The 71,041-nt window shown below is 45.5% G+C and overlaps 4 protein-coding genes across 4 annotated transcripts in view; 3 read left to right on the top strand and 1 right to left on the bottom strand.

The window, feature by feature from the left end:
* The window catches only part of LOC311105588 (nucleoredoxin), a 79,305-nt gene extending 44,986 nt beyond the window's left edge, over positions 1–34,319 (top strand). The window contains exons 2-8 of the mRNA XM_084147779.1: positions 19,787–19,904; positions 21,445–21,578; positions 23,726–23,826; positions 26,022–26,128; positions 27,143–27,322; positions 28,168–28,292; positions 33,079–34,319. Of these exons, the coding sequence (XP_084003905.1) occupies positions 19,787–19,904; positions 21,445–21,578; positions 23,726–23,826; positions 26,022–26,128; positions 27,143–27,322; positions 28,168–28,292; positions 33,079–33,261 (948 nt within the window). The 3' untranslated portion in view covers positions 33,262–34,319. The remainder of the gene's footprint in view (positions 1–19,786; positions 19,905–21,444; positions 21,579–23,725; positions 23,827–26,021; positions 26,129–27,142; positions 27,323–28,167; positions 28,293–33,078) is intronic.
* Positions 34,320–34,396: 77 nt separating this feature from the next.
* LOC311105587 (rRNA methyltransferase 3A, mitochondrial-like) lies at positions 34,397–37,273 on the bottom strand. Its single transcript, XM_084147778.1, has 4 exons — positions 36,882–37,273; positions 36,424–36,668; positions 36,145–36,312; positions 34,397–35,759 (listed from the first exon to the last, which is right to left on the bottom strand). The coding sequence occupies exons 1-4, from the start codon at positions 37,259–37,261 to the stop codon at positions 35,194–35,196; spliced, it is 1,359 nt and encodes a 452-aa protein (XP_084003904.1). The 5' UTR covers positions 37,262–37,273; the 3' UTR covers positions 34,397–35,193.
* A 258-nt stretch (positions 37,274–37,531) lies between these two features.
* LOC311105806 (glyoxalase domain-containing protein 4-like) lies at positions 37,532–41,645 on the top strand. Its single transcript, XM_084148006.1, has 9 exons — positions 37,532–37,707; positions 37,901–37,950; positions 38,093–38,213; positions 38,304–38,448; positions 39,221–39,357; positions 39,646–39,732; positions 40,406–40,519; positions 40,606–40,692; positions 40,784–41,645. The coding sequence occupies exons 1-9, from the start codon at positions 37,618–37,620 to the stop codon at positions 40,847–40,849; spliced, it is 897 nt and encodes a 298-aa protein (XP_084004132.1). The 5' UTR covers positions 37,532–37,617; the 3' UTR covers positions 40,850–41,645.
* Positions 41,646–43,307: 1,662 nt separating this feature from the next.
* Positions 43,308–70,411, top strand: LOC311106124 (bridge-like lipid transfer protein family member 2). The gene is made up of 39 exons (XM_084148440.1): positions 43,308–44,097; positions 44,778–44,904; positions 48,309–48,358; positions 48,511–48,655; positions 48,759–48,877; positions 48,982–49,042; positions 49,155–49,338; positions 49,568–49,691; positions 49,804–49,928; positions 50,105–50,172; positions 50,328–50,464; positions 50,732–50,850; positions 51,343–51,557; positions 51,830–52,127; positions 52,336–52,541; positions 52,652–53,729; positions 53,865–54,056; positions 54,266–54,468; positions 54,584–54,702; positions 54,857–55,080; positions 55,260–55,450; positions 55,793–55,892; positions 56,037–56,236; positions 56,522–56,828; positions 58,344–58,501; positions 58,924–59,130; positions 59,844–59,943; positions 60,242–60,421; positions 60,661–60,782; positions 61,146–61,301; positions 61,546–61,667; positions 61,856–62,036; positions 62,540–62,626; positions 63,684–63,794; positions 63,983–64,118; positions 64,918–65,045; positions 65,322–65,423; positions 66,225–66,359; positions 68,678–70,411. The coding sequence occupies exons 1-39, from the start codon at positions 44,006–44,008 to the stop codon at positions 68,861–68,863; spliced, it is 6,795 nt and encodes a 2,264-aa protein (XP_084004566.1). The 5' UTR covers positions 43,308–44,005; the 3' UTR covers positions 68,864–70,411.
* Positions 70,412–71,041: the final 630 nt, after the last annotated feature.

Below are 71,041 nucleotides of genomic sequence, written 5' to 3'. Positions count from 1 at the left end.
TAGCAGGGCAGAAATGTAATGAACTGACTTGTTGGAAAGGTGGCATCCTATGACGGTGCCTCTTTGAAAGTCACTGAGCTCTTCAGTAAGGCCATTCTACTGTCAATGTTTGTCTATGGAGATTGCATGGCTGTGTGCTGGATTTTATACACCTGTAAGCAACGGCTGTGGTTGAATCCGCTAATTTGAAGGGGTGTCCACATACTTTTGTATATCTATTGTCTCTACTCTGCCTGAGAGAATGAGAAAAGAGAGGGGGAGAAAACCAGGGGGTCTCCTCTCTCCCCTCTACCATGACAACTCTGCATGGGCCTCTGAGGCAAATGAAGTGGAGGGGAAGAACAACATGAAGGAGGGAGGCACAAAGGAGGAGATGGGGAGGATGGGGGGAGGATGGGGGAGGAATGGGAGGAAGGCCCTCCTAGATCCCTATAGCACACAGAGAAGAGAGACAGGGGCCCGGCCCTTTCAAACCAGCAGTGTGTCAATCAGACCAGCCAATGTTAACAATGTTAAGACAGGGCAACTAGGGCTAACGTCCTCCCCATAGTGTCAACCCCCCCACGCCAGTACCTCCCAGTCTCCACACCTCCCTCAGCCCTCTTGTGACCACATGAATCTGCCTAGTGACAGCCCGCCATCCTGTAATTTGCCAATTTGCACGCATGTCAGAAAGCCAGACCATAGTGAATTAGAGAAACACAGGGGGGGGGGGGGGGCAGAGAGATCCACAACAGAAAAGGAGAATGGAAATGACTGGAGGAGAGATGGCGGGATTAAGTGCACTTTGAATGAAAGTTGTTTTCACTGTGTGTGTGTGTGTGTGTGTGTGTGTGTGTGTGTGTGGTGTGTGTGTGTGTGTGACTCGCTGTCCAGATGCCAACCTTGACTCCCATGATTCTAGTCTCTCCAAAGCCTAGTGGGCCCTCTGTCTGTCACACACACATTATAGTCATGATTGTGTGTGTGTGTATGAGTGTGTGTGTGTGTGTACATGTGCTTGCTCATGTGAGTGAACATTCATGCGTGTATGTGTGTGTGTGTGTGTGTGTATCCACTCTGACAGCAGCACCACGTGTGCCATCCATCTTGCTGTGGGCAGTAGTCAGGGAAGTTGAACAATTCTATCTGCTAAGGGGAGAACTGGGGATAAGGGCGATTATGCGTGGCTGAGGCATTAATCTTACAGCATTATCAACACCTTGCTGCTGCAATCTGTCTCCGTTTCAATCCAGCAGGCCACAAATACCTCCTCTCCCCCACATTTACCTCAAACTTCCACCCATCGTTGACGGTTAGTGGGGAGAATGAATCGTAATTAGCATTAGGCACTGAAACGATAACCCAACCTTATGGGGACATGGGGACAAAAAAAGGCCTGATTCCGTACTTTCCCCCCACTTTCTCTCAGTAGAATAGGAAATAAACCTGACACACTTGCACATATACACCCATGAAACCTGTATAAATCTCTATCAGGGACCCAGCCAAGCTTGTCTCCTCCCTCCTGGTGAGAACCGTAAAGGAGCAAAAGACCAGAAACACATTTTCTGGATAGTTGGCAGCAAATGTTCCATAATGGTCAGGCTGGGCAACTTTTTAAATTGTATTTATATTTTTAAATATAAAAACGAGAATTAAAGAGGGTGGCGAACACACGACACACACCCTAAGGAGGGCGATGATTGCAAATCCTGTCGCATAAGGCAAATGGGAAGCAACAGATGTGGTGCCTTACAGCCTCTACAGCCCCAGCCCATACAAACCATGTTAGTTACCAAAATAAACACGCCACATAATCGTTCTGCGCTTCTACACAAAAATAACAACAAGTCAGCCCTTGTAAAACTCTCCCCGAAAGCCACATTCACTACAGCCAACCTTATGAAGCTCAGAATATTATTATGATCATGGTGTCAGTTGGGAATAGTTCAGTGGTGGCTTTGTCTGCCCTTTACACTTGTCCTGCACAACGTTTTGTTCTTTAACAGTCCCCATCAATGATTAACACGTGAAAGAGCTCCTCTCGTCTGCCTGAGTGCCTTAAACCAGCCGTGAAAGTGAAAATGAGAGCCAATTCTGTTAAACACTTTACATTATGCCGGCTATTTACCACACCGTTATAACTTTTAGAGTGGCCTTTAATGTCACACAAAGTAATCTAGCCTGGGGTATAGTTCACCGGTTTCTTCTACAACCACAGGCCCTACAACCTGTCTTACGTAACAGAACCCACCAAGCATGAGATGTTAGTAGAGTGGGCTAGAAGAACAGTGGGTTTGCTTGTGGCTTTTTAAAAGTTGTGTTATTTACACCAGGGTCAAGAGGTCTTGTGGATACGGAGAATGTGATTGATTCAGATCAGGGTGTGATTGTTTGGTGCTTTGTGTTTGGGCTCGACCAGTGGTAGAACAGTTAGCCTCACACACAGACTTTCCACATCTTTTCCTCCACAGACAACCTTAATGTAAATATCAATAATAAACCAACCTATCAAATCAAATCAAATCAAATCAAATTTTATTGGTCACATGCGCCGAATACAACAGGTGCAGACATTACAGTGAAATGCTTACTTACAGCCCTTAACCAACAGTGCATTTATTTTAAACAAAAAAGTAAGAATAAAACAACAACAAAAAAGTGTTGAGAAAAAAAGAGCAGAAGTAAAATAAAGTGACAGTAGGGAGGCTATATATACAATAAAATAAAGTGACAGTAGGGAGGCTATATATACAGGGGGGTACCGTTGCATAGTCAATGGCGGGGGCACCGGCTAGTGAGGTAGTTGAGGTAATATGTACATGTGGGTAGAGTTAAAGTGACTATGCATAAATACTTAACAGAGTAGCAGCAGCGTAAAAAGGATGGGGTGGGGGGGCAGTGCAAATAGTCCGGGTAGCCATGATTAGCTGTTCAGGAGTCTTATGGCTTGGGGGTAGAAGCTGTTGAGAAGTCTTTTGGACCTAGACTTGGCACTCCGGTACCGCTTGCCGTGCGGTAGCAGAGAGAACAGTCTATGACTAGGGTGACTGGAGTCTTTGACAATTTTGAGGGCCTTCCTCTGACACCGCCTGGTATAGAGGTCCTGGATGGCAGGGAGCTTTGCCCCAGTGATGTACTGGGCCGTACGCACTACCCTCTGTAGTGCCTTGCGGTCAGAGGCCAAGCAGTTGCCATACCAGGCGGTGATGCAACCAGTCAGGATGCTCTCGATGGTGCAGCTGTAGAATTTTTTGAGGATCTGAGGACCCATGCCAAATCTTTTTAGTCTCCTGAGGGGGAATAGGCTTTGTCGTGCCCTCTTCACGACTGTCTTGGTGTGTTTGGACCATGATAGTTCGTTGGTGATGTGGACACCAAGAACTTGAAGCTCTCAACCTGTTCCACTACAGCCCGTCGATGAGAATGGGGGCGTGCTCAGTCCTCTTTTTTTTCCTGTAGTCCACAATCATCTCCTTTGTCTTGGTCACGTTGAGGGAGAGGTTGTTGTCCTGGCACCACGGCCAGATCTCTGACCTCCTTCCTATAGGCTGTCTCATCGTTGTCGGTGATCAGGCCTACCACGGTTGTGTCGTCGGCAAACTTAATGATGGTGTTGGAGTCGTGCCTGGCCATGCAGTCATGGGTGAACAGAGAGTACAGGAGGGGACTGAGCATGCACCCGAGGGCCCCCGTGTTGAGGATCAGTGTGGCAGATGTGTTGTTACCTACCCTTACCACCTGGGGGCGGCCCGTCAGGAAGTCCAGGATCCAGTTGCAGAGGGAGGTGTTTAGTCCAGGATCCTTAGCTTAGTGATGAGCTTAGAGGGGCACTATGGTGTTGAATGCTGAGCTGTAGTCAATGAATAGCATTCTCACGTAGGTGTTCCTCTTGTCCAGGTGGGAAAGGGCAGTGTGGAGTGCGATAGAGATTGCATCATCTGTGGATCTGTTGGGGCGGTATGCAAATTGGAGTGGGTCTAGGTTTCTGGGATTATGCTGTTGATGTGAGCCATGACCAGTCTTTCAAAGTAATTCATGGCTACAGACGTCAGTGCTACGGGTCGGTAGTCATTTAGGCAGGTTATCTTAGAGTTCTTGGGACGGGGACTATGGTGGTCTGCTTGAAACATGTTGGTATTACAGACTCAGTCAGGGACATGTTGAAAATGTCAGTGAAGACACTTGCCAGTTGGTCAGCACATGCTCGGAGTACACGTCCTGGTAATCCGTCTGGCCCTGCGGCCTTGTGAATGTTACGGAGAGCGTGATCACATAGTCGTCCGGAACAGCTGGTGCTCTCATGCATGCTTCAGTGTTGCTTGCCTCGAAGCGAGCATAGAAGTGGTTTAGCTCGTCTGGTAGGCTTGTGTCACTGGGCAGCTCGCGGCTGTGCTTCCCTTTGTAGTCTGTAATAGTTTTCAAGCCCTGCCACATATAGGTCTGTCCCCACCAACTATGTCATCAAGCTCCACCACTCGCTCTCGCTGCAGGCCACAGATCACATGAGATAATGGTTACTAAGGTACTACAGGATATTATGTGAAAATGACCTTGAGTGTGGATATAGGAGTTTGTTTGCTTGTGTTTCACTGTTCATACTTAATGGAAGGGAAACTGCTATGAAGCAAACAACTCTTGGCCACTTCTTAACGACTGCAAACGCACTGGAAAAGATAAGCTCCCTCCTCCCAACAGTCCTTGTTCCAACTCTCATATCACTCTTCCTCACTTCTTTTTGAGGGGAAAAAAGGACTGAGCAGTTCTTAGGAACATGGAGTCAGTGGGGGGTTTTCTCTCTACCTTCTCGATTATTGGCAGGCTTTGAAAGAGTTTTCCCTTTCCTGTAAATGCTAGGCCTGATTACAAATCACTGTGAAACTCCCCTAGCCTAGACCAACCTTACCCTTCCTTCTCTGTGCAGCTTGACATTTTTAAAAAGGCCAGAGATGGAGGAGACATACTGTCTCTCTGAACCCAGGGTAAAACAGGGGGAAAATCTGCCCGTCACAGCCAATTCAATCATGTGTTTTAGACTCTTTCTAACAGTAGTTATTACCTGACAGTCCTACAGTCTGGTGGTGTTTCAGTAGAGCAGCACAGTGTCTCTGTGGGTTAACTGTGTAATGATCTGCTGCTGTGTGTGGATTGAGACGAAAGTGTGATTTGTAGGAGAATGAGGCCAGTAAGTCAACTAAGTACTCATGAGGCAGCTTAGAACTTTACTCCACAGTTCACCACTCTACTCCACCAGTGTTAATATTGTACTGGGGGGATTTTACAAAAAAACTGGGTCAAAATTAAAGAATATCGTTCTGAGGTTTTATGTAAAATTTCACACCCCACCCTCCTATGCAGAGACGCAAAGTCTAGCCCAAAGCAGTCACAGTCAGTGGGTTACCAGAGGCGCTCCTTGGTTTCACTGCCTAGCCTCTCCCACAGGGATCATGCATACCTATTGATACAGATCAATGAGATTTGACTGCTATTGGCTCCAATAACAATGCAGTTACATGAGGTATTATAGACCGACTGGATGGTGGAAATATAATTTTAAACTGTGTGGATTACATCATCTTGTCTAGCAAACCCCTAAACTGCTGAAATAAGATCACAGAAACTATGGCTTACCAAGGGCTAGTGACCTCGCTCCCTGTCTGTGGGAGACCTCAGATCTGTGCTGTTGGGATGCTGTTGCTGAATTACAAACAGAGAGCAAAGCACCACTCACTGTGTGCCTTTCACTTGATGCATGGGAAGCTTGAAGAGGAGGCTAGGGCTGCTCACTTTACCTCTAGACATGGAACGCTCTGCTGAGGACTGCCGATTTAGCTGCTTCTACCAGCTGTGTTTTATCCTCTGACTCACTGTCTTTCTGTGTGTGTGTGCGCGTGTGTGTGTGCAAGTGTGTTCGGGATGAGGCCTGTACAGGATGGGAAGGCTTTGAAGAAGGACATTGCTCAGTGTCCTTCTAGTTTTCATGTGACATGGCTGGGCTGCCGGGTCAGAGGGGATGAGGCTTGTGGGGTTGGCTAGGGGAACATTAGGGGAGGCAAGTGGCAGGGATCTTCTTTAAGGCCATGTTCTTTCTGCTTAGGTATTAACAGCCTGACCTTTTATTCCCCCTAGCAGGACTGGGCCACGGCTGCCCTGTCAGTTAGTCAGCCCTCCAGTTGGGGGATGTGACCCTGAACCAGCTTCTCAGCTGTCTGTAGGGCAGGCTGCCCTCGGCCTGGCTCCCTCTCTCCATCTCTCCTAATCGGTCTCTCAGGCTTGTTCTCTCTTTGTCTCTCTCACTCACACACGCACGCACGCACGCACGCACGCGCGCGCACACACACACACACACACACACACACACGCGTACAGACATTTACACCCAGACGACATACTAACTCTTGTACTGTACACATACACCCTGGTCAGACCCATACTTCAGAGCTAACTCTCATAAATCTCCTGGGCTGCAGGGGGATCCATATTACATTTTAGTCATTTAGCAGACGCTCTTATCCAGAGCGACTTACAGTTAGTGAGTGCATACATTATTTTTTTATTTATTTTTCATACTGGCCCCCCATGGGAATCGAACCCACAACCCTGGTGTTGCAAACGCCATGCTCTACCAACTGAGCTACATCCCTGCCGGCCATTCCCTCCCCTACCCTGGACGACGCTGGGCCAATTGTGCGCCGCCCCATGGGTCTCCCGGTCGAGGCCGGCTACGACAGAGCCTGGATATCAGTATATGTTTTCATACATGCATTCATTCCATGCATTGCCATTTCAAATTACTTGGTAAAAATGAGGTCAAGGAGTTGGGGGATTTTTGGTCCATGTTGTGGTTTGTGGAGGTCTTAAGCCGGAGCACCAATGAAAGCTGCACCCATAAGTCTCTCTGACCAGCCGCCCAATCCATGCTCGTCTGATTTGAGAACATATTGTTGGAGCAAAGCAGATCAGGGAGAAGTGGGAGAGAGGGCAGATGAGGGGGGTGTTGAGGGGGGTGTTGAGGAGGGGGGTGGTGTTGGAGGGTAGAGGAGATTAGGGGGAGATTCTCTATACATGTTGGTGCTGCTGTGAGAATGGGGTTGTAAACTGTCAGGGGGCAGGAGGGGGGTTTATTGGTGCGGGTTGCGGGGAGGGGGTGTAGGCGGGTGTCCAGATGTACAGCTCAGCCTTAACCTCCAGAGCCCTGCCTGCAGCAACACAAAACAGATGTGCCTTTTAATGAGCGTAAGAGGAGAGGAGGAAATGGGTTAATGGATGGAGATCAAGTTTCACAATGTAACCCAATGTCACTGTAAGATTTAATCTGGTACCAGGTAATGGAGGAACGGGATGAGCTACAACTCCTCTCCCCAGAGGACAGCAGAATAGATGTATACTGTACATGTCATTCCATTTCTGTAGAAAATGAATGGCTGGGAGGCAGAAATGCTGGTGATACGTATCTTTTTACTCCATGTTCACAGGGGCACTTCGGTCGACCTTTCTGCCTAGTGGCCTTTCTCAAGACCGTCCTATCTCTTTATGACATGCATTCTGTACTGTGAATGTGATGTGGGTGTATTGAAGTAGAGGTGAGAAATCAGTCTCATATAAAGCCTTGGATCACAGGCAGGCATCTATCAGGCCCAGATAACAGTGGGGGGGAGGGTGTGAGAGAGTGTCTGTATTGACTCTGGTCTTGCGGAGTTGGAGCCAAGTATCTGGGTGCTAGCAGCCACTGGTCTATAGTTTATGATGCAGTACAGTCGCATGGTCAGTGTCACTGTGATTTACAACCCTACTCATTGGCCTTGGAGAGCATAATGAAACCTAACATACACCTTCACTAAAATGCACCATCTATCTCTCTGGGGGGTTACAGTGTGTATATCGCCTAATGTTTTATTGGATCATTTCATAACATTGCTCAGGCTCTTTGAGGAGCCTAATAATGTTTCAAGGACATCAGAAAATGCTTTAGTCTTTTGTAAGGAGTAGTTTGGGTTTATTGCAGTACTAGTGTTGCATTAGAAGTCACTAACAACTAACAACTAACAACTAAGCACTAACAACACATAGACCTATATAAGACATGCATACAATAACATTTATGTAACACCTAACATGATGTATGATGCCAATGGATCTAACAATCCTAGTGTTTCAGTAAACTCAAAGTATAGGAAGGCAGAAATCCTCAGAAGGAGATGGTGTGTTCTGAAAGATCTACTGTGATAATGTGTCTGTCCATGTAAAGCTGCTGTGCTGCTGCAGTGTTGATATCAATATTAATCACCTGTGTTGAGATGGGACCTGAAGCTGGAAGAGCACAACCACTCAGTCTCTCTGGTTACATCCCTAATGGCACCCTATTCCCTTTATAGTGCACTACTTTTGACCAGGGCCCTCATCAAAAGTAGTGTACTAAAAAGGGAATAGGGTGCCATTTGGGATGCAAGTTCAGTCTCTTCCAGGGAATAGAAGGAGGAGTGGGAGTTAAACGTGGGGTCAAGCATTGGTCAAAAGAGGGAGCTGTGTAAATGCACATCTCCCCCTCCCTGTGGTACTCTAAGAACCCAGTCGACCGAAGCCTCCAATCCAGCCTAAACAGAACCCTGTTTCACTTGATTTATGTACTATGAATCACAGCTAAATTTATCCCTCTTGTTTATTCACTAAAACCATATAAAAGCATAGGAGGATTTTCAGGTTATTCTTGTGGTTTCTCCATGTGTGTTATAGTAGGCTATGCTATTGTAATGCTCAGTAATGTTTTCTATTTGGATCATCATGGATGCTAAGCAGGTACCAGCAAAGGCTTAATGTGGTCTTAACAAGGTGTGTGTGGGCATGTGTTTTCAGGATGTGGTGTTTGTGTGTGTTTAGAGTTGAGGAGGATGCTGAGGCTGCACTGTCTAGCCGGCCCCATGCCAGGAACCACTCCATAATGTATTGGAGTGGGTCCTGGCCTCTGGCAGGCACCTGGGACAACCAGGAAAAATGTGCCCTGAGGGCAGTTCTCTCTCTCTCTCTCTCTCCCAGTGGGTGAGGCAGGCGGGCCATGGTGATGCCAATCTATAACGGACTGGCGGCCGTGCCCAGTGGCCAGACCAGAGCAGGGCCATTTGGTGCAGAGCCAGAACCTCTCTCGCTCTCTCTGCTATCTTTATCTCTATCTGAGAGACCCAGCAGGCCTTGACTTGATGAGAGGAAGGATGACAGGAGCTTACATTCACCACTGGAGCTTTTATACTGGTCCACACTAAAGTAGGGCTCTGATGATACCAGTATCTCAATATTTTTTTACATGGCAAAAATGAAAACACGAAGCAGACCAAATTCTTTGGTCCTTTAAGAACTGTTGTATGTAAAATATTGTGTGCTATAGTTTGTTTCCAGCATGAAGGCTGTTTTCCTAAAGAAGTTAAATCCGCTTCGTGCCACGATACTAACGAGTATCACAATACTGGTATCGTACCGGCCCTAGTTTACAGTGTATCTTGTGTATTATTATTATTATTCCAAAGCAATGCAAGCGGTGAACTTTCTACAGTTCTGGGCTACACTCGTTTAATAATTGACTCATGGGGTATGCAGGTCTAGGGTGAGAGATATTTTTGCTTTTACACAGACATTCTCCCTGTGTGTGTCTGGTCTGCCCATTCTGTAAACCAGTCAGCCCTGCACACACACTGTGAGAGAGAGAGACATGTAGGCAGGCAGGAGGATTGTTCTGAACACCAGCGGGAGTAAAGATTGTGCCCCCTGCCGTGGTGATCTTTGACCCTGCAGTATGTAGGCCTCAGGGGCGACCCACGCCTGTGGAAGATACGATGCTGTAGATGCCTATTGAGTACTGGCTTTTTACTCCTTTACAATCCCCCTGCTTTTACGCTGCATTCTTCCCTAAATAAAAACTTGCACAGTGGAGCCCAGCCATACAGAGTCCGAGTTTGGATTAAGAGCCTGCATTCAGAGAGCAGCTTTTGTGCCTCAAACACAAGAGGAGCGGAAGAAACACCCCTCTCTTACTGTCTCCCCCCCTCCCTTTCTCTCTCTCTTTTTCTCTCTCTTTTTCCACCCAGCTATTTCCCCTAAGCCCTCTGACATTCTGGCACCTGTTTTCCTCACAAAACCGTTAATTTATCACTGAATTATTAACTAAGAGCCCACAATGTGTCTGGCACTCCGTGACATGTCCTGACTGGGGGGGGGGGGGTTGCCATGGCAATGTGGGCCTCTATCGAAAAGCAGCTTTGTGTGTGTGTGTTTGTGTGCGCGAGCGCGTGTGCAGTGGGGTCCACAATGGCAAAACTGTTGGTCGGGTCAATTAATATTTTAAGAGCTAAATAAGATATAGCAATAACATGCTGCCTTGAAAAGGCAGGGGACTGATGTGTATTACTCTTATGCATTTCAAGAGTGTTTATCCATCATAACAGAGGTCATATTATACTGTACTGTGGTTCGTGGACAGCTTTTTGTAATGAGCTCAGTGGAGCAGAGAGAGAGAGCAGAGAGACCAGAGGCCTGTAATGTTAATCAGTGGTTCTGACTGGGAATGGCTGGGGAGGGTGTGAGGAGACAGGATTAATTTGTTCTGTTCCACGTTGTCTGCTCCCTCTTCCCTCCCTGCCTATCTAAGCACTGGAACACAGGGCTTCTATCCAATATGCGTCATATTTTACCCGGTTCTCCTCTATTCCCCGAGAGCCAAAGGCTGAAAGCTCCAAGCAGAATGAATAAGCTGCAGACGGTTGAACACTAGATCAATGTAAATGAGATCAAGTTGGGATCCAAATGTGGGATGGGATGAATTTCCCAGCGTCGAGGACCAAACTTTTTATGCAGTCGCTTTGTGAGAAACATGAAAAGCTGTAAGTTATAGTATTGTCCTTTACAAAACATCCCATGGCTGTGCCCCAAATGACACCCTATTCCCTATATAGTGCACTATATAGGGAATAGGGTGCCATTTGGGATGTAAATCAGCTCTCCTTTCTCCTCTCCTGGTCCTTCCCAGTAAACCTTCATGGCCAGGGCTCAGGCCGACGGCAGGCAGGCTCTATAGAAATACCCAATAAAAGATGGACGCTTTGGTCTGGAGTGGGCTGGACGGACAGACAGACATCCTCTATCAGCCTGTTGAAAGGCCACAGGAGAGACTACTATATCTCTCATGTCCCTGAGACATCCAACAGGCTAGCTTTACTTCAAATACCACCAACTAAGGTTTAATCGACTGAGTGAATGATCATATGACTACTGGTGTCTTTGCCATCATGGGTGTTAAACGGGTCATTGCGGATTCCTCAGCAGTGTTCGAACATAATCTTGTTCTTGCCCCCTGTGGAGACATGTCTCAATTTAAACTATAAAACCAAATCAAAATGAGAGACATTACTTTGGTCTCCTCTGCCTGCCAGGCCCGCCATGCTCTGATAAATGTGGAGCACGTTATTGGTTTTTATAGAACTCCCATAGCTACGTACCAATCTAACAGAATGCACATGCAAACAAATTCCTCTTGACAAGAATGGGAAGGTGAGTTAATTCAGGAACGCATTGCTCTAAAGTAAAAAGCATTGAGACATAGCTAATTTGATTAAGGGAATCCAGCCTAATTAGGATTCTGCTTATTCATTAGTTGAAGAGACATGAGGCTTGGCCCCATAAATGTCCGAATGCAAGATTAGATAAAGTACAGGAATGCCCTCTAGACCATGATAAATAAGTTAAAACGCAAACTAGCTAGCCACAATCAGATGGTGAATTGTTCTGTAGGTGTAGCCTACAGTACTCTGTGAAAGGCCAAAGCTTTGATTCTAGAAATAGCTACTCTGACTCCCTTCATCCTTTTGTAGTGTCTGTTTAAAATGCCCATTCGTGTTATTCTTAAGTATTCTATTGAGAGATAAAGAACTTTATCCCTGCCAGTACTCAGCAGGGTGGAGCACATGCACTCCTTTGTATGCTTTTTGAAATCCCTTTGTGACTGCTGTGTTTGCTAAAATATGGCAGCAATGTGAGCGTTTGGCCAGCGCCTCAGGTCTGGCCGCCTGGGCCCGTGAAAGCAGGTCTGTGAGGAGTCAGAGCAGGAACAATGAGAGGTGAATGGGGACGATGACTGGAGGAATTTCTTCCAGTCCAGCTCTCTCAGCAGGGGTTCTCCCTCTCCAGGGTCAGCCCAGGGGAAGAGGAGGTGGGGTCGGGGGAAGAAATGACGGTAGGGGTTCAGATGGGAGGGAGCGGGTCAAAAGTGAAGCAGATGTGTCTGTGTGAGCGCATTGGGAACACCAGTAGGAACTCTCGTAACTACCCCACCCCTTTAAACCCCCACAGTGTTGCTACTAAAGTGCAACAGTGCAAAGAAGCATGACAATGATTACCATCCATGACACCAAACATAGATACAGGACTACTGTATGTGGACAAGTTGGACAACTGTGAGAATTCCCTTCTTTCTCCTAATTCAAACCATAGAATGACTTGCAGACAGTGTGACATTACTTAGTGCAATCACAAGACTCATCAGTGGATTTAGCAAGATCAGTTTTTGACAGGCAGTTGGAGCTTGATCAGTATGCTATTTTTTCACCTCATGCTGAACATCTCCGATGTGCGCTGCATACAGAGCATTGCATTAATCTATAGGCCTGGTGGTCTGGCCCTGCTATGTACATCTACACGTCCACACAGGCAGATGTGCTGCTCCCTCAGTGGCCTCCTCCCCTCTCCCTCAGCCTCCATAAGTGGAACCGCAGCCATGCTTGATCCTATTAGCGCCTAGCGCTGGGCTTTGGGATGCATCCCAAATGGCACCCTATTCCCTTTACAGTGCACTGGTAAAAAATAGTGTACTATAAAGGGAATATGGTGCCATTTGGGATGCAGCCTAGCGCTGGGCTAATGCAGGCTGCGTGTGGGAGAGGAGAGAGAGACTAGATGTAAATTGATATTTAGTATGGATTTCCAGCTCTCCCGGGTCTCTAAGCAGTTGGCTGGGTCTCGCTGGGGGTTATTGGCACATTTGATCTAGTCTAGTGTGTTGGTCTAGGTAATGAAAAGGGTTGCCCCCTTAGAAACATGCAAGAGGAAAGGGAGATGTGTAGCAGACACTGATGCTAGGATCTCTAGACTGGCTATGATGATTTATGCTGATTATATGATTGTTTGTGATGAAGTTATGAATGCTTCCTCATCCTCTCATTCTCAGCTATAAATCTGTCCTCCATGTTCTTATATTTATTTGGGTCTTGCACAGACAGAGACTTTCCTACAGTAGATTATTAAAACAGCACAATGGATATTCAATACTTTGATTAAATCATTTCCTCGAGTCAAATGAAATCCAGACAAACCACAGAGATCTGGTTTGGAGACGACCGTGGGATGCATCCCAAATGGCACCCTATTCCCTATATAGTGCACTACTTTTGACCAGAGCCCTATGGGCAATGGTCAAAAGTAGTGCACTATAAAGGGAATAGGATGTCATTTGGGACATAACCCATGTGAAGTAGGTTAGAGATGAGCCCTGGCTGGGGGATAAGTTTAGTTTGGACACAGTGAGTGTTTGTGGCTCACCGTGTCACGAGTTCTGTTTATTGTCTCTGCAGCTTATAATACACCCCACTCTGAACAGTTGGCTTCAGACTTTGACTGTCTGACTGGAGTAAGGTACTAGAGGGAGTGGCAAAAATGTGGGAAGCTATTATTGGGACCACTATGGCATCACATTCCTCTGTTTTTAGTCTCTAAAAGCAAACAGAGGAGAAAAGGAGTAGAAAGAAGTATAGTCTGTCACTGTGTGCAAGGCAGAACCTCTAGAGATTCTGAACAAATGTTGCTCTTGTTTTCAACATTGTTTTCAACATTTTCTAGCATACCACTCCAAAACATGCATGCCCTTGGGAACATGCTGTTGTGTTCAAGACTGCAAAAACCTCCCACTGTGTAGAACTGAGGTTCTCCTTTTGGTGTTGAATTTAGCCAGCCTGGGGAAGAATCACCATGAGAACACCTTGTTTTGCCTCTAAACAGAGTGACATAAGTATAAATGAATGACTGTTCCATACCTCTTACAGTATGAATCATTGTGTCTCAAGGTGGTGAAACGTATGTAGCTGCCATTAATTAATGAATGTAGGTGATGTAACTGTCGTCATAACCAGGCCCATCATCTGCCCTGAAATCATGATAACAGTCCCGATGGCTGTCACACACAGCCTAGCCTCCAGGCGGATCTACAGATCTACAGCCGACGTGATTTAGTGTCCTGCGGTGCTCTGAACTGCAGCCAAACCGCCAGGCAGACATCATTCCGGATCACGCAGTAAATTAGCAGTAGTGAAAGGATCGAGGTTGAATCGGCTCCGAGGTCTCTCTGCCTCTCAGAACCAATCTTTCTTTCAGCAGAGCTCTCTATGCACCAGGCTCAGACTAGAGCAGGGTGGGGCTGAGAGAGGTTCAGCATTGGTACGCACACTAATAGATAGACATGTATGTATGTATGTATGTATGTATGTATGTATGTATGTATGTATGTATGCACACTGACATTGTACACTTACTGTACATATCATAGACGTATTATGTATATTTTAGACAAACGGTATATTAACACGTCAACTCACGCTGACCAAAGGGGACATACTATGATATATTGTGGCAAACATCTCCTAGTCTGTTTAGTTGATAACAGTACAGTATTTGTAACATGCAAATAGACCTAATGATTCCATTGGCCCTAGAGCATTTTTAGCTAAATAGGATTTTGCATATATTTTGTTGTGACTTCAAAGTTATGTCACTCAAAAAGACCAAATTAGCAGACTTGCCTGGACAGTAGAATTGCTGCAGCCAGCGCTTTTTGGTCAAGCTATGAAATGCTTTTAGCAATTCAAAGCATGTCCTTTTAATTTTTTTATTTTACACAATTGAAAGAACAGATGCTAGTTTTCAATTTCAGTTTTCCAATGTGCGTTACTGTAGTCTGGCCATACTTTAAACACCTGTTTGTTTTCACCATTATCATATTAGCTGTCCTATCTCAGCTCAGTGAGGACACTTCAGGGAGTTGACATAGGAGCTGTTCCCTGACGTTTCCCAGCTAGTGCAGATCCTATTATTCTCTACCTGTCATTGCCTTCTCAAGTCTCCTTATCTGTATCCCAAATGGCACCCTATTCCTTATATAGTGCACTACTTCTGGCCTCTGGTCAAAAGTAGCTCACTATATAGAGAATAGGTTGTAATTTGGGTCTATGGGCTCTGGTCAGTAGTAGTGCACGATGTAGGGAATAGGATGCCATTTGGGATGTAGATGCCTTCTCTCCCACACCAAAGCCAGCATGGTCCTAATCACCACGCTGTGTTAAATGACACCGTCCGGTCCAGGCAGCTTGTGTATACACCGTCCGCTGTGTGAGTTTCACAGATGTGGCGCAGGACACGTTGGTTACCCGAGACAGTCCCAGTTAATGCCTTGGCCCATAACCTCATCGATGTGGCAGATGGAGTTTCCAGAGGACCGGGAGAGAGAGTATGCAGCATGCAGCCTGTGGTGGAACTGTTGACTGTGGTGGGTCCTGATATGAGTGGTACTATGGAGGGACTTCCAGACAGACGGCCATACTCCACTCCAGAGGCCTTGGGTCTTCCACTCCCCAGGACAGGCAGGCAGGCTGACCAGAGAGATGCCTGCTCATAGAGGACCTGGTGGGGGTTGACCTCTCCTCTTCCAGTCCCACAGTAGAGTGGAGGTCCCCCCCCCCTGTACAGTCCCTGCAGAGGGAACCCATACCCTGTAAAACGGCAGTCTCTCTGAGCAGTCTGAGCCTCCCTTCCATCTGCACGTCAGAACGCTAACTTGGCTCCCTAAGTGAAGTCATTGTTTTCATTAGAAGAGAAACAAAAGGTTTTCATCAGCCAGGCCTGGACTGGAGCAGAACTGTAACTGAACCCAACTGGAGGCTTACCCCACTGAGCCTCATAGACAGACTGCAGACAGGCCTCACTCCTACATTTGGCTCTCACTTTCACTGAAATTACTAGAGACCACAGTGCTGAAATCATTATATTGTACTAAACTCAGCAAAAAAAGAAACGTCCCTTTTTCAGGACCCTGTCTTTCAAAGATAATTCGTAAAAATCCAAATAACTTCACAGATCTTCATTGTAAAGGGTTTAAACGCTGTTTCCCATGCTTGTTCAATGAACCAAAAACAATTAATGAACATGCACCTGTGGAACGGTCATTAAGACACTAACAGCTTACAGAGGGTAGGCAATTAAGGTCACAGTTATGAAAACTTAGGACACTAAAGAGGCCTTTCTACTGACATGAAAAACACCAAAAGAAAGATGCCCATCTGCGTGAACGTGCCTTAGGCATGCTGCAAGGAGGCATGAGGATTGCAGATGTGGCCACAGCAATAAATTGTAATGTCCGTACTGTGAGACGCCTAAGACAGCGTTACAGGGAGACAGGACGGGCAGCTGATCGTCCTCGCAGTGGCAGACCACGTGTAACAACACCTGCACAGGATCGGTACATCCGAACATCACACCTGCAGGACAGGTACAGGATGGCAACAACAACTGCCCAAGTTACACCAGGAACGCACAATCCCTCCATCAGTGTTCAGACTGTCCGCAATAGAGAGAGAGAGAGAGGCTGGACTGAGGGCTTGTAGGCCTGTTGTAAGGCAGGTCCTCACCAGACATCACCGACAACAACGTCGCCTATGGGCACAAACCCACCGTCGCTGGACCAGACAGGACTGGCAAAAAGTGCTCTTCACTGACGAGTCACGGTTTTGTCTCACCAGGGGTTATGGTCAGATTCGCGTTTATCGTCGAAGGAATGAGCGTTACATCGAGGCCTGTACTCTGGAGCAGGATCGATTTGGAGGTGGAGGGTCCGTCATGGTCTGGGGCGGTATGTCACAGCATCATCGGACCGAGCTTGTTGTCATTGCAGGCAATATCAACGCTGTGCGTTACAGGGAAGACATCCTCCTCCCTCATGTGGTACCCTTCATGCAGGCTCATCCTGACATGACCCTCCAGCATGACAATGCCACCAGCCATACTGCTCGTTCTGTGCGTGATTTCGTGCAAGACAGGAATGTCAGTGTTCTGCCATGGCCAGCGAAGAGCCCGGATCTCAATCCCATTGAGCATGTCTGGGACCTGTTGGATCGGAGGGTGAGGGCTTGGGCCATTCCCCCCCAGAAATGTCTGGGAACTTGCAGGTGCTTTGGTGGAAGAGTGGGGTAACATCTCACAGCAAGAACTGGCAAATCTGGTGAAGTCCATGAGGAGGAGATGCACTGCAGTACTTAATGCAGCTGGTGGCCACACCAGATACTGACTGTTACTTTTGATTTTGACCCCCCCTTTGTTCAGGGACACATTATTCAATTTCTGTTAGTCACATGTCTGTGGAACTTGTTCTGTTTATGTCTCAGTTGTTGAATCTTGTTATGTTCATATAAATATTTACACATGTTAAGTTTGCTGAAAATAAACACAGTTGACAGTGAGAGGACGTTTCTTTTTTTGCTGAATTTATGTGCCTACACAAAATTGTCTGGACTGGTGCGGTCCTTGGTGTATTGGCTTGGCAATCTCAAGGTCACTGGTATAATTCTGGCTCAGACTTGCTATCAGACTTTCAAACATCAATGTTCAATGGTTCTCAGACATCTCTCAGGAAAGTGACCTCTCTGACTCTGTGCTACTCTTCAGGAGCTAGTCATTTCAAGCGAAACCCATCTTCTTCCCTTTGATATGGAAAGTGAGTTTCCACTGTGTGAGATTATTGATGTGCTCTGTGGTGTCGAGGACTACACCAAGCATATACACTATAAATATTTGCGTTCGTAAAGAGTCTGTTTCCGATTTTATGCGTTATGTTTTATATTAATATCAAGTCACAATATACAGTTATTATACACTGAACAAAAATATAAACGCAACATGTAAAGTGTTGGTCCCATGTTTCATGAGCTGAAATAAAAGATCCCAGACATTTTCCATATGCACAAAAAGCTTATTTCTCTCAAATTCTGTGCACAAATTTGTTTACATCCCTGTTATTGAGCACTTCTCCTTTGCCAAGATAATCCATCCACCTGACAGGTGTGGCATATCAACAAGCTGATTAAACAGCATGATCATTACACAGGTGCACCTTGTGCTGGAGACAATAAAAGGCCACTCTAAAATGTGCAGTTTTGTCACACAACACAATGCCACAGATGTCTCAAGTTTTGAGGGAGCGTGCAATTGGCATGCTGACTGCAAGAATGTCCACCAGAGATGTTGCCAGATAATTTAATGTTAATTTCTCTACCATAAGCTGCTTCCAACGTCGTTTTAGAGAATTTGGCAGTACACCCAACCAGCCTTACAACCGCAGACCATGTGTATGGCGTCGTGTGGGCGACTGGTTTGCTGATGCTCCATGGTGGCGGTGGGGTTATGATATGGGCAGGCATAAACTATGGACAACGAACACAATTTGCATTTTATCGATAGCAATTTGAATGCACAGAGATGCCGGGATGAGATCCTGAGGCCCATTGTCGTGCCATTCATCTGCCGAGAATCACCTAATGTTTCAGCATGATAATGCACAGCTCCATGTCACAAGGATCTGTACACAATTCCTGGAAGCTGAAAATGTCCCAGTTCTTCCATGGCCTGCATACTCACCAGACACGTCACCCATTGAGCAGGTTTGGGATGCTCTGGATTGACGTGAAAGACATTGTGTTCCAGTTCCTGCCAATATCAAGTAACTTCGCACAGCCATTGAAGAGGAGTGGGTACAACATTCCACAGGCCACAATCAACAGTGAAGGAGATGTCACGCTGCATGAGGCAAATGGTGGTCACACCAGATACTGACTGGTTTTCTGATCCACGCCCCTACTTTTTTATAAGGTAGCTGTGACCAACAGATGCATATCTGTATTCCCAGTCGTGAAATTCATTGATTATGGCCTAATTTATTTATTTCAATTGACTGATTTCCTTATATGAACTGTATCTCAGTAAAATCTTAGAAATTGTTGCATGTTGCGTTTATATTTTTGTTCAGTATAATTAGATGTAGAGCGTGTTCTTCAGCCATTAATGCCTGTGGAGGTATGCTTGCTTCACATATTGAACAGACAGAATAATTTACAGTGTTGTCCTCACTCGAAGAAGGATAGGCTAAAACAAGTGCCACCCACAGTGTGAGGGTACAACATAGAATGGTACTATATGAGCATAAAATTACTACGATCTAGTAATTCTATTTGTATGGGGTACAGTGGCAGAGTCGGTGGCGAAAGGTTTTATTAAGTGTGGATGGTTCTGCTCCTCTTACCCCGTGTTGCTCTTATTCATGACACAGCAGGGCAAAACGCTCCTTGTGAATTTCCTCCTTTGCCAGTTCCTTTAATGTTCCTTTAATGTCCTTCAGCTAATTCACTGCAGGCTGACTCTCTGCTGCCGTTTTATTCAACCTGGCACATTTTCTAGTCCCTTCATACTTCATACTTCAGCTTGCCTTATAAATAGATACTGGTACTTCCGCACTTTTGGTGTAGTGATAGTGAAAATGGCTGTAGGCCTATCAACATTTGGAAATCAATGGATGTCTGACAAATAATTATTTATCAACAGATGTTATAAACTAGATGGAAAATAACTAAGATGTACAACGTTCAATTACTTTTCTCTTTCTTTGTTTGATTTTCTATTTTTGTTGCTAACGGTACATCCCATATCTCTCCTCTGTCCTCCGTCTGTCCAGATGAAGCTGTGGAACAAGTACAAGGTGACCAGTATTCCCTCGCTGGTGTTTGTGGATGCAGCCACAGGGAAGGTGGTGTGTCGGAACGGACTACTGGTGGTGAGAGATGACCCCAAAGGTAAGTCTCTTCAGTCAGCCTCAGTACTGAGAAACTGCTCGGGTACCGGTACACACAAGCATGCAGTATATTACATGCAAATTGCCTCGTCAGAATTTCATATTGCAAAGTTTCTGTGCTACATCCTTCACCAGTTGGAGAGCTGGCCTTATTTCTCAATTTGTGTCCTCTTCTGGTATTGCATGAATATTATAAAGTGCCCCCTCTAACTCCCACATCTGCAGACCTATAATTTCCCTACTTTTAAGTGGGAGATGGCCTGTTAGCGAGAGCAGACTTGCATTCCTTTCTGGTAGAGAGATGAGGATGTCATCTCATGGCCAATCCTGACATCCTGGTCTTCAGAGCCCTTATTGCACAACATGAGAAAGAGAGGGAGTAAGGGAGTGGAGAAAGGGAGTGGAGAGAGTATCGAGCATCGTGCCAGTAGAACCCGTGGTGCAGGGGAATGGACTTTCACATGAGCTGAGCAGACTTTCCCATGAGTCTGCTTAATGAATCCCAGTCTCCCTCCCAGGCCACAGTAGAGTACATACTGTATCATTTCCGTGATTCATTAACTACCAACTACAGTAGATGTGGGTAAAGAAGAGATTCATTAACTACCAACTACAGTAGATGTGGGTAAAGAAGAGATTCATCTTCTTGCTCCATCCCTCCTCTTTCAGAGTTGTTAGAGGGGGTGTGTAGTGTGGTAGCGGTAGCAGAAAAGGGGTGTGTGTTTGTGTTGTGGTGAGGAAGGGAAACAGGGTGGCTATAGGCGGGGTAGTAAGAGTTTGAGGTGGGCGGTGGGGGGGGTGGGTGAGGATTCAGGACTCTCTCTCTTTCAGTGTTATAAAAGGGCCTAGCTGTCTTTAGTGGTGGAGAGGAGGAGAAGTTGCGAGGAAGGAGTGCACTTTTACAGTGTGAATGGGGACAACAATAAAAGGCTGCAGCGGCGGAGGCAGTGGGGATGTGTCAGCCCTGCCTAATGAAGCCCTACAGAGGAAGGCCCACATAAAGGAACCTTTACAGCCCTGCATACAGAGCTTTATTTATGATTACACCTTTTTATTTGGTCATCCCAAACGCATCTCTAGTGCTTGACACTGACAATGAAGACACCTTGAAAAGGAAACAAGAGAGCGGGAAAGAGAGGGGGCAATGCTGGCAGCGCTCCCTGTCCCTGTATGGGAAATGGAAAAGTATGGCTTTCAATCATCATTAAAACAACATTTTGCATCTGTTGTGAGGTCCCATTTCCAAACGCAGATGACACAGAGTACAAAAGAGCTTGTGAGTAGGAGACACGCTGGGTTTAGATATATGTATGACAAATCTGGCCACGTGCATGTATTTAATATCTAATAGTTGTTCCAGGGGGGTGGAGAGTGCTCTGGTTTTGAATGGGGAGTTTGTCACACACACAGAAAGCTCTCTTCTCTGTTCACTAATCAGACCCTTGGCTCTGTATATCCTTTCTCCCTAACACCAAACCCTCCCCCCCCACCCTTACCCCCTCCCTTACCCCCTCTTCCCCTTCTGTCCTCCCCCCTCCTAGGCCTGGAGTTCCCCTGGGGGCCCAAGCCCTTTGCAGAGGTGGTGGCCGGCCCTCTGCTCAGGAATAACAGGCAGACGACGGACATCAGCTCCCTGGAGGGCCACTATGTGGGAGTGTACTTCTCAGCACACTGGGTGAGTGGTGGGGGGCCAGGAGGGGCACTATGTGGGAGTGTACTTCTCAGCACACTGGGTGAGTGGTGGGGGGCCAGGAGGGCCACTATGTGGGAGTGTACTTCTCAGCACACTGGGTGAGTGGTGGGGGGCCAGGAGGGCCACTATGTGGGAGTGTACTTCTCAGCACACTGGGTGAGTGGTGGGGGGCCAGGAGGGCCACTATGTGGGAGTGTACTTCTCAGCACATTGGGTGAGTGGTGGGGGGCCAGGAGGGCCACTATGTGGGAGTGTACTTCTCAGCACACTGGGTGAGTGGTGGGGGGCCAGGAGGGGCACTATGTGGGAGTGTACTTCTCAGCACACTGGGTGAGTGGTGGGGGGCCAGGAGGGGCACTATGTGGGAGTGTACTTCTCAGCACACTGGGTGAGTGGTGGGGGGCCAGGAGGGCCACTATGTGGGAGTGTACTTCTCAGCACACTGGGTGAGTGGTGGGGGGCCAGGAGGGCCACTATGTGGGAGTGTACTTCTCAGCACACTGGGTGAGTGGTGGGGGGCCAGGAGGGGCACACACACACAGGCAGCGGAGCAGGGAGGGGGAGCCTAATTTTCCTTTTCAGGCACCCAGCTGTCCTCTGATATGAGCTTTAGCCCTGTTAAAACAGAGAGGCATCGGTGAAAGCCAGGGCAGGGCGGCAGGGCACAGCGGGAGGAAACACAGCAGCCGGTAGCCAGGGGATGGACAGAGTAGTTAGGGGACTTCCATTGTCTGGGACTACAGTAGCTAGTTATTCCACTCCTTGCTGTCATCACCTACTAGTGCCCTTTAAAGTGGGCAGTGGGTGTCAGACCCATTGTCTCTATCAGTGCTGGGCTTGCCCATCCGTGTGATGGTCGTGAATTGGTGATGCATGAAAGGCTTGTGTCACTGATGAGCTCAGCTGATGACACAGACACACACACGCAGGCCGCAGACGCCCCTCCAGCTGCCAGTGCTGCCTTCAGCTCCAGAGACAAGCCAGCACCAAGCCATGACACACTCAGACTAGTCCACTTTCCAAACCAATACAAATTGGTACATTTTATTTGTCACCTCTTCATCAACAACAGGTGTAGACTAACCGTGAAATGCTTAGTTACTGGTCCTTTTCCAACGATGCAGAGTTAAATATAAAAAAATCAACAAAGAATAGAAATAGTGACACGAGGAACACAGTGAATAATAATAACATGACTATATACAGGGAGTACCAGTACTGAGTCCATGTGCAGGGGTACGAGGTCATTGAGGTACATGAAGAACTATCGTATAGGTTTGTGTATTATTTTAAGGCTACATTCCCCTGTCTTACCAGGTAAATCCACCCCACCATTAAGAGACAGTTACAAGCGTGAAATGGAGATTACTTTTTACGAACGACCTGAAATGACCCTCGGCAGGATAGAGTGACACATTTCCTCACTGACTTTACTCTCGTCACTAGCTGTGTGTGCGCCGTGTTTGTGTCACTGAGGCTGAGAAAGAAAAGGAGGAAATTGAGAATGGAAAGAGAGAATATAAGGGGGAGAGACTGATGAGGAGTGAGACTGGTCTGGTTTGTTTTCTTCAGCCACAGCTCTGCCGCCGCTGGCACTCTGATACCATCTTAATGCCAGCCGCTCTGCTCCTCCACACACACACACACAGCCAGCCTGGCGCTGCTGCTGGGCTACTCTACTGCCCCTAATCCTATAAGGGAGAGACAGGGAGGGTATGCAACACACACACACACACACACACACACACACACAACAACACACACACTAGACCAGAGACTATGAAGTCATTCTCCCTGCTTGACTTGAGAGGGCTCTCAAAACACACACTCACTCACAACAACAAATGCATCCAAGCCAAGACCATCCTGAGTTCCATCCTGAGTACCTAGATTTTTCTCACATTTGAATGGGCCAGGAAACAAAAGGAAATGTTAGTCCTGGTTTCTGGCGAAACATTAGGGTGATGTACTGCAGAGATGTAGGGAGAGAGAGTCAGAAAACACCATGTTGACCTCAACAACACATCAGTCATCATTATCTACTGTTCTATAGAGACTGATCAATTTAGGTGATTCTGGAAACTAATGCCATAACTTGTTGTGTGTGTCTGTGTGTGTTGTTCCTGTAGTGCCCTCCATGCCGCAGTCTGACCCGGGTGCTAGTGGAATCATATCGCACTGTGAAGGAATCGGGTCAAAAGTTTGAGATGGTGTTCGTCAGCGCTGACAGGTATTCCCTTCACACACACCTTCTCTCTCTCCCACACGATCTCTCTTTCTCCCACGCGATATAAAATCAATTTATAACATTTCTGACATGCGTTTTTCTGGATTTTTCTGTTGTTATTCTCTCTCACTGTTCAAATAAACCTACCATTAAAATTGGTACACACACATATACATACATATATATATATATATATATAGTGCCCTCCACAATTATTGGCACCCCTGTTTAAGATGTGGTCGAGGACTTCCAAAAATTCTCTCTTTTTTTTAAACAACATAGAACCCAAATGCAAAAAAATAGAAAAATCCAACCTTTTATTTAAGTATATTACTTTGGTGTAAAAAAAAAAAATCACACATTTAGAAGAAAAAAATACTTGAAATCATGTGTCCCACAATTATTGGCACCCCTGATGTTAATACTTTGTACAACCCCCTTTTGCCAACAAGACAGCACTTAATCTCCTCCTATAACATTTCACAAGATTGGAGAACACAGAGAGAGGGATCTTTGACCATTCTTCTTTGCACAATCTTTCTAGATCATCCAGTGTCCTGGGTCCTCTCTTATGCACTCTCCTCTTTAGCTCGCCCCACAGGTTTTCGATTGGGTTGAGGTCTGGGGACTGAGATGGCCATGGGAGGACCTTGAGTTTGTGACTGCTGAACCATTTTTGTGTAGATTTTGCCACGTTTTGGATCATTATCCTGCTGAAAGACCCAATGACGACCCATCTTCAGCTTTCTGGCAGAGGCCATCAGGTTTTTATTTAAAATGTCCTGGTAGTTCAAAGCGTTCATAATGCCATGCACCCTAACAAGGTTCCCAGGGCCTTTGGAAGAGAAACAGGCCCACAGCATCACAGATCCTCCACCATACTTCACGGTGGGCATGAGGTGCTTTTCGGCATACTCATCTTTTGTTTTACGCCAGACCCACTTAGTGTTTGTTGCCAAAAAGCTCAATCTTAGTCTCATCTGACCAAAGCACACGATCCCAGTTGAAGTCCCAGTGCCGCTTAGCAAACTCCAGACGTTTAACGTTTGTGAGTGTTAGTGAGAAAAGGCTTTTTCCTTGCATGCCTCCCAAACAGCTTGTTGGCATGTAGAGAGCGTCTGATGGTTGTTTTGGAGACTTTGTGACCCCAAGATGCCACTCTTTGATGCAATTCTGTGACAGTGAGCTTAGGACTTTTTTTTACTTCTCTTACCATCCTCCTCACTGTGCGTTGTGGCAAGATAAACTTGGGACCTCTTCCAGCCTTGTTTGTCACTGTTCCAGTTGTTTTAAACTTCTTAATGATTCCTCTGACTGTAGATACGGGCAAGTTAAGGCGATTGGCTATTTTCTTGTAGCCATTGCCTGACTTATGAAGGTCGACACAAATCTGCCTTACTTGAATGGTGTGTTCTCTTGTCTTTGCCATGTTGACAAATGGGTAAGAGAATTATGCCTCTGTGTCACGTCATATTTATACCCCAGTGAATCAGGAAGTCATGAATTACTAATTAAAAGTTCCTAGATACCCTGACCAACTTTAGCAACTACAGAAAAATATATTTAAAAAAAAATCAATTAAAATTTTCAGCGGAATTGTAAGGGGTGCCAATAATTGTAGGACACATGATTTCAAGTAATTTTTTTTCTAAATGTGTGATTTTTTTTTTTACCACCAAAGTAATGTACTTAAATAAAAGGTTGGATTTTTCTCTTTTTTTGCATTTGGGTTCTATGTTGTTTAAAAAAAAAGGAGAATTTTTGGAAGTCCTCGACCACATCTTAAACAGGGGTGCCAATAATAGTGGAGGGCACTGTATATATATATATATATATATATATATATATATATATATATATATATATATATATATATATACATACATACATACATACATACATACATACATACATACATACATACATACATACATACATACATACATACATACATACATATATGTGTATATATATGTATATATGTGTATGTATGTATATATACACATAAATATATGTATATATGTGTATGTATATATGTATATATATTTATGTGTATGTGTGTGTGTAATATATATATATATATATATATATACACATACACACAGTCTCATGTTCCTCTGAGCTGCTAATTGAATCGACTGAATAAACTGAGTTCACAGTGGCACTGAGGGTTGTTTTGTGTTTGCCAACCAACGCAGGTCGGAGGAGTCCTTTCAGCAGTACTTCAGTGAGATGCCTTGGTTGGCAGTTCCATACTCAGACGAGGCCCGACGATCACGACTCAACAGACTCTTTGGAATACAAGGTACAACACTGTCTCTGATGTCTCTTCCTGTACTCATATACTGTAGTCCTCCTGGACATGATGCTGAGTGAGTATCAAACATTAGCTGTCTGGCTTAATAATGTGTTGATGTGGAGAAGCGGCCTAATGGCAGCCAGCTCTACTCTGTGTGCTGGGTCTGGGTCTGGGTAGGGAACAGTGAACAGATAGCCCTGAAGCTGAAGCTGAAGGAATGTGGGCTGGTAATCAAGTTTACTGTTCTGCTCGCTGAGTAAGGGTCATTTCTCTCTCTCTGCCTTTATTTTCCCTCTTCCCAAGCCTCTTTCTATAACCCCCCCTCTTCTTCTCGCTAACACCCCACCATCTCTCTCTCTGTGTTTCTCTCTCTTTCTGTAGAGGGGAGTAGTGTAGTTGTAGTCAAAGTGCTTGCTCATTGCCTCTTCTGGCTGGAATGTTCAGAATGCTTGCAGGACTGGTCGATACTGCCCCGCTTCCCCATTCAAACCCCTGCTATTCACACTGGCCCACACCCCTCACCACACACACACCCTTCCTCCCAGCCAAACTCACACTGTGCCCTCTGTGTCTGTTTCTGATAAGGCTGTTAATAAGGCAGTGAGATTCTAATCTTAAAGACTGTGGGAGAGAAAAGGGTTGGGCGTTAAGAAAGATCTCCTGAACAGGGGACGCAGCGGGAGTCTGAGCAGAGAGATGGATGGAGAGAGGGAGGGAACTGGAGAGTTCAGAGAGACAGAGAGCAGAGGCCGGTCAGAGCCTCCGAGGGACTAAAAGCTCCTCCATACCATACAGATAAACAGTGGGAGAGATACAGCCATATGTGGTGAGAGCAACTGGCAAACATGGAAGGACAGGAGGGGAGGTGGCAGTGACAACATCTACAATTCATGATTGTTCTCTCTACCCGTTTCCATCTTTCTCGCTCTTTCTTTCTTCCTCTCCCACCCCGCCTCCCCCTCTCGCTCTCGCTCTCTCTCTCTCCTCTGTCTCCTTCCCCCCTCTTTTCCTCCCTCCCAGGTATTCCCACCCTTATTCTGCTGGACGCGGAAGGTCACATGATCACGCGACAGGGCCGTGTGGAGGTGCTGAATGACCCAGAGTGTCGGCTCTTCCCCTGGCACCCCCGACCCGTACTGGAGCTCAGCGAGTCCAACGCCGTGCAGCTCCACGAGGGGCCCTGCCTCGTGCTCTTTGTGGGTGAGTAGATAAGTGGATGAACATTTCAATGTCAGTCCCTACCATGCACCTCCACGAGAGGCCCTACCTCGTGCTCTTTGTGGGTGAATGGAGGAGCATTCAGTGCTGGTTTCTAAATAATAACAATCCTTCAGACTATGTATAGTAATACATTCTAAAGAGCATTGTGCAAGAAGTAAAAGTGAACAGATCAGTTGTAGGGCCACATGCTATTTTAAAGTTTGAGGACGTGCAAGAGTAGGGTAGAGTAAAGAAGCAGAAGAAAAGTGTTATTCTGTCTGTCTTTTAGGCTGTTAGCAGTGAGAGAGATGGCAGAGATTGATGCCATGCTCTGCTAAGTGGCTCAGGCCAAAGTGGACAGGGCAGCCATTAAGCCAGGCGAGACAATAAGACGGCAATGTGAGAATGGAGTGACCGGGTGCAAACTGATGACCTCATGATTTCAGGCCCTGAGATCAGATCCGAAGGGGTTAGCCACAGACCATCTGCTCTCCTCCTTTTGTCTCCTCACTCGTCTGCTTATCTATCCATTCACTCACCCACTCTCTCCTCTCCTCTCCTCTCCTCTCCTCTCCTCTCCTCTCCTCTCCTCCTCTCCTCTCCTCTCCTCCCGTCCTCACTTGTCTTTTCACTCATCTGCTGATTTATCTGCACATTCTTTCGCTCCTTTCTCTCGTGGCTGCTTTTCTTTGTCTTCATCTCTTCTTCCTGTCCTCTCTCTAGTCTTCATGCCTTCACGCCAAGTTTGCTCTCCTCTGTCTGTCTCACAAACACATTCTCTCTCTCAACCAATCCTCTTTCTACTCTTTTCATACTTTTTACACCTGTGTTTCTCTCTCGTTCAGATGCGGAGGAGGAGGGAGAGCTGGAGCCGGCGAAGGAGCTGATCCAACCAATCGCAGAGAAGATCATGGCTAAGTACAAAGCCAAGGAGGAGGAGACACCACTGCTCTTCTTCGTGGCTGGAGAGGTGAGATAGGGGACACACACACACACACACACACACACACACACCTCTAGCTGACCTAGATGAGAATATTCACACCTGATGAAATCTGTCTTAGCTTTTGGCGTTTTAGTTGTTTTGCATTCCTGTCTTGTGTACGTCTCCTCTACTGTGGGCATCTGTCTCTGTGTGTTTGGTTGCTGCTATGCTGGTGTATGATGTACCATCTGGTTTAGTTATCACATATCATAATCCTCTGGTAGAGAACATGCCTCTACTCACCAACCGACACAGAAATAAGCTACAGGATAATGTCAAAGGGTCGTTTCTGAGGGATGAAACCCCCTTTCACTTTCGTGTGAGGCACACCACACGGCCCATGGCCCAGAATTCAGCTGGCCGTCTGTCTGATGATAGCTGTTCTCCCTCTCCGCAGAACAGCTGTGCACCTCTCCCTCCGGAATCCCTCAATCTCCCCTCCATATACTCCTCGATCCTCTATCTCCCCTCAATCCGTCCGCCCGCTCAGTGCAGGAGGGAACATGGAGTTTTCTTAACTCTTGTTATTCCTTCTCATCCTTTCTAGAGCTTGTTGAGTTAGCAGCAGGGACAGCCGTAATTACCAGATGAGCTATCTCCCCCTCACTCCTCTCCCCTGCTCACAGGGCTCAGAGCTCGGGGAGGTCAGGACGGTGTCCCATGTCAAATGGATCAGGTTTAGGTTTCAGCCATGGGGAGCTGCACAGGTGCTCCCTCGCTGTCCTGTCTTACCCTCTGCCTGGCTGCCTGAAGCCACTCTGCTCTCATGTCGGCCTTTATATGCCACGGCCACAGACAGACCAAAGGACGCACACATTCACATGTCACAGACAGGCGCTGGGGCTAAGAAAACATACTAACACCCTCTCTCTTTACCGTTCACTTGTTTGGGGATTTGTTGCATATTGATTGGTATTTATGTTCATCTGGACAAGACCCATTCTAATGAATGTTACATCACTGAATGAAAGTGAACCTGTTTCTCAGCTGAAAGGTCTGTGTTGCTTTCTAGGTTCATTTTCAGTCCGTGTTCCCTCCCTCTGGCACCCCTGGTAGTCTATAGAAGGCAGGTACAGTTTTCTTCCCATCGTCTGGGTTACATGTAGCTGGATCTAAATTCACCAGCACTGGCATCCTATTCCCTATAAATGGCACCCTATTCCCTATATAGTGCACTACTTTTTACCAGAGCCCTATGGGGAATAGGGTACAATTTTGGACATAGCCTGTGTATACCCTGCCATGGACCCATTGGGCTCTCTGTTATGCCAGGCAGAGGCTGAGGTTACAGGATGGACCCCCATGCAGCCTGCGGGGCCCTGGCCTGGGTGAGGCCTGCCTGCATGTGGTCAGACCAGGCCCTGTCTGCCAGCTGCTGTGCTGGGGATGGTTACTGTATCAGTGAGACAGTACTATGCTGCCAGCCCCACATGGAGAGCCTGGCCTGCAGAAAATTAGAGGGGATCTCATTACCCCACCCTGTAAGTCACACAGAGGCTGAGAGAAACTGACTGGCAACCTATGGTAGGACCATTGGAAGATGCCCTATTCACACAGAAAATTCATGGGGATTGATATTTGTGATTGCAATAAAGATGTCTACTGTAATTTATGCTTTTTCTATCAAGTATATTATGTTTTTTTTCCATTGACAGTATTTTCTATATTATTGACTCTGAGATATTTGGGGTATAGTTGTCTTCTTTGCCTTGACCCTTCCCAGGTTTAGCCAGGAATAGGAGATCCTGTCAATAGTTTAGTCTTCCGCCCGTATCACCTGCTAACCTCCCTGACCCCAGGGTTCAAAGGTCGTGTAGACACCGAGGCCTGTGTCACACTGTGTGTGTTGTGAGCCAGACAGGTTGGCCTCTCCACTAGCTATTTACGTCCAAGCAGTGTGGTGTTTTTAGAAACACTCTTCTCCTGTGTCTCTTACTGTCAATACAGTTCAACAGTTAGAAGAAATGAAACAATCAATCATCAAGAAGCCAATACACTCACAGGCAAATCCCTGTCATTTAAAGCAACAATATACCTACTGATTGAAAAATATGTTACATATAACACTTTTCACTAGGTCTAACATGGCTTTAGAAGGGCGTTATCTTACAATGTACAGTATGTAAAGATACAAGGTCTAGCTGGCCTATATCCTATCCTTTGATACAGTGATTCTCAGTAACTATGTGTTCCAGCCTGAATCTACCAGTGATACAGACTGATAGGCCATTGTTCAGCCAATCATATCGCTGTGCCGATTGTATCCTGAATTTCACAACGCCTGGAGGCTCTCAAGCTGACCAATCAGTAGGCTGCTTCCCAGGCCGTCTGGCCAATGGGAGCTTCTTATCTTTGTAGGTCCTTATCTGATGGCTGTCGTCTACTCTGTGGAATGCCACAGTGCTACAATGGTCAGAATAAACCTGACATTGTGCAGAAGTAGGTTCCATACGGTAAACACACACAGGAGCCTTATCACAGCAGTCAGTCAGTGACTGCAGGCCATACGTAGCATAGCATAGAGACCCTTTGTCTTTGTGTTCAGAGCAGGGCTGGAGAGAGAGGGTAAGGGGCCGGTCTCTCTATCACTCTCACTCACGCAGCTGGACTGGTTGCTTCTCATGAAGAACAGTTTACACATGGTTAGCAGCCACACAAAGGAAGATGCAAGACTTCCCACAGAGAAGAAGACAGCCAGGGAGATTACATCTCTTCATATCTATGAGGCTGGGAGGCCATGCTGACAGCATGACTCCTCTGTGATTTCTCTTTCTGTGGTTCCTTTCTAAGGCAATGCCCGAGTATGTATTTTCAATCGGAGCTTGCATGAGAAGCCTTTAGGGAGGATTTGAGGAGACACAGATTTTCTAAAGCTTGGGAATAAAAATATATAAATATTTTACCTTTATTTAACTAGGCAAGTCAGTTAAGAACAATTTCTTATTTACAATGACAGCCTACACCGGCCAAACCCGGACGACGCTGGGCCAATTGTGCGCCGCCCTATGGGACTCCCAATCACAGCCGGTTGTGATACAGCCTGGAATCGAACCAGGGGGTCTGTAGTGACGCCTCAAGCACTGAGATGCAGTGCCTTAGACCACTGCGCCACTCGCTTGTGGCTACATGAATCATCCATTAAACATCCTCATAAGTGTAGCAATTACTTTCATTGTATATTTTTATGAAGTAGAGTAGGTTTCAGACTCAATGATCTGTTCTCAGATCAGATGGTAGAGATTCAGAGGAAGTGAGCTCTCCAGATATTACATGCCACAGGATAACTCAACTGTTCTGCTAGCAGTTTTGCAACAAGTCACAAACTTTGTTGGCATACATACTTGTCCTTTTTAGGTAGCAAAGTGGCCAAGCTGCTCTTTGAGAGGTCTGAGAGCTGATTGTGCAGCTTAATCCATTTAGGTTGAATCGTTTTACTGCCATTTTTCCAGATAACGGGAGCGTTAGTCCAAAAAAAAGGAAAACATTTGTGAAAAGCTGTGATTTAATGACAGTACCAAACCTTTGCGACAGCGCCTGCCTGTGGTCGTTTCCTGTAACTTCTGTATTTTTAAATAATATTTTCCATATGAAATCTTCAATCTCTTCCAAGTCTCTCTCACCCAGAGGGCTTAGTTGAGAGGAAGTCAGCTCATCCTGTCATGAGGAAGGGAGAGACCATCTCAGAAGATGTCAGATACTAGTCTGGCATGACAGAGCTGAAATGTCACTTCACATAAATCAACACTTGAAATCCTCTTTAACGTTTAGAAGAAAAGTATTGACTGACTGGAACTAATGCAGCTTTGGTGAAGTGGAGAAAAGCTTCCTCTAAGATCACTAACTGAAATGACATGCTATTGCAAGTATTGCCAAAAAGTGCCTGTTATTTTCTCTCTGATGAATTAATAGTGAGTGTACTGGGGTCTGCAGCCTGTCTGCTGAGGTGTTATAGTGAGTTATTCCTGCTGTCTTATGATTCTAGGACTTGAGGGGTGAGAGGTGAGATCAAGCCTGGGGCTGAACAAGGCTTGGATCTGTGTTTGAGGGCTTGTAAAAAGACATTTGGGAAGTGACATAAGTCTGTCCTCAAAGCTCCACCACACGCCCTTTTTCCTATTTCTCACCAGACATGAGGGAATACACCACTCTCTCGCTCTCCTTCTCACCCCCCCTCCCTCGCGTAAAATATCCAAACACGCTGTGATGCGTCTCTGAAGCTTCCCAGCCTTATAGTCCATGAGTGAGGCTTTGAAGGGAGGGATGTTGTTGGACCCCCTACAGCTCCCCCCACCCCCCCACAGTGCTCTCTCCCACAGTGGGGTGCATGACAGAGCCCTAGCTAGCTGGGCACACTGCCTGCAGGAGGAGAGGGAAGAAAGAGATCCCCAGTCTTCAAAACCAAGCAGACATTAATGAGACAATCACCTTCAGTTGTGAATCTATTGAGTAATATTAAATGCCATAGTTAATCTTGTGTGCTGTCCCAGTTTTATTACCAAAATCAAGTCATAACCGATTGAAAGCAATTACGTTTTTATATTCGGTCATAAGGATGTTAGCAGTTATCTAGCAATTCCTTTTGCATGACACACAGGATAAACTGTTGTTGATAATATGTAGGCTAGGCCACGCCACTTCACATGTAATCATGTCATCACTTCACTTTGTCATACAACTTCTTCCCCAGGCACAATTGCTACCGCATATAGACAGGTTGGTAGACAAGATTATGTCATATATGATCATGACTGACCTGTCTGTGTGTTCCCAGGATGACATGAGTGACTCCCTGCGTGACTACACCAACCTCCCAGAGGCAGCGCCCCTGCTCACCATCCTGGACATGTCTGCCCGGGCCAAGTACGTTAAGGACGTGGAGGAGATCACACCGGCCGTGGTGGAGACCTTTGTCCAAGACTTTCTGGCTGAAAAGCTCAAACCAGAGCCCATCTAGAGAGCACGCCTAGATTATGTCCGGAATGGCACCCTATTCCCTATATAGTGCACTACTTTTGACCAGGGCCCATATTCCTGGTCAAAAGCAGTGCACTATATAGGGAATAGGGTGCCATTTGGGACACACCCCTAGAAACCTATGGGACTGAAACCCACACCTCCATCAAACCCTGACCTCCCGGCTACCACCACCAGCCTCCTCTCCCGTCTCCCCCCTTTCTGTCAGACTGTCAGAGAAAGGTCTCACTTTTTACTGACAGTAACTTTTTTTTAGACATGTCTTTCTCTCATGGAGTCTTCTCCTTCTCCTGTGGTGCCTTGCATTGACTAAAGCCCCTACAGTAATATATGGAGATTCTGTTGCTTTTTGGCTTCCAATAGCTTCTTTTTTTATCAGTTTCATTATTAGCATTTCTTAATACTAGAAGAAACCACACAATGTTGACCCAATGGACTTGAATTTTCACAATGTCTCTTTATTACCTTTGCCGAACCCTCATTGTTTTTGTTTTCCAAAATGTGCTGAGAAAGAATAAAATGATTGCAACAAATTTAAGTTCTGTAGTTGTAATTTACAAGTATGCAGTGCATAAAATGTCCTGAACTTCAGTTTGCTGTAACTGTCTGGTGTTATTGTTCTTCTGTTTAAGGTGCTGCATAATAATATGACCGCTGTGCACACAGTATAGACCTAACAATGTTATGATTTCCCTGTTTTAAAGGTCATTTTGTCTGTATTTGCTTGTTTTGTATTGCATCTGGCTTTGATGTGTGTTAAGTGAATGGTATTTGAAATCCCATGTATTGTACTCTATCATGATACGAGCGATAGTAATCTTTTCCCAATTGTTATGTTTCCATCTCAACCACCATGACATTTAGAGGGGATGTTCTGTGAAGATCCCCTCTATTGAAAAGGCCAGATATTTTTGAAGGCACAAAAATGGCATTTAAAATCCACCTTAGTTGCTAAGTGTTGAAGTATTAATTCACATTTTCTGTTACTCCCTGGTTGTCTAGTTGTGACTTCACAGCCATTAAAATTCACTGTTAAGCACAACTGTCTATGTTGTCAACTTCCTCTATCCATGAGGCCAGTTCTCATTCATTTGGACAAACAGTTTTATTCCATTGAAAGCAAATTTATTTTACAGTATTAGCTTCATATCACCTACATTTATAATGCATCATGACTCCAGAAATAATGTAGTTTCCATTTATATATTTCTAATTTAAAAAACAAAACCAAGTGTACAATACGTTGGCTTTTTGATGTCATGCTTAGTACACAACCCATGTGTTTACAGTATAAGACAACCAAGTATTTCACACCTTTCACATGAAGTTGTGGTTTTTTACCCTACAACTTCATAACATGCAGTAAATTATGTTCTCAGCAAGGTCTCAAATTGCTTCAGGCGCCACCCTGTGGTTACTATGATAATTTATTTCATAGGCCAGTCAGTGAAAATGTTAGATGGACAGGTTATTTCCTTTGCTAAACAGACATACACTGAGCACATGTCCACTGATGTCCTGTATAGAGATTAAGCAGTCATCTTGCATGGCAGCGGTTTAGCCATAACTGGCAGGAAATATAGTAGCCAACTGCGTGTGGAGAGTAAGTGAAGCTTCCAAAGCCACACTGGCAGGAATTTTGGAAGATGATATAGAGTAAATATGCACACCGGAAAGAACATACATTTCACATCGTGGAAATTCTGTCAATCATTTTCAGCCAAACACTGATTTTATATCACTTCACTTTATTATGAGCTGAGTTGAATATGGAAATTAAATCCATCCATATGATTCAGTCTGACATGAGGTACAGTAAAGAGGTGTTGTGCAGTCTAGAATGTATGCATGGAAAAAGTGACAAACACCAGGAATAACATGTCCGTTACACTCAAAATGGCTTGCAGCAAAATCATGGAAATTGCACTTTAGATTTAGCTTTCCTCCCAGACGTCTCCATTAGGTTTAACAGTTGCCTTCTGCCTTCAAACAGGAGGATGCTGGCTGCCATGGCTGAGTTGAGACTGTCCACGCCAGGGACCACAGGGATAAACAGTCTTTGACCGGCAGTTCTCTCAGCCAATTGGACGGCTTCCAGACTCAGTCCATGAGTCTCTCCACCAATCACAAGGCCTGTGTTCCCCTGAGCCCAGCCTTCATGGTACAATTTGGTCTCCACTCTTGGAAACGACAGTTCGGAATCTGATTGATATTCCTCATAGTGCATGTCTTTACGATTAGGACTGCTACTCACCCATCCATAGTCCCCCGGCTTTGAAGGTTTATTGGACTGGTTTGCTTCCACGTCCTCAGGTACTTCTCTCTCAGAGCCGCTGCAGTTATCTGCCACGTGGACAGTCACAGACTTTGGCAGCTGGTTTTGAATGTCGTCCCAGTCCAAGCTGGGGAAGATGGGAAGGCGGAAATGGGCACCCATCGCTGCTCGCAGCACCTTAGGTTCCCAAGCGTCCACACAGCCTGTGAAAAGAGACATATACAAGATACTTAGTGAAATAACCATCCAGAGTAGTGCACAGGTTCACACACTGTAATTCCTCACTATCAGCGCCTATGGGTACACTCAAAATGGCCACCAGTCCACCCAATATGGCATCATTGACTTGAATAGGGTGTAACATACCCATCCCCTGCTTATCTGTAACATCATAGACTTGAATAGGGTGTAACATACCCATCCCCTGTGGTCCTCTGTAGCTCAGCTGGTAGAGCATGGCGCTTGTAACGCCAAGGTAGTGGGTTCGATCCCCGGGACCACCCATACACAAAAATGTATGCACGCATGACTAAGTCGCTTTGGATAAAAGCGTCTGCTAAATGGCATATTATTATCATCATGACATACCCTTGGTGAGCAGGACATTGTTGCAGCCTGCAGCGACAGCACAGCGCAGGATGGTGCCCAGGTTCCCAGGGTCCCGCACGTTGTCACAGATCAGGGACAGTGGCACAGACTGACCACGCTGGTCCTGAGGGAATGTCAGCCGGGATGGGTCTGGCCGAGAAAATATGGCTACAAGGGGAAAGCATTGTCAATATACAATACTTATTCTCAACAATATACAGTAGTATGTAGAACAACTTCAAAATCATTCTGAAAATGAAATCATGCAGCCTATCATACCTATCACTCCCTGTGGCGCTACAAGGTCAGACCAGATCTTGATGTCCTCAAACTTGACTTTGACCAGAGTGGCCCTCTTCAGTTTGTCCAAGGGGAGCTCACACAGTCTGTCCACAGAACTGAAGAACACCATCTGGGGGTTGGCACCAGCAGCCAGGGCATCGCAGATCAGACGTCTCCCCTCCAACAGGATCTTACCCTGGTGCTCCCGAAACGTCCTGGAGCGAGCCACACTCACCACCCTCCTGGTAGATGGCGAGAGGATAGAAGTGGTCAAGGGCAAGAAACATAGCAGGCTATCTGGGCTGAACATCAACTATCATACAAAGCCTACATGCAAACATACATCACAGCCCCGTAGTTACTAGACCTCTACTAGCCACTATAATGAAAGAGGATATATTCACTCAACTATCTACCTAACATAGGGTCGATAGCCAACATGCACTGAGACCTACGCCAATCTTTTGTCACCAGGGAAGGCCCTTTCGAATTTGAGGCCACCTAGTTGGTCCTTCAGATTGGTTGTATGTTCCGACGTTGAGGGTGCATTGCCATTTCTGGCACTCCATGACATGCTGAAAACACTATCAGTGGTCTCATTTTTTAAATTGGCGTTGACAGTGGACCCAACTGTCTGAGACTGCTTGTTGCCGATTTGATCTGACCTCTGTTTCGATGTCGTCTCACTATCAGGATACAACACCTTCACAGGTCTCCTTTTCAATGCTCGCACGTATCTCTTTGAATCTACGATACAGTCGTTGCCTTTTTTCAGAATATTACTTCGCTCTGCTGTAAGAAGATGCCACAACATGCGTCTCATGAACGCCGCCATCTTCGCGACAAGAGCAAGAAGAGGGCGTGGGAACATTCGACAGTGGCATGACGATTGGTTGGTTTATACCATAAAAAAAGGGGGGGGGGGGTAATCCAAGTAAAACGTGTTTTATGTTGGTAATACTGATCTGTAAAACAATATTAGATGCTTAACTTTTAATTTAAATACTCCTCGTTATCTTGAGATAGATTTGTGATCTGCAATTGAGCGGCAAATCATTTGAGCTATAGCGAAAATGTTGTCTTCCATAGAATAGATACCAGAGCAATCGATTGCAAGGATCCTCAATCGACGTAGAGAAACGGAGCGTGATATATAATCGTATAGTACACAGCAAACTCACCTGGGATATCATGGCTTTGAGGCGAGCCTTGCATTTCGTTTTCAAAGTGGGTGACAGAAGCAAAACGGCCACCTTTTACCGAGATGTGCTCGGCATGAAGGTACGTTTTCAGCTCTGTCGTAGAACATCCTCAAACATGTGGCCAATGGATTTCACTTGCACAGAATGTACCACTTTTTCAGTTATTTGTTATGATTGTGTTTCAATGTTGTTCATAGTGCTGTAAACTCACGTGATATTGGGGACTAGATCACTGTTTTGCCAAAATGTCAAAATCATTTATTTAATTTCAGATTTTGCGTCACGAAGAGTTTGAAGAGGGATGCAAGGCCACTTGTAATGGGTAGGCAGGCTGTCAACTTTACTGTTCAACCAACACCTCTTGTGAAAAATAATTGTTAGATTTACTTGTTGTGTAACAATAGTCACTGTCTCTGTTTTGCTCTCTCTCATATGATGCCCTACTTGCTTGTGTGTGTGTTCAGCCCTTATGATGGAAAATGGAGCAAGACAATGGTCGGCTTTGGTCCAGAGGATGATCACTTTGTGGCTGAGCTGACCTACAATTATGGAGTGGGAGAATATCGCCTTGGTAATGACTTCCTGGTAAGTGAATGGTTATTCATGAACACTCAATATTTATATATTTTTTAACCTAATCTTAACTCATTGTATGCCACCATGTCTTTATTTCAGGGTCTGACTCTGCAGTCTAGCCAGGCTGTCAGCAATGCTAAGCGGCTTGGTTGGCCCCTCACTGAGGTTGGAGAGGCTCTCTATCTGGCTGAGGCCCCAGGAGGTTACCACTTCTACCTGGTGGACAAAGAACAGCCTCCCAATGGTGGGTCAACAGTGCTTTGCACAGAAGATCATTGCTGTAGTAGACTGTAAAGTAGAGTAGTAGACTATAGCCTACCATGTTTATTTAAAGTCCAGGAGGAAATTAATTAACCTGGGTACCAGTCTGTTTGTGCCATCATGCCACTCCTTGTCATGCCATGTTTGGCTTGCATTGAGTAGGCAGGAGCACAAACGTATCTGGAACCAGTCTAGATATGAATACTCCTTACATCCAGGTAACTGCCAAAATAAAGGAAACACTAATATAAAGTGTCTTAATAGGGTGTTGGGTCGCCACCAGAACCGCTTCAATGCTCCTTGGCATATATTCTACAAGTGTCTGGAACTCTATTGAAGGGATGCGACACCATTCTTTCATGAGAAATTCCATCATTTGGTGTTTTGTTGATGGTGGTGGAAAACGCTGTCTCAGGCGCCACTCCAGAATCTCTCATAAATGTTCAATTGGATTGAGATCTGGTGACTGAGACACACATACCCTTTAAACCCCCTATGCTGCTTTGAGACCCCTCTTTCAAAGTCAGAGATCTCTCATTCTAGTCATGGTAGCCAAAAGAATGGGCAACTGGGCATTTTTATACATGACCCTAAGCATGATGGGATGTTAATTGCGTAATTAACTCAGAAACCACACCTGTGTGGAAGCACCTGCTTTCAATATACTTTGTATCCCTCATTTACTCAAGTGTTTCTTTTATTTTGGCAGTTGCCTGTATATTGTGAATGTGTATCTGTTTTTCACTTGGTTAAAGATCCTGTACAGAAGGTGTGTCTGGCAGTGTCTGACCTACAGAAATCAACACACTACTGGTCCTCCCTTCTGGGGATGAAGGTGATGGAGAGAAATGAGGAGAAGAAGACTGTGCTGATGGGATTCACAGACACTCAGGTGTGTGTGTGTGTGAGAGAGAGACTTGGTTCTACACCACAGGAGGTTGGTGGCACCTTAATTGGGGAGGACGGGCTCGTGGTAATGGCTGGAGCGGAATTAGTGGAATGGTATCAAATACATCAAACAAATGGTTTCCATGTGGTTGATGCCATTCCGGCCATTATTATGAGCCATCCTCCCCTCAGCAGCCTCCTGTGTTCTACACTTAGAACACGACTGTGTGTTTGCATGAATTGATAAGATGGTGCTAATGCTAGGTGTGTGTGTTTTTCTGTATATTTGCAGTGTAAACTAGAGCTTCATAACATTGGTGGGACAGTAGATCATGGGACAGCCTTCGGGAGGATAGCATTCTCTTGTCCACGTGAGCAGGTGAAGTAATAGACCCTTTTCCAGTACACGACACACTGATGTCACGCGCAGATGCGCGCAACTCTTGGCGGCAGTAAGAAAGCCATCGCCGTCTGCGCCCATTCAACATAGCCTAGATTTTAAGTTTTTATTACTTCTAAACTAAATAACCTTTTTGGGTTCTCATATGCTTACAATTATGTTTTGATTCTAGCTTGAACAGTCGCTAAGATTATATTTGGTTGTGATCTTTGCAAAATAACTATTTTGGATGCAGCAGTTGTTAGCTAGAATGCTAACAATCATTTACATAGGCTGTAGGAAAAGCTAGCCAAAGAGCCATTTTACTGGTTGAAGTTTATTTTTTAAAAGTATGATACAGTTGATTTGCGATGACACAAACATATTAAACAGGACATTCATACGAGCCTTAAAATCCAATTAGAATCCAAAAGCAGTGTGAAATCACTCATTAGCAACATGTAAATAGAGGCTTTTTTTTTGCTGGTGTTCTATAAGAACTCCCCCTTGTTCTACCACCAACTTGCGCGCATCGCTCTCGTGCGGCAGTGTTTGCAAACACAGAAAGGGGTCTATACAATGCTTTAAATTCTTAGTAGTTTTGCCCTACAGACTCTTTACATACATGAACACAGAAAGCAATATTTAACCATTTTTGTTTAATTATTTTTAGTTGCCAGATCTTGAAGCCCTGATGACAAAAGAAAACCATAAAATCCTTACTCCCTTGGTTAGCCTGGACACCCCTGGGAAGGCTACAGTAGAAGTGGTCATTTTGGCTGATCCAGTGAGTGCATTACCAAATGATTAACATGGGTAAAATTGATTAATAATAAATTCTCCACATAATAACTTTGGTCATCTGTGGTCTAGGATGCCCATGAGATCTGCTTTGTGGGAGATGAGGCATTCAGACAACTCTCCCAGATGGACCCCAGTGGAAATGCATTGCTGGATAAGGTTGGTATTTAGAAATATTATGCAAATAAACCAATACTTTGCATTAGCACAGAGTACATAGTCTTAATCTATTACCCTAATTTATTTTCAGGCCATGGCTGAAGATAAAAGCGATGAGTGGTTTGCCAAGCACAACAAGCAGAAGGCTTCAGCATAAGTGCTTAGAACATAGCTGAGCTGTGATGGGTCTACTGGACATTTCCAACCACTGTACCTGGATGTGTTTGTGAACACTCCAATAGAGATGTAGAGCATGGGCTCTCTAATTGTCTGGACTTTTTGCCCCGTATATGGCATTACCCTTCTAGCTGCACTATGTCAGTAGATTTTACTCAACCAGAAGCATAATTTAGAGATGCTTAGGAGACTGAAAGTGTACCTGTATTTCAGTCATACTGTGGCAGAAGCTTGATGAACATGGACCACTTTTATATGAATCTTGTTCGTGTATGCAATGAAAACAATCGTGCCTGTTCAGCTCAATGAAATAAATAAAACACTGTAATAATTCGGACTTCATGAGAATAGTGAAGTGCAAGTGTATGGTAGAAAAGTAATTTCCATTTGAAATCCTCACACTGCACAAATTGTAGGTCAAGGTTTGTGAAATGTGCAGACACTGCAGGTTGAAAAACCAATGAAACAAGAGGGCATATGCATATCATGTGATGTTGAAGCTGTGTCATGCTCATTGAACTGTATCAAATGGGGAAATGAAAGTGAACTATATCAAAAGGGGATGGCATGAACATTTTCAAGATGGGAGAATTGCCTAACCTTTGCAAACAACTCCTACTATAATTTTCTAGTGATTCCCTTTTGGCAAAAAGAGATGAATGACACTGAATAAGAAGTGACTGGTCCCTTATTGAACTAGCTGTTGAGTGGTTATGCATAATAAAGAGGGAGAAGCATATGAAATAATTGTTGAATAAACTTGTGTGCACTGATTGAAAAGATGAGTAAGTGCAATGTAGCTAGGCCAAGGCCATTTACGTGGGGCACAGAGAAGCTGGCCGATGGGCGTGAAGGGGGAGAGCCTCGTAAATGGCGTCCCTTGAGAAAGCAAGAAACAGATGTACGTCAGGAGAAGTGCAGTATTATCATAAGGAGACGTATACTTGGACGATGACGGAGGAATGGTGGGAAAAAGAGAGGCAGAGGAGGTCTAAGAGAGAGAGGGAGGAAGATTGTGAGCTTGAGTCGGTAAAAAATGGCGGGAGAAAGGGAGAAGGTTTGTTAAAGAAGAATGGTAGGAAATGTAAGCAAAGTGAGCTGAAGACAGGAGGAGAAATGGAAGTGAGGTGGTAGGTGTGGTGAAGTGCTCAGAGCCAGAGGCTTGCACAGAGAGGGTCAGGATAAAGAGGAGTCTGTGACAGTAGGAGTGAAGTTTTTGGAAAAAGTGGACCCTTGCCTTTTGGCTGATCCATTTGTGGTTTCAGGATGGGTGAAAAATGCGTTGGGTATAGTGGAATCGGTGAGGGTAACCAGAAGTAGTCTAGTGATAATTGTTTGTGTTTCTGTTGGTCAGAGGGAGAAGGCACTCGGAGTTAAACAAATGGGAGAAAGAATTGTGAATTGTTTCGCTCTCAAGAAAAGGGTGCCGTTGAAAGGAGTGATTACTGGGGTAGCAGTAAATGTAAAAGTTGACAAACTGAAGGGGAAGATTCCCGGTGTTTGTGATGCTCGTCGTTTGGTGCGACGCAAACAGGGTGGCGAGAGTGGGGAAACAGAAGAGTCATTGTCTGTTCTTTTGAGTTTTGAAGTTGAGTCTTTGCCTGACAAAGTGAAGTTAGGATAAATAAGTTATCCTGTACGAGCATATGTGCCGAATACATTACGATGTTACAGGTGTCAAACTTATGGGCATGTGGCAGCAGTGTGTAGGAGGGAGGTTCCAAGGTATGAGAAGTGTGCAGAAGGGCATGAAACAAAGGAATGTGTAGCATTGGGGAAAGTAGTGGTATGTGCTAATTGTAGGGGTGCCCATGGGGCTGGGGATCAGAAATGTCCTGTGCGAGAGAGGCAGGTTGAGGTTTCCAGGGTAAGAGTAGTGAAGAAGTTGTCATATGCTGAGGCAGTGAAGAAAGTAGAGGAAGATGGGTCAAGGGGGAGGAGTGGTGAGAGTAGTAGGTATGTACCAGTACAGAGGGATAGGCCAACAAGTGTTATATGTTTCAGTAAGATTGGATTTTTAGCATTTATATAAATGGTTATTAATTGTACTGCAGAGATGGAACGTAAGTCGAAGAAAATTGAGGTTAAGTCGAAGAAAATTGAGGTTGTGGTGGAAGCTGCAGAGAGGTATTTGGGAGTGGGAGACTTGACATCAGAAGAGTTACAGGGAGTGTTAAGTGGTGATGTCCCATCATTTTGTGGTGAGTGTAGTGTTAGAGGTAGGGTATTTCTTTATTTTATTTTTCAAGCAAAATATAAGGGAGTTGTACTCCAGTAGTAGGTGGCGGTAATGCAAACAAATTGGATGCCAACCGCCGTTAAACCTAATCAAAGAAGAAGAAGGAGTAGCTAGGCCAGAGAAATCCAGAATGGGTTGAGTTTGAGGCGTTTCGAACTCCGGGTAGCAAATTTGTCGGCCATTTACATAATTACTTTTTGGTTTCTGCTCATCTGTTTACAGTTGTGGACAACAAACCTAGAAGATGATTGTGCTTTGCCACTGAAAATGTAAGGAGGATGAGAACCCTCCGGACGGGATAAGAACATTTGAGTGTGTCAGATTTTCAAGAGGTTGAAACGGGGCTTATACTTGTTATCTAGCTACCAAGTTTGTCAACATTGGTTTAAATTGACGCTGTAGGCTACGTGGCTATTTAGCTAGCCAACTAACGTTACTAGCTAGCTAGTAACTGACCAGTGATATCTGACTATAGTTAGCTAGCTCGCTACTCGAAACTGTGAGCCAGTGCTACCTATCCATCTAGCCAACTAGCTATATCGGTTCCTTCAAACTGTTAACGCAATTTTTTGTGACAGTAACGTCGTTAGGTAGCGACGTTAGTTAGCATACTACACAGTCTGGCACTGAGAGCTTGCTAGAAAAGTGTAGCTATCAGATTTTCCAGACTAGACAAGACAACGTTAGCTAGCATATGTTATTTAATAGCTCTTGAATAGTGACATGCATGTACTTCAATCTTTAGCTAACAAGTCATAACGTCACATTAAGCTCGGGGCACCTGCATGACAGGTGTCTCCGGCCGGGCTCCGAAGAGGAGCTGAGCTGGCTATTAATTTCCCACCGTGTGGCATTGAAATCAAAAGAACCAGCCCCATGACCACACATTGGGTGTGAATGAGGGCGCAACATCAGGACAGAATGTCTCTCCTGCTGATCGTCTTACTAGCACTTCTCCTGCTCCTGATACTATCTGTTCTACTCTTCAGGTAAGAAAACATGCCTTAACATGGTGGAAGAACACTTTCACATAATATTCCTGTCCTATATAGCTTTCTTCTATTGCTAGAACAACTCTTGCCTATTCATAAAATAGTGCAGCTGTCCCCTTTTCCGAAAGTATCTATGCATACCTTTTAATTTTCATAAAATAGTGCAGCTGTCCCCTTTTCCGAAAGTATCTATGCATACCTTTTAATTTGGAATACCTGACTCTGAAAATCACTATTCATGTGACTTGATAAATGGAGAGAACCCACTAAATGTTGTAATGGGAGTGACTTGGGCTATCAGACAACTGAACTGCTGAAGCTTTGCTGCAAGAGTTGGCTAGAACAATGCCCTGTCTTTGTGCACAAACACAAGTGCCAGCCTGTCCTTTGATGGAACTCAATATGACAGGCAAGCACACAGCTCTGTTGATGGAGAAGTGAGAGACAAGATTAGTCATCGTTGATAGGTGGCACACTAATGATGGTAGCATCCCAAAATGACACCCTATTCCCTATGTAGTGCACTCCTTTTGACCCATATCAAAATAAGTGCACTATGTAGGAAATAGTGCCATGTGGGACGCAGATGATAAGTGACTGTTCCATGTATAATTTCTTTATGACCGGTGACATTATAAAATCAGTTGACATGGTATGTTCTCTCTGCTTGTTTTCAGATGGTTCATATGCAGCCTGGCGGTACGGTTCTTCCACAACACACTGAACGCTGAGCTGAAGATCAAATCAGTGGGGCTTTTTTCAGTGTGTGGAATCAGTATCCAGTTTCAGCCCCAGCACACACTGGTAGGTGACACCGCTAAGAGGCTTTGTACACGACATTTACGCAGAGAGTGTGGCTTATGAAATGAAATTTATGGATGAGCATCTTTCCGATACATATCTAGCTAGGTACATGTGCTTCGATACCATACAGGAACGATACGTTTTAGTTTGAAACGATTCGGTTTGATTAGAGAACGAATCGATGCGATTTGGTTCGATGCGTTACGATTCAACGTATTAACATTAGTTGCATAAACACATTCATTTTCCATTCTAAATTCAAATCTGCTGCTGATGGGTGTAGATGGGTGACAAAAAATATATATTTATTCCATTTTGCATTCAGGATGTAACACAACAAAATGTGGAATAAATCAAGAGGTATGAATACTTTCTGAAGGAACTCACTGTATAGCACAATTTTGGATTTCACCTCCATCTCATAATCGAATGGTTTTGACCGTTTACGGAGTGATCTTCTCTTCTCGCTTCGGCCATGCAGTGCACCTCGCAAAAGTGATTGCTTCCCTTGTTATGAAATTATCAACTTTACCCTGTATATGTAAAAATACACTGATTTGTTTAAAGCAAAACTATTGCTGATGGTGAACCTGAACAATAAAATGTATTGTAAGCCCTATTCAGCAGGCAGTGGTGGTCAGTGCCGTTTAAGATGAGGGAGGACGATTCTTTTTTTTATGAGCATGGCCTTATTTCTATTACAGCATATTGTATGACTGTCATTCATATTCCATTCACCCAGTTCAATGTAACATCGATAGGTTTAGGCTACTACATGATACTATAATTTTTGCGGTTGCTACAACCTAACCTATGAATGAAAGTTTACAGCGTAGGTGCACATGTCGAGACAAAATGTAGAGTAATCAAGGTGACAGACATTGACATATTCAATACCACCTTGCACACTTGCCTGCATCTAGCTGATCTAAGATGTAATCATTAGTCCAGCAGTTGCAAACAAGAGTTTCTATTGGAACAATTAAAGTATGTTTATCACCGTTTTGTTCCGTTTGCTTCTGCCTAAGAAACAACACACACAAACAGCATGATTACTTTGCTCGTTGTAGCCTACATCGTTGTTACCATATTAGCTAATATCATAGTCAACATAGCTACTGGAACTAACGCGTTAGTAAACAGTCCCCTGTAGCTCAGTTGGTAGAGCATGGCGCTTGCAACGCCAGGGTTGTGGGTTCGTTTCCCACGGGGGGCAGTATGAAAATGAATGCACTCAGTAACTAAGTCACTCTGGATAAGAGCGTCTGCTAAATGACTAAAATGTAAATGTAAAATGTAAACCCGCTACAATCATGCAGTACATTGTACAGTCAGCAAACAGTTTAGCAGTTACATCGGCCGGCCCCGGTAGCAATACATTTATAAAACAAAAAGCTTACCTTGACTTGGAAGTGTTCCAGTGTTGGATAGCCATTGCCAGCTAGCTAACATATGATCCCTCTCTGTTTGAGCTGGGTGTTTTGAGTAGGCTAAACTAGCTAGCTGCATTCGCTAAGTAAGTGAAAGTGGGAAAAAAAATACAACGAAATATAGCTAGCTCTCTCTCTCGCTTCTTCATTTTTGAATAAATTAATTTGTTCAAAACTATTCAACTATTGTCTTTCTCGCTCTCTGAGTCAAGTACTCACCACATTTTATGCACTGCAGTGCTAGCTAGCTGTAGCTTATACTTTCAGTACTAGATTTAATTCTCTGATCCTTTAATTGGGTGGACAACATGTTAGTTCATGTTGCAAGCGCTCTGATAGGTTGGAGGACGTCCTCCGGAAGTTGTCATAATTACTATGGAAGTCTATGGAAGGGGGTGTGACCCATGAGCCTCCTAGGTTTTGTACTGAAGTCAATGTACCCAGAGGAGGACTGAAACTAGCTATCCTCCGGCTACACCATGGTGCTACCCTACAGAGTGCTGTTGAGGCTACTGTAGACATTCATTACAAAATAATGTTTTTTAATCAATTATTTGGTGATGTGAATATATTTAGTATAGTTTTATCTAAACATTTTATCTAAAAAATCCTTCATCCTCTGAGGAGCCTCCACTGTCAGCAGGTATAGCCAGATGAGCGTTGTCACTTTAATAACTCTACCTACAAGTACATATTACATTTACATTTTAGTCATTTAGTAGACGCTCTTATCCAGAGCGACTTACAGATAGTGAGTGCATAAATTTTTTCATACTGGCCCCCCGTGGGAAACGAACCCACAACCCTGGCGTTGCAAGCGCCATGCTCTACCATTACTCGACTAACCTGTGCCCCCGCACTTTGACTCGGTACCGGTACCCCCTGTATATATCCTCGCTATTGTTATTTTTACTGCTGCTCTTTAATTATTTGTTACTTTTATTTCCTATTATTTTAGATTGTATTTTTTTGATTATTTTTTGGGGAATTCTTTCTTAACTGCATTGTTGGTTAAAGGCTTGTAAGTAAGCATTTCACTGTAAGGTCTACACCTGTTGTATTCGGCGCATGTGACAAATAAAATTCTCTGGTAGTTTACTATTATTCAGGTAAAACACTATTTTCAACAGCGCATAGATAACAATAATCTAGCGAATTACTTAGGTAATAAACTAATAAAGACTATCACTCAAGCCATTTTAGCATTTGAATGCCAAAGGTGACACACAGATGTGCAAGATCAGGAACAGGCCACCTACCCAGTGTTCCCAACAATTTTTCAGTGAGAATCGCTATTGGCTCCTTCATTTGTCGCTAGATTACGTTTTGCCGTTACCGCGAGGACTTCACAGCTCCAATTTGCCTTGCTGCGGCACAGATGCGGTCGCCCTCTCCAGCCCCCCCCCCCCCCCCCCCCCCCCCCCCCAGCTAAATTGGCAACACCGTGCCTACCTCACGTTGTTCAACGTGCGAAGCTGGGCACAGTTCTCAGTTTGACAAGGCTACTGATATTGCCTGGGGTTGTTCGGCATGCAAAATCACTTGCAGATCAATGACTCACAGATCAATGACTCAACACAGTTACATGCAGTTGACGCTTAAGGAGCGGAAGCATCAGTTGTCACAATATGAGAGGTATTTTCGGAAGGTAGAAGAAATGTAATATGAGCAAAACATTTTTGTGAACCGGCGATTTGTAACGTTTGTATCGATTTTCTGACTGCTGCATGGTACATTTGGATCGGTTTGGGGTCCGTGTACTGATGCACTTGCATTTTAAACATTTGAATCTGGGACCGATGCATCTCCCCGAATTGTTACATCCCTAGAAATAATTTTTCTCTGTTTTCATTGGGAAGGGTATTTATTTGTGTATTGTCTCTAAGTCACACAATGTAGATTAAACACTTTTTCAACTCGTAAGACTACAATTGAGTTGTAAAACAGGTGCATTTCTCCTTGTTTTTATTGCAGGAAATAGACAGGATATGGATTTCAAGCAAACTTTTAAACCAGAACCTGCCGTGAGTGTTTTAAAGACATGTTTATACAATCTTATACCCTCATAATATCTCATAACTTAATTGCATATCTCTCAGGCATCTTGGCCTTTAAGGGAAAGGGCCTGTGAATCATTCAACAATACAAGGTTTTGAACTCTGGGTTTTTTTCACAGGAGGTGCCTGGCGTTGTGTGTGGGCGAGACCAGAGTGAGAGTGGATCTGCAGCAGCCTCTAAGACCTCGGGCGCCTAAGAGCCGTGATGGAGGAGAGTCAGGGAAGGTTCCCCTTAGCCCCGCAGCCCTGCGGTTCCTCTCCCAGGTAGGGACCAACACGCATCTGTTCACATAAGAATGCTACTCATTAAATTATTCATGAAAAACAGTGCTCTCAGCTCACTTAACTGCCGTCTCTCTGCTCTCAGTTGCTGTCCTTCCATATTGACTCCATCAACGTGATGGTGCTAAACCTAGCCCTGTCAGAGTCTCTATGGCACATGACCACCTCAAGTATCGACCTACTGCTCGACCACCAGGGCAAAAGGTTTTAAACCTCCACACACTCTAACTTCATCTAAACAGATCATGCTTTTTAGCTTAGCCTGACTATTTAAATGTTCATAACAATTTCTCAAACTTTCATAACAGGTTGGCCTGGGACTTTTCTGTGGGGCAGCTAAGCAGTAAAGTGCTTAAAAGCAGTCGATTAGTAAGTGGAGTTTCTTCCCATATAAACATAGCAATCTTTTGCTTGTGTCTCTTTAAAGAAGAGTTACTACACAATGTATTTCACTGCATTGTCCAAACTCACTGCTCAGCAGGATACATGTCTGGCGGAGGTGTCCCTGAGCCTGGTGCTGTCTGGGGATGTCAGCCTGCCAGAGGTGCGTCCAGGTCGACTGGCCCTGTGTGTGAGAACACTGCTGGCTGAGCTGCACGAGGGCCTGTTTCTCAGTCAGCTACTGCTTCCACCAATTCCTCTGGCGAGCATTCTCTCTGCAGACGGTGAGAAAGTGCAAAGGGTTGTGTCCCAATGGCACCCTATTCCCTATATAGTGCACTACTTTTAACAAGGATGGCACCCTATTCCCTTCATAGTCCACTACTTTAGGGAAAAGTGTGTCATTTGAGACGCAGACGTGGTGTTGTTGTATGGCTGTTGTGAGGTGATATTGAGAACCATTCGGCGATGCATTATTCACAACCATTTCTCTCTGTTGTCATTTTGTTCTAGAATGTGAAAAGGACGAGTATATCCAGACTGAAGCAGTGGACCAGTTTCATCAGCTGGTGCCCCAGAAGGTCAACATGGAGTTTGAGAATACTAGTATAACCCTGTCCATGCACAGCCAGAAAAGGTGAGTCATAGGGCACAGAGTTAGTATGAATCATATTTTTTGTTTTTGTTATTACAAAAAAAGGCACACTGTCATTTTGTTCTTCCTCTGACTGTATATCTGAATCATCCAGACACTTGAACTGGACCCTAAAGTCTCTAAAGGTGGGATACGGACGTGAGGACGAGCAGCTGCCCCTCAGGAGCTTCACCCCTGAGATGAGCTTCCCTCAGAGCAGCCTGGAGCTACTTCTGGAGGGTGAGTGGAGAGCTGGGCACTGGGCACCAGAAAGATGTGCGTCTCAAATGACAATCTATTCCCTACATGGTGCACTATATAGGGAATAGGTTGCCGTTTAGGATGTAGCCATAGAGGAGGGAAAGGGAGGGTCTGGGAGGGAGGAAAATAACCATTCCTTGTTTTTGTATCAACAGATGGGCTTCTCCTCTCCCAGAGCAGACAGAGAATCCTTTGCCTTAACACCCTCAGGACTGTCCTGCAGGTGAGTGGTGTGCTTCGGATTTGATTGATACGGTTACTAGTTTTCATAGTTGCACTGCATCATCAAAGCTCTTTGCAAATATGCTTGACATTTGACCTCTTGTAAGAAATAAGTTTGATCTGAAGTCTCTTGCTCATCTCCCACTCATGCCCCAGGTGACATCAGTGGACATTTCAGGGTCAGTCACAGTCAACACCTGCATCATCCACTACCGTCACCAGGAGTTCTCCCATTGGCTAGACCTGTTTCCATGGAAACAGCTTATTCATAGGAAAGCAGCTCATAGAAAGAGGTATGAGCATTTTCAACTGACAAACCAGGCAGGAGAATGTCAAGCACACCAGTTGATTGCTTGAAACGGATGTAAAGACGATATCCAACAACATACATTACTAACCTGGCCCTATAGCATGGTTTCTTTTGATTTTGAGCCCAACTGAAAACAACTAACACTCTAATCTTCTCCTGTCTTCATCCTCATGTTTCTGTTGTATCTGGTGGTATATTGTGGTGTGGTGTGTAGTCCAGTGGAGTATTTGCATACCCTCCCGTCCTACAGGAACTTCCCCCACCTGGACGCCCCAGTGATGATCGGCTCCTCGGTGTCCAATGTCAACGTGTCTGTCCAGCTGGGAGACACTCCTCCCTTTGCCCTGGGCTTCATCTCAGTCAGCACAGGTACAACACACATACTCACACAGGGCATGGTCAAAATATACTCCCGTTGCATTAAAGGTCAAGAATATGTTGTTGTGGGAACACAAAGTTTAGTCTTGCCTGGAGAGGAATGACAGGAATGCTAATGGACAGCAGTGGGTATTTTTCTTCAGTTCATTCTGCTTTCAACATTGCAGCAGTTTCAGGAGATGAATCATGGTACTTGACGTGCTGTAGCTGTTGAATCAACCCTTTCCAAACATAACATGCCCTGATAGATTAGATTAGTCATCATAAGTGTTTTTGTAAGGCACAGTTAGCTTTTGCCACTCTGTAACATATTAAATACAATTACTTTATTCCTGTATATATGGGAATTAAATGCAATATCCTTTTACACCACGGGAATCATCACACACCTATACATAGTGAGTAGAGTTAGAGTTGCATCCCAAAATGTAGTAATGTGATTTGTGATTTTCAGTAGATCTAAATATGTAATGTATAATGTAGAGATGCAGCACCTCCTGGACATCAGCACAAACGCAGAGAGCCTCAAGTTCCAGAATGTTCACCGCCGCCTCTCTCTGTCCCTGGACCACTTCTGGTGGAGGGTGGGCCAGGGCTCCCACATCCAGCAGGCACCCCACCCCCCTGGCAAACACGTGTGGGGGGAAGCACTCATCCTGGACTCCCTTACACTGCAGGTAACGCAGGCATACAACAAGGTAGGCAATAGCTATTTAGGGTTACTCACTAACTACTACTCCCTATGGTTTCCCCTGGGTTCCAATGATGTGATGAAGAACATCAGAATCAGGCTACAGGAAATCATTTTCTGAAATTACACTCTATTCATAAATCATTGAAATTGACCATCCTCTAAACTAATACCCTACTTTCCCTCATTTCCTGTATTGACCTGATGATCACAGCCATGATTAGTATTTGACTAATACTACACCAGACATTGTTGTCTTTGCTGTCCCTGTCTCCCCAGGGGAGCTTCAACAAGCCCCAGAGTGAGTCCAGTAGCCATTCTGAGAGTGTGAGTGTGGAGTCCAGTCTGAAGGGCCTACAGCTGGAGGTGTCAGAGACCTGTGCCCTGTGCCTGTCCCGCCTACTGGCCCTCTGTAACCTGGACAACGGCAGGAAGCTGGAGGCCTCGGAGCAGCCAGATGTGGTGCCTGTACCTGCCCTTGTTGATGGGATAACCTCCCCCAGTCAGGGTGCCTTTTATTTTAAGATTGAGTGTAACCTGGAGGATGTCAATGTGTTCACACTCTCCAATGTAGCAGGTAAGTTAAAGGGGAAGTGTTATTTAGGGTGCGTCCCAAATGGCACCCATCTCCTATATAGTTCACTACTTTTGACCAGAGCCCTATGGCCCCTGGTCAAAATTAGTGCACTATATAGGGAATAGGGTGCCATTTTGGATGGATCCTTAATCTCCATCTCTGACAAGGCCTACATTCTGTATGGTAACTGGCTCCTGTGTGGTGTTAGGAGCCGTGTCTTTGCGGGTGGACACAGTGAAGGCCCAAGGCTCGGCGGAAAGCTCCACAGTGTCTGTCCAGGGTGTGTGTCTGTCTGTAGTGAAGGCTCTCACAGAGACCATGGAGCCCTGCTGTCCCTCAGCCCAAACCCCCAACCCTGTCCTCAGCCTCTCCACCCTGGCCATCTGCTACCACGTCACCACCGGGAACGTGGAGGTAGGTTACAGTTACTCATCCTGCCGTCAGTCCGTCAGGCCTATTCCTTCTTCTTGATTGACAGTGTTATTCAGATAAGTTCACGTGCATTGTCCTCTTCCCTTGTGCAGGTCCAGTGTCAAGAGGAGCTGGCAGTGCAATGGACGCCGTCAGACCACATGTTTTTGTATCACCACGCGACAGAGAGCCAGGGTTGCTGGGATACTCTGTGTGACTCTCTAGGCCTGACAGAGAAAAGAGAGGACAATAGTTTAGCAGATTCATCAGAGTGTGGATCTACTAAGACTTCTCCAGCCCACAGTAGGGTCAAAGACCTGTCTGTGCGTGTAGAACTGGGCAGAACCCGCTTCACAGCCCAGGTGACGGAGCTCAACTACCTCCTGCTGCACACAGACGCCCTGTCCCTCTCCACACACTCCGGCTCCATGAACGTCCGCTCGCCACACATGTTTCTCAACTTCGACGGCAACGACATATTCTCCTTCAAGGACCTGGAAGTCCAGACGCACCCTGATCAGGCCCTGGACCAACGCCACTTCTTCCCCTTCCTCTCCACCCGACACAACCGTGCCTGGGTGTTCACCTGCCCCTGCCTAGCTGTGGAGTTTCCCTACCAGTACAACTTCTCCAACACCTTTGACAAGTTCATCAGCGTTCAGAAGTGGCTCAAGTCCCTGCACAGCAGCCCCAGCCAGACCGCAGACCCCCAGCGTCTGCCCCCAGACCTGGTCTTCAAGATCAGCCAGTTCTCCTTCGTCTTCCTGGACGATGTGTTTGAGATCAAGCTGAGGGACAACTATGAGCTGATGAAGGACGAGAGCAAGGAGAGCTCCAAGAGGCTCCAGCTGCTGGACAAGAAGGTGGCTGACCTACGAAAGCAGCACGGAGAACTGTTGCCCGCCAGGAAGATAGAAGAGCTATATACGTCTCTGGAGCGCAAACACATAGAGATCTACATCCAGCGCTCCCGTCGCCTCTACTCCAACACGCCCATGAGGAAGTCTCTGCTGACCTGGACGGTGTCCGACTTGGAGCTGGTGGCTCTGGCCGACCAGTCCCTCCACGGGCTGGAACGCGTCCGCGAGCAGCTGAGGGACATCGACGGAGTCAGCCCCTTCCCCAGAGATGGACTCCCCCTGGTGGTCCAGTGGTGCCGGGCAGTCAAGTTCAACCTCACTGCCTTCCTGGGTGAGTGATGGGATTATGTCCCAAATGGTGCCCTATTGCCTTTTTATAGTCCACTACATTTGACCATACCTTAATTATTTCTATGAATATTGATAATATTATATTTATACTTAATTATTTCTCCCCCTGTGCCAGTGAGAATCCGGGACTATCCTCGTTACTTGTTTGAGATCCGAGACTGGGAGCTGTCAGGCCGCCTGATCGGGACAGAGCAGGACGGGCAGGGCCGGGCTCGCCGCAGGCAGACAGTGCCACTAGGCCAGCCATGGGGAGATGTAACTGTCTACAGGAACATGCCACCACTCAAGTTCTACTGCGATTTCAAATGTGAGTCAAGTGTTTCAATGAAGCGCGATCCTCTATTTTTGTGATGAACATTTGTGTTTATTTTCAACAATAGACACATAGCGGTCAATCACATAACTTTATATGAATCTGGATTTGTTAGTTTAATGTAGTGTTATCTAATCTCTAAACATATACTGCCAGTTGTGCTAATTCAACTTATTTTCCCATCTCCTCTTCTCTCCATGCAGCCAATATATCCTTGTACACTATAGTGTGGGGGCCTTGCTGGGACCCAGCCTGGACCCTGATTGGCCAGGTGGTTGATCTGCTGACTAAACCCACGGTTGACCCCTCCCCTCCTCTGGCCTGGTGGGACAAGAGTCGTCTGCTGGTACATGGACGCTGGATCATGGACATAGAACAGGCCAACCTCCATCAGCTGGCCACAGAGGTTAACACACAGTCTGATCAACACTTCTTAGCCACTTACTGTCTCTGGAAAATGTGTTGGCCTGAGAATTAGGATTAGCAGCAATTGTGTTTGACATAATTTTGCTATTTTGTAGGACCCCTATAACACTACAGAGAACATGCACTGGGAATGGATCAAAGTAAACTATGAGTGGAACCCTGGGCAGTTTGTCTTCAAAGGTGACATGGATGTCAATGTCAGGACAGCCTCCAAGTAGGTGGCAGACCGAAATCTGGCTTTCAAATATCAGAGAGATACTGGAACCAGCTTCACCTGTGAAACATTTAGAATTTCATGTTTTGGGAAATTGTTCAGAATTAGTGATTTTTGTTGTTGCTTTCTTTTCTTTTTTTTTTGTTCTTCTCAGGTATGACGACATCTGTTTCCTGCACCTGCCAAATCTGTGCATGACCCTTGACCTCCAGTGGCTTTGTCATGGCAACCCCCATGACCATCACGCTGTAATGCTCTGCTGTGCAGAGAACGTAGCTGATGTGACCTCAGGACAACCTCACGACTCCTTCAGAGCCTTCCGCTCAGAGAACCTCAACCTCTCCATCACCATGGACCTCAACCAACACTGTGGCACAGGTGAGGCGATTGTCCGGTTACCTTAGTCAAATAAGTAATGTAGGTAATAGTGTCATTTGGGACACAGTGTACACTTGTTAAATCAAGTGTATGTATTTAGCTTGGATGCAATAGTCAAGACGAATAATCAAACAATCATTAGCTCTGATGTTGACTGTCTCTTTATTTCTGTCTCTCAGAGCCGTGCCAGCCCAGAATCCTCCTGTACAGCAGTACCCTGCGCTGGATGCAGAACTTCTGGGCCACCTGGACCAGCGTTTCCAGACCCATCTGCAGAGGCAAGCTCTTCCACAGCCTCAGGCCCATACGAAAGAAGCTGGGCCAGCACTACAAACAGATGTCCTATACAGCAGCCTTTCCTCAACTACAAGTGAGTAAATCACCAACACTATGGGTGTGTCCCAAATGGCACCCTATTTCCTTTATAGTGCAATAGTTTGACCAGTAGTAGTGCACTATATAGGGAATAGGGTGCTATTTGGGACTCATCCACTCACTGCTAATGTTCAGCCTACATCCCAAGAACAAAGCAGACAAAGCTTTGTCAATATAGGATAAAATTGTAATTTTAAAGACATCAGTCTTTCTGCTTATATGATCTCTTATTACTGATTCCATGTTTTCAGAGAGCACTGTCCCTTGCATGTTCTTTTTACCTCCTATGAGCGCTAACATTTGAGATTTGACCTTTGACCTTGTGTCTCCTGCCCAGGTGCATTACTGGGCCTCTTTCGCTCAGCAGAGGGGCATCCAGGTGGAGTGCAGCAAAGGCCACGTCTTCACCAGAGGGGCTCAGAGACTCATCCCACAGGGTAAGAAGAGGGGGCACAACACAATGGTCTTATTGGTATTTATTTTATTGGTTGCATCTCAAATGACAGCCTGCCTGTTGGTCTAACCCCGAATGTGTGTGTGTCGTCTGTCTCCCTGTCCTGTCCGTCTGTCCGTTCTCTCAGCGGGCACGGTGATGAGGAGGCTGATCTCAGAGTGGAACGTGACCCAGATGGTGTCGGAGTTGTCCCTGATGACGGTGCACCTCATGGCCTCCACCTGGGATGAGACGGCCGACCACCAGATCAATGCCCAGGTGAAGAAGACCCACCTGCTCGGCCTGTCCTCCCTCAGTTACCAGCGCCAGAGCAACCGCATGGAGGAGGTAAGACAACGGGTGGGGATGGTAGACACCCCAAAGTTGATGGCACAGGTTGCGTCTCCATTTGCACCCTATTCACTATGTCGTTCACTGCTTTTGACCAGGGCCAATAGGGCGCAAGTTGGGACTCACACAGTAGCTTCTTAACCATTGTAGTGAGATTTAAATTAATTATATTTGTTCTGGCTCTGTGTCTCAACCCTTGATTTGTAGTTCTCCAGTCAAAAGGTGTAGCTAGATCTCTTTTAAAAACGTGAAGCATATTAATGGTGTTTCTCATTGTGACAGGAGGTGAACCCAAAAGATGAGGCGAATGCCCCCTACACCCACAAGCTGTGCCTGGTTGACCTGCGAGCCTCCTGGACCACCACTAACAGGAACATAGCGTTCGGTCTGTACGACGGCTACAAGAAGGCAGCCGTTCTCAAGAGGAACCTCTCCACAGAGGCTCTGAAGGGCCTGAGGATAGACACTACACTGCAAGCTGCCAAGAAGCACAAGCGCTCTTTGTCCAACTACTCCGCCGGCCCCAGCACAGCCCCCTCCACCTCAACCATGCCCAGCACCAGCCGCCCTGAGAAGAGCCATCACGAAGGTAGGATGTTTCCCCTGGAGTAACTGAAGTGCAACCTAACTTATTGTGAATGAATGCTATTTTATATGATTTTCTTTTTAAATATATATTTTTCAGAGCTTTACAGATTTTATTGAACAGATTGTGAAAGAGGATGACAGTGGGGGAAGGCCGCCAGGCCGGTTTCGAACCCATGTCAACACTGTAGATACACTATACATGTGGACACCCCTTTAAATGAGTGGTTTCGGCTATTTCAGCCACACTGTTGCTGACAGGTGTATAGAATCAAGCACACCACCATGTAATCTCCATAGACAAACATTGGCAGTAGAATGGTCTTACTGAAGAGCTCAGTGACTTTCAACGTGGCACCGTCATAGGATGCCACCTTTCCAACAAGTCAGTTTGTCAAATTTCTGCCCTGCTAGAGCTGCCCCGGTCAACTGTAAGTGCTGTTATTGTGAAGTGGAAACGTCTAGGAGCAACAACAGCTCAGCCGCGAAGTGGTAGGCAACACAAGCTCACAGAACGGGACCGCTGAAGCGTGTAGCGTGTAAAAATTGTCTGTCCTTGGTTGCAACACTCACTACCGAGTTCCAAACTGCCTCTGGAAGCAACTTCAACACAATAACTGTTCGTCGGGAGCTTCATGAAATGGGTTTGCATGGCCGAGCAGCCGCACACAAGCCTAAAATCACCATGCGCAATGCCAAGCATCGGCTGGAGTGGTGTAAAGCTCGCCGCCATTGGTCTCTGGAGCAGTGGAAACGCTTTCTCTTGAGTGATGAATCACGCTTCACCATCTGGCAGTCCGACAGGAGACTCTGGGTTTGGCGGATGCTCGAAGAACGCTACCAGCCCCAATGCATAGTGCCAACTGTAAAGTTTGGTGGAGGAGGAATAATGGTCTGGGGTTGCTTTTCATGGTTCGGTCTAGGCCCCTTAGTTTCAGTGAAGGGAAATCTTAACGCTACAGCATACAATGACATTCTAGACGATTCTGTGCTTCCAACTTTGTGGCAACAGTTTGGGGAAGGGCCTTTCCTGTTTCAGCATGACAATGCCCCTGTGCACAAAGCGAACTCCATACAGAAATGGTTTGTTGAGATCGGTATTGGAAGAACTTGACTGGCCTGCACAGAGCCCTGACCTCAACCTCATCGAACGCCTTTGGGATGAATTGGAACGCCGACTGCGAGCCAAGCCTAATCGCCCAACATCAGTGCCCAACCTCCCTAATGCTCTTGTGGCTGAATGGAAGCAGGTCCCAGCAGCTATGTTCCAACATCTAGTGGAAAGCCTTCCCAGAAGAGGATGCTGTTATAGCAGCAAAGGGGGGACCAACTCCATATTAATGCCCGTGATTTTGGAATGAGATGTTCGACGAGCAGGTGTCCACATACTTTTGGTCATGAAGTGTATGTATGCCAGAGGCTGCAACATTACTGCTAGACCAGCCAGTCCACATGAAGGGTCTTTCAATATGAGAATTTACTGACTCTGTTTCTTCAATTTCCTTCCTCCTCTCTGCAGGGACGTCCATGCTGCAGAAGCTGATTGAGGAGACTGATAAGTTTGTGGTGTTCTCAGAGGAGGACTCTGGTGTGAGTGATCAGCTGTGTGGCATCGCTGCCTGCCAGACAGACGACGTCTACAACCGCAACTGGTTCATCGAGCTGGTCAACTGTCAGGTACAACGGACCACTAGTCTGGGAGTTTAGGTTCATGGCAAATCAGATTACGATTGTAAAGCGCGGTGGGCCAGGCAAATCAGATTAAGATTGTAAAGCGCGGTGGGCCAATCACACTTTTATTTGCCCCCAAAGGTAACAATTATGTTTGCTAACAGGACCTTAATGGACATAGACAAATATTGAAGGAATGTTCTGCGTTTCAATCTTTTCGGATCCTTAGCAATACAGAAAACCAAATCCTTAGCAATACAGAAAACAGAATCCTTAGCAATACAGAAAACCGAATCCTTAGCAATACAGAAAACAGAACTTGTTCTATTTTTAGCAACTTCTAATTTAAAATGTTCTGCCAGTCATTTATTTAGCATGTGACACTCCAGTCTCCAGGGTTATAATCCTGCCCTGCTGTCTGTCTGTAGATGATGCTGCGTGGCACAGAGACGGCTGGCTGCGTGCTGGTGTCTGCTGCCAAGGCCCAGCTGCTGCAGTGTGAGCACCACCCGGCCTGGTACAGCGACACCCTCAAGCAGAAGACAACCTGGACTTGTCTGCTGGATGGCATGCAGTACTTTGCCACCATGGAGCCCAACCCCTCAGAACAGGAGGACTGGCAGCTGTGGCTTGAGGTGGGCCATTGAAACCATTATTAACAGGGTCTTAAAAAATTTCCTGGTTGCTAAAATTCTAATAGTTCGCCTAATTTCAGTTTGTGACAAAGCAAGCAAGTACATTTACATTTTACATTTTAGCTATTTAACAGACGCTCTTATCCACGTGTGTGCATACATTTTCATACTGGCCCCCCGTGGGATACGAACCCACAACCCTGGCGTTGCAAGTGCCATGCTCTACCAACTGAGCTACAGGGGACTATTATTGTGTAGATAATCATTGTACCATCTAAACCATTGTGAAATATCTTTTCCATAACCAAAAATATTGTATTTTCAGCTGTTTGGAGCTGGTGTAAAAAAAAAGAAAAAAAAGAAGTCAGACACAAAAACGAAACTTAAGAAAAGGAAGCATAGAAATAGTGCACATAGAACAAACTACCGCTTCTTAGACTTGCTTTCTATGAGAGTGACAGATCTATAACTCTCATATTTTATGTGAATTTGGTCGGGTCGGCCAAAAAGTTACATTGCAGCTTTAACAAGAACTACCATAAATGATCATCTGAAGCATTGAATGGTGATGTGTTGTGCATGGCTCATGGCTTACATTCAGGCTCAAGTCCAAGTTGCATAACAGAGAGTGGATTTATGCAGTTAGCCGTTCAGGGTGCTGTCACAGCTTTGACCGTGTGTCTTTGCCTTGGTTGTGCATGGTGCGTCTGCAGGTGAAAAACATTGAGGAGCACAGGCAGCGTCACCTGGACTCAGTGCTGGAGCTGATGGAGAGTGGCCAGGCTGTTGGAGGCATGGTCAGCACCACCACAGGTACTGCTGCTCCTCACACATACTCTACTTCATAGAATGCACTATGTTTAAACCCTGGCCCTACAAAGCTGAACATCTCATCTTGATTTGAATCTTTCCTTAAAGGGGAATTCCTCATATTCATTATCTCCAGCACCATGCCAGTGTCTACATATGTGTAAACTGCACATTTCTATGTTCTATAGTTAAAAAGGTCCTAAGAAAGTACCACGATGATAATTAAAATTAGGTTAAGTGGTGGAATTACCCTTTTAACTTGTGTCAAGGTAAATGTAACACTTCCTCTCTGTGAATCCAGACTGGAACCAGCCGGCCCAGGTGAATGACACCCAGCAGGTCCAGCGTATCATCTCTCGTTGCAGCTGTCGCATGTACTACATCGGCTACAGCCACGACATCGACCCTGAGCTGGCCACGCAGATCAAACCCCCAGAGCTACGGCGCAACGAGAAGGAAGACCTTCTGAAAAAACAAGCTGGTAAGCCAACCCATAGAGCTCATATATGCACTGTTTTATATCATATTTTTAAAAAATTCCCTGAATTTAATCATGTTGTTTGGATGCTAAAATCCATTCTAATGTTCTACTTTATTTTGTGAGGCAACTGACATCCTCAAATACAATGTCAGAACATGCTGACAATCTTGCTGTGTTGTTATTGAGTGTAAAGGCTTGAGCCCTTCAACTTGGTGTCTTCCCCCCCACTGCACTCTCAGGGGCTGTGGACACCTTCACCCTCATTCACCATGACCTGGAGATCTCCACCAACCCTGTGCAGTATGCTATGATCCTGGACATCGTCAACAACCTACTGCTGCACGTTGAGCCCAAACGCAAGGTAACGAGATGCCTCAACATCATCTGACTAGGCAGTGTTTTGTCCTATAGCATTTGCAACTGTATACGGGGAGAATCCTAACTTCCACTTAAATTTAATGTTCACTTAGTCATGCATTGAGCTCAATGGGAGCCTAAGTGAACATTTTACTCGAGTGGAAGTTCGGATTCACCCCTACTGTATGATAGCTGAAGTCTCTGCACTGTACAAGTCCCTCATGCGTCCCAAATGGCATGATATTCCCTATGTAGTGCATTACTTTTGACCAGGGCTCTAAATAGGAAAAAGAGGGAATAGGGTGCCATTTGGGATGCCTCCTGTCTTACCCTCTGACCATGTTGTGTGTGGGGGGTCTGTCCCCAGGAGCACAGTGAGAAGAAGCAGCGAGTGCGTTTCCAGCTGGAGATCTCCAGTAACCCAGAGGAGCAGCGCAGCAGCATTCTACACCTGCAGGAGGCCGTCAGGCAGCACGTGGCCCAGATCAGACGCTTGGAGAAACAGATCTACTCCAATATCAGGGTGAGCCATTGGACAGACTGACACACACTCTGGCTGATTTCAGCACTGTTACTTGTGAGGTGAAAACCAAAGGTGAAGGTAATTCCTCTGGGAGGGACAATGGTTGTATTCAATCTAGTTTACTTTATTTCAATTATAATCTAGAGGGGGAATAAAACACATCCCTGAGTTATGAACCCCAAAGCACTGAAATATCTACTTGGTAAGTGTGTATTTGACCTGTGTGGTGTGTGACCTCCCCCAGGCCCAGCCTGAGGAGCTGAGAGGAGATGAGCTGTCAGAGATCAACGTGAGGCTGCAGAACCAGCTCAACCAGGAGAAGACTGACATGCAGATGAAGAGTGAGGAGCTCAACATCCTCATCAGGTCAGCCCAACACCGCCACACACACACCATTCAATGCCTAGTCAAACTACCCAACACTGCCACACACACCATCTTTTCAATGCCTAGGAAAACTACTCGGCCAACCATGGGAAGTTCTGAGATACTTCCTAAGATTACTGACTCATCCTATCCTGTGTTCTTCCCTGTATGTCTCTCTCTGCTCCCAGATGTTTTAAAGACTTCCAGCTGCAGAGGGCCAATAAGCTGGAGCTGCGTAAGCCCCCGGAGGACGTGAGTGTGGTTCGCAGGACAGAGATCTGCTTTGCCCAGGCCCGCTGGTGTCTCACTGAGGAGGATGGACAGCTGGGCATCGCTGAGCTGGAGCTGCAGAGGTTCATGTACAGCAAGGTGGGTGGGCAAGGGGCAGGGAGGACACTGCTGCTCTGTCCTAGGGGCAGGGAGGACACTGCTGCTCTGTCCTAGGGGCAGGGAGGACACTGCTGCTCTGTCCTAGGGGCAGGGAGGACACTGCTGCTCTGTCCTAGGGGCAGGGAGGACACTGCTGCTCTGTCCTAGGGGCAGGGAGGACACTGCTGCTCTGTCCTAGGGGCAGGGAGGACACTGCTGCTCTGTCCTAGGGGCAGGGAGGACACTGCTGCTCTGTCCTAACAAGGAGATGACCCTAACTCTTTTGATACTGTGCTTCGGCTAGAGAGCTGGGCCCATATTCACAGAAAGTCTCAGATTAGGAGTGCTGAAATAAGATCAGTTTTGCCTTTTAGATAATAATGAATAAGATTATATGGATAGGGGGTACCTGATCCTACATTAGTACTCCTACTCTGAGATGCTTTATGAATGCGAGCCCTGATGTTGACGCTAAACATCTGTTAAACTGTCTCCTCCCACAGCTGAACAAGTCAGACGACACAGCAGAGCATCTCCTGGAACTGGGCTGGTTCACCATGAACAACCTGCTCCCCAACGCTGCATACAAGGTTAGGAAATAGTGCTCATCTCTGATCTTTTCTTTGGTAAGGGCAGTCTGTAGCTCAATCCGTGTATCCTTTGGATACATTTTTACAGCCAGTAGAGCTATGCATCTGTGGAGCTTACAAATATTGCCTCTAAAGGGGATCTCTGATAGGACAAGTCTTTTCTGTTGAGTCTTTGCAATCTTTTGTCAGAAACAATAAGTTTCCATCTCCTGCTGTTACTGATCCAATGATTCCAGGTCATGTTGCACCCAACATGTTGTGCTCACAAAGACCTCTAAAGCAGTGTTTGCTTGTGTTGATAACTCTACTTGGTTTCCTCTGTGCAGCACGTGAGGGTATGTATGGGGCTGGTACAGTAACTGGGAGTTCATGTCACTGTTGTTGACGCCATACTGCTCAATCATCCAGTCAGCATCACTGAAATCACCCTCAGAATATTATGAATGTGTCCCAAATGGCACCCTATTCCCTATATAGTGCACTACTTTTGACCAGAGTCCTATGGCCCTTGGTCAATAGGAGTGCATTATTCATGGGATAGGGTACCATTTGGGACACAGACTTTGTTATTCAGCATTGCATGTCCACCATGGGACTGGCTCACTCCAACGCCCACCTCCACAGTCCCTCCTCTTATTGCGTGCTCCTCATTGCATTTGCACCGTCATCTGAATGCTGTACGGTACCATGCCTTACGTCGCTGTGTGAGTCGTGTTTGTTTTCCAAATGTTTTCCTGTTCAAATGGGAGGAAAAATCCATATAGCTGTGAATTGATTCATTTATCCCCCTGATCACCATTGATGCTATATGGACACATTTCAATTTTGTTGTATTGTCTTTACAGAATATACTGTATTCTGAATTAAATTGGTTTCCCAAATTACATAAAAATATTTTTGGGTTGCTTCATGAATCAGCGGTTAGGAGCATGGCATTATTCCAGTGATTATTTTGGCTGCGTCCCGAATGACTCCCTATATAGTGCACTACTTTTGGTGCCATTTGGGATGCAGCCTCTGTGTTGTGACTTTTAACTTCATGAAAGCTGTCTCCTAGGTGGTGTTGCGTCCTCAGAGCCCGTGTCAGTCCGGCCGGCAGTTTGGCCTGCGCATCTTCAGTAAGGTCCGGCCCCCAGTGGGAGGCATCTCAGTCAAGGAGCACTTTGAGGTGAGGAAGCATGTGATCATAACATTAGAGCTGTGATAATGTGTGTGATCATAACATTGAAGATGTCATAACATATGTTATCATAACATTGAAGATGTCTTAACATGTGATCATAACATTTAATTATGAAAGCATTGGGAGCATACAGGTAGACATGTTTCTCTGTTGTAATGTGTTTGTGCCACCAGGTGAACGTGGTTCCTCTCACCATCCAGCTCATGTACCAGTTCTTCAAAAGGATGATGGGATTCTTCTTCCCAGGAAGGAACGTGGAGGAGGAGGAAGTTGCTGATGAGGAGGACAAGTCCCGAATGGTCACTACTGGTATGTATTGCGTCTACCTGCTAGCATCCTGTCCAGGGGGCTTACATCAAGTTACAGAAACATGTATGTATTGCCTCTACCTGCTAGCATCCTGTCCAGGGGGCTTACATCAAGCTACAGAAACAGAAGATAGGTGCCTGCCATATGGACCATTCTGACTCGGACAAGGCTTACTTACTTACCAGCTATTGATGTGCAACAGTTATACTTTACTATATACGTTCACTTTCCCTCAAGTCTCCAACCATCCTCTACATGTTGACCAGCCTGAAATCCACACCTCTCTCCACCCAACCAATCAATATTAGTTTCCATTGTCTTTGCAAGCTCTTCATCATGTGTGGTATTGGATTGCTAGTTGCTGTGTCACCCCTGGTGGCTATTAAAAGCCAGGGTCTACTGTGATCCTGAGGGCTGTGTGAGAAGGTGCATCCCACATGGCACCCTATTCCCTACATAGTGCATTATGGGCCCTGGTCAAAAGTAGTGCACTATAAAGGGGATAGGGTGCCCTATTGGACATTTTGGAGAGCTGCAGGAGTATAGGTTGTGGACTGTAGAGTGGTGGAGTCATTGAGGCCATGCTGCTGATGATGCTGCTGTCTTTCTTGTACTCACATCCACACTTGTTTTTCTTCCTGGCACTGGTTCTGCTGATTGCGGCTATTTCAAAGAAGGGTGTATAACTTAAATTACTGTATGTGGTTGTTTTTCCTACTAAACTTAGTTGAATGCACTGACTTGTATGTCGCTCTGGATAAGAGTGTCTGCTAAATGACTAATGTAAATTGTATCTCAGGCATGCCTGTCATCAAGCCTCGGCAGCTCTCGGAGGACACCATGGGGGTCATGGGCCCCAGCAAAGGCGTCACCCAGGGCTTGAACCGCACCTCTGGGGTCAGGAGGTCCTTCCGTAAGGCTGTTGAGGTATTTGTTGTGTTTTTGTTAAATTAGAAATGAGAAAAGATTCATCTTTATGTGTTGATGTATCCCCAAATGTTCATACTGCCATACTACTTTGACACCCAGCTACATCTGCTGGGGGAATTGGCTCGTTGTTTTCACAAGCACTTCCCAACTTTCTCGTTATATTACTTTTGACCAGAGCTCTGTGATGAGTATTAGGGTGCCATTTCAGACGCAGCCTTAGATCTTCCGTACTGTATTGAAACTGAAGTATGTCTTATTTATTTCCCTACCTAGCATCCTGTAGATGACATTGACAAGATGAAGGAGAGAGCAGCCATGAATAACTCCTTCATCTACATCAAGATCCCCCAGGTTCCCCTGTGTGTCAGCTATAAGGTAGGTATCGCCATGTGCTGAAATTAAGGGTAGCACATTTTCCAGAAATCCCGGTTGGATGATTCCCGGATTTCCTGCTTATTCCCTTCTGATTCCAGGAATCTTCCAACCGGGATTTCTGGGAATGTACCGGAAGTTGTCTGGATTTTGCAGCTAGCTAAAGTACAACAGGACTCAATGCTTTGATTCAAGACAGTTATTGATTCTATATACATGTTGGTGTGTCAGTGAGTTCATAAATAAATATTCCCCTCGAAGGGAGATGTTTAATCTCACTCAGCCATTATTAGGTAAAGAGAAATGTCATCATGATTCTGTGTTTAACCCACACCAGGTCACATGCTTTGTTCGCAGACTGAAAAAAATACCTCAACATCTGGTGTGTTGTCATGTGTTTTATCCGATTTGTATATGTAAACCTTCTCACACTGTTGGCGTGTTTGTGACTTGGACGTCATTTTTTATCCCACTCCGATTTTCAATTTCATGTTTTTAAGGATTTGCAAAATAATCGTTATTTTCCAATGACAGCATTATCTTGCCTTCCAGATTACATAATGCTTGGTATTATCAACCATGGTGTTTCAATCCCTTTTCATAGCTGACTTGAGTAAATGTTTAAAAAATCTAAATGTTTAATATTGAAAATGTAATATTCGTTTATGAATTAAGCAGGAGATCAATGAACCCACACAGACATGTCATGAAGGCATGATTATTGTAGAATTGTATGAACAACTCTTGTACTTTTTAACTCCCAGACAATGTTTCATTATGTATTTTGTGCTTGTGTCCACATAGGGAGAGAAAAGCAGTGTTGACTGGAAGGATCTGAACCTTGTTCTGCCTTGTCTGGAGTACCACAACAACACGTGGACCTGGCTGGACTTTGCCATGGCTGTGAAGAGGGACAGCAGGAAAGCACTGGTAGCACAGGTACTGCACTGAACCCTGTCCCGCTTATTACTAACCCAACCATTGTGGGGTAAAGTTCCCCTAGATACAGATCTAGGATCAGCCTCCCCTTCCCCTTGACCATTAGTGGGGAAAATGCCAAACTAACCCAGGGTCAGCATGTAGGGGCAACTTCATCCTACTCCGTACTGCACAGAACCTTGGCCCCTCCCATTACCAACACAGTCATGCCCTACAGTAGCAGTTTGATGGCAAAAATGGCACTTCTACCATCATTACATTTTACATTTTAGTCATTTAGCAGACGCTCTTATCCAGAGCGACTTACAGTTAGTGAATACATATTTTTTTTATACTGGCCCCCCGTGGGAATCGAACCCACAACCCTGGCGTTGCAAACGCCATGCTCTATCAACTGAGCTACATCCCTGCCGGCCATTCCCTCCCCTACCCTGGACGACGCTGGGCCAATTGTGCGCCGCCCATGAGTCTCCCGGTCGCGGCCGGCTGCGACAGAGCCTGGATTCGAACCAGGATCTCTAGTGGCACAGTTTGCACTGCGATGCAGTGCCTTAGACCACTGCGCCACTCAGGAGTACACGTACATCATGATGTTCCAAGCTGCCAAAATGCCAATCCCTGCTTAAAGCTATTTTTATATGTCACAATATAGAACTATGTATAGTTGACTTTAGTCATATGTCCTATATATTTCTCACGTTTTCCTTTTCCCATCCATAGATGATTAAGGAGTTCTTGAACCATATGTTATTTCATATTTTCTGAAATTACCTATGGGGAAAAAAACTAGTATTTAGTCAGCCACCAATTGTGCAAGTTCTCCCACTTAAAAATGATTTTTTATGAATTTATTTGGAAATTATGGTGGAAAATAAGTATTTGGTCAATAACAAAAGTTTCTCAATACTTTGTTATATACCCTTTGTTGGCAATGACACAGGTCAAATGTTTTCTGTAAGTCTTCACAAGGTTTTCACACACTGTTGCTGGTATTTTGGCCCATTCCTCCATGCAGATCTCCTCTAGAGCAGTGATGTTTTGGGGCTGTCGCTGGGCAACACGGACTTTCAACTCCCTCCAAAGATTTTCTATGGGGTTGAGATCTGGAGACTGGCTAGGCCACTCCAGGACCTTGAAATGCTTCTTATGAAGCCACTCCTTCGTTGCCCGGGCGGTGTGTTTGGGATCATTGTCATGCTGAAAGACCCAGCCACGTTTCATCTTCAATGCCCTTGCTGATGGAAGGAGGTTTTCACTCAAAATCTCACGATACATGGCCCCATTCATTATTTCCTTTACACGGATCAGTCGTCCTGGTCCCTTTGCAGAAAAACAGCCCCAAAGCATGATGTTTCCACCCCCATGCTTCACAGTAGGTATGGTGTTATTTGGATGCAACTCAGCATTCTTTGTCCTCCAAACACGACGAGTTGAGTTTTTACCAAAAAGTTCTATTTTGGTTTCATCTGACCATATGACATTCTCCCAATCCTCTTCTGGATCATCCAAATGCACTCTAGCAAATTTCAGACGGGCCTGGACATGTACTGGCTTAAGCAGGGGGACACGTCTGGCACTGCAGGATTTGAGTCCCTGGCGGCGTAGTGTGTTACTGATGGTAGGCTTTGTTACTTTGGTCCCAGCTCTCTGCAGGTCATTCACTAGGTCCCCCCGTGTGGTTCTGGGATTTTTGCTCACCGTTCTTGTGATCATTTTGACCCCACGGGGTGAGATCTTGCGTGGAGCCCCAGATCGAGGGAGATTATCAGTGGTCTTTGTATGTCTTCCATTTCCTAATAATTGCTCCCACAGTTGATTTCTTCAAACCAAGCTGCTTACCTATTGCAGATTCAGTCTTCCCAGCCTGGTGCAGGTCTACAATTTTGTTTCTGGTGTCCTTTGACAGCTCTTTGGTCTTGGCCATAGTGGAGTTTGGAGTGTGACTGTTTGAGGTTGTGGACCGGTGTCTTTTTATACTGATAACAAGTTCAAACAGGTGCCATTAATACAGGTAACGAGTGGAGGACAGAGGAGCCTCTTAAAGAAGAAGTTACAGGTCTGTGAGAGCCAGAAATCTTGTTGTTTGTAGGTGACCAAATACTTATTTTCCACCATAATTTGCAAATAAATTCATTAAAAATCCTACAATGTGATTTTCTGGATTTTTTTTTCTCAATTTGTCTTTCATAGTTGACGTGTACCTATGATGAAAATTACAGGCCTCTCATCTTTTTAAGTGGGAGAACTTGCACAATTGGTGGCTGACTAAATACTTATTTTCCCCACTGTATGTTTCCTCCCCCTCCCTCTCTGTGTAGATGATAAAGGAGAAGCTGCGTCTGAAGCCGGCGTCGGGCTCTGACTCTCGGGGCAAGGTGTTTGAGGGGAAGTCCGACAGTAGCATGCAGCAGCAGGAGGAGGATGAGAAGGCCCGACTCCTCATCGGTCTCAGCAGCTCAGACAAGAGCTCCAGCAAGAAGAGCATCTTCAGCCGACGCAAGTGACCCATAGGCCTACCTACACTCACGCTGAACCAGTACTGTACTGGACCACTGCGCTCTAGTCTATGGTAGTGTCCCAAATGGCACCCTATACCCTACATAGTGAACTACTTTCGACCAGGGCCCTATGGTTCCTGGTCAGAAGTAGTGCACTGTATAGGGTGCCATTTTGGGATGCAGGCTATGGCAGCTACAGTAGCACAATGTATTTTCTAGTGTATTGTCTGATGACACTTGACCTGGTCAAATACTGTATGCTCTGGTGTGGAGATGGAGGTAGCAGGTCATTATGGGGAACAGAGACTGATAATAAAACAGTGCCAAGGACTGACCCTGACACGCCCTGTTCTTTATTACCTGTGAGGTCTTGGGACTAACACAGTATGTTCTAGACCGGGGGGGGGGGGGGGCAAGCCATGTCCGGCCAGCAAGCCACGTCCGGCCCGCCAGCCAATTAAATATGGCCCCCAATGGCGGAAATTATTATTTTAGGTTAAACTACTCCAGGCCACATTTGAACGTATAAAACTATATAGAAAGTATGTAAGAATTATAATGGACCTATATATTTTCAAATAACTGCCCTTTTTCTGGCCCGCAAATGTATTTTGACTAAAATAATCTGCGGCCCCTAGTTGAATATCGAAATCCAGATTTGGCTTTCGAGCGTAAAACTTTGCCCTGTTCTAGACAGAGGAGGTCTGCCACCAGCCTAGGGGAACACACCATCTTTCTCTGTGAACTGCTGTCTAATGAAGCATGTATTTTCATGTATGACCAGGGCTCGTATTCAATGTGTCTCAGAGTAGGGGTGCTGATCTAGGATCATATCCCCTCCTGTCCATATAATTGTATTTGTTATGATCTAAAAGTCACAACTGATCCTAGATCAGTACTCGTATTATATGGATATGGGGCCCACTTCTCTGCTAAAAACAAATACCAGGGTCTTATTGACCAAATGTGTCTTTTTCTTTTTTTTTCGTGCCGTACAGTAAACATTTCATTTTCATTCAATGCATCATGGTCCTGAACTTTCAGAATGAGCAGCCTATACTAGTTGCATTAATAGCATGACTGGGGTGATGGCTATTTTTTGAGTTTCACTGTCTGCTCATTTCCCCTGTAAATCAGTTAGAACATTTCATAGTTTATATGTTGACTATGGATGTGTCTCAAATGGCACCGGATTCCCTATATGGTTCACTACTTTAGGGGATAGGTTGCCAAAGTAGTGCACTATATAGGGGATAGGATGCCATTTTAAGATGCAACTAATGTGACTTGTTTCCTGCTGGTTCAGGAATACTGTATCCTCAAGCAAATGTAAATCAGGTAGATTGTAAAACATTTTCATCTCAAATGAAAGCACCTTGACAACCATAGAAATGCTGTCTGTTGCAACAGTTAGAAAAGCCTGATTCACTAGTACTGTAATGATATATATATTCTAGCCTTATGCTTTTATTATAGTGTTGGGATTTTACTCAAGTCTGTATGATACTGTCACACTGACTGGAAAGTGCATCCCTGTAAAAGAACACAAACATATCTAATTTTGTACCCTGCATGAGACTTCTCCAATAACATACACTACCGGTCAAAAGTTTTAGAATATACATTGTAGAATAATAGTGAAGACATCAAAACAATGAAATAACACATATGGAATCATGTATTAACCAAAAAAGTGTTAAACAAATCAAAATATATTTTATATTTGAGATTCTTCAAATAGCCACGCTTTGCCTTGATGACAGCTTTGCACACTCTTGGCATTCTCTCAACCATCTTCACCTGGAATGCTTTTCCAACAGTCTTGAAGGAGTTCCCACTTATGCTGAGAACTTTTTGGCTGATTTTCCGTCACTCTGCGGTCCGACTCAATTTGGTTGAGGTTGGGGGATTGTGGAGGCCAGGTCATCTGATGCAGCACTCCATCACTCTCCTTCTTGGTCAAATAGCCCTTACACAGCCTGGAGGTGTGTTGGGTCATTGTCCTGTTGAAAAACAAATGATAGGCCCACTAAGCCCAAACCAGATGGGATGGCGTATCGCTGCAGAATGCTGTGGTAGCCATGCTGGTTAAGTGTGCCTTGAATTCTAAATAAATCACAGGCAGTGTCACCAGCAAAGCACCCCCACACCATAACACCACCTCCTCCATGCTTTACGGTGGGA

Source organism: Coregonus lavaretus (genome assembly GCF_964263955.1).
Source record: "Coregonus lavaretus genome assembly, chromosome: 30".
Classification (NCBI taxonomy): Eukaryota; Metazoa; Chordata; class Actinopteri; order Salmoniformes; family Salmonidae; genus Coregonus; species Coregonus lavaretus.
Note: the sequence above shows the minus strand (reverse complement) of the source record. Positions and strands in the feature narration are given on the sequence as shown.

Coding starts and splice junctions, on each gene's coding strand:
- LOC311105587 (XM_084147778.1), bottom strand. CDS start 37,261: ATGGCGGCGTTCATGAGACGCATGTTGTGGCATCTTCTTACAGCAGAG. Junction 36,313..36,423: donor AGCGCCACAGGGAGTGATAG/GTATGATAGGCT, acceptor TTCCCCTTGTAG/CCATATTTTCTCGGCCAGAC. Junction 35,760..36,144: donor CAATGTCCTGCTCACCAAGG/GTATGTCATGAT, acceptor CTCTTTTCACAG/GCTGTGTGGACGCTTGGGAA.
- LOC311105806 (XM_084148006.1), top strand. CDS start 37,618: ATGGCTTTGAGGCGAGCCTTGCATTTCGTTTTCAAAGTGGGTGACAGA. Junction 39,358..39,645: donor TGGGATTCACAGACACTCAG/GTGTGTGTGTGT, acceptor GTATATTTGCAG/TGTAAACTAGAGCTTCATAA. Junction 39,733..40,405: donor TCTCTTGTCCACGTGAGCAG/GTGAAGTAATAG, acceptor AATTATTTTTAG/TTGCCAGATCTTGAAGCCCT.
- LOC311106124 (XM_084148440.1), top strand. CDS start 44,006: ATGAGGGCGCAACATCAGGACAGAATGTCTCTCCTGCTGATCGTCTTA. Junction 51,558..51,829: donor TAACGCAGGCATACAACAAG/GTAGGCAATAGC, acceptor CTGTCTCCCCAG/GGGAGCTTCAACAAGCCCCA. Junction 62,627..63,683: donor TCCCCAACGCTGCATACAAG/GTTAGGAAATAG, acceptor GCTGTCTCCTAG/GTGGTGTTGCGTCCTCAGAG.